Source organism: Rhinopithecus bieti, unplaced genomic scaffold, assembly GCF_001698545.2.
Source record: "Rhinopithecus bieti isolate Rb0 unplaced genomic scaffold, ASM169854v2 scaffold_2872, whole genome shotgun sequence".
Classification (NCBI taxonomy): Eukaryota; Metazoa; Chordata; class Mammalia; order Primates; family Cercopithecidae; genus Rhinopithecus; species Rhinopithecus bieti.
This window is the reverse complement of record NW_016803832.1, coordinates 327,782-398,947: the sequence shown is the minus strand read 5'-3', so window position 1 is coordinate 398,947 and position 71,166 is coordinate 327,782. Positions and strand designations below refer to the sequence as shown.

The window sequence follows — 71,166 nt, the reverse complement described above, 5'->3', positions numbered from 1 at the left end:
TTTTTATTATTTATGTATTTATTTTTTTTTTGAGATGGAGTCTTGCTCTATCGCCCAGGCTGGAGTGCAGTGGCACGATCTCTGCTCACTGCAAGCTCCGCCGCCCAGGTTCACACCATTCTCATGCCTCAGCCTCCTGAGTAGCTGGGACTACAGGCGCCTGCCACCATGCTCGGCTAATTTTTTGTATATTTATTAGAGACAGGGTTTCACCGTGTTAGCCAGGATGGTCTCGATCTCCTGACCTCGTGATCCGCCTGCCTCGGCCTCCCAAAGTGCTGGGATTACAGGCGTGAGCCACCGCATCCGGCTGGCTGAATCAATTATTACCACGATTGTTGCAAAATGGTGAATTTCCAATGTTATAATTCCTGTATTTATTGGTTGTCATTCTACTGTTTTGAAAAAGCACCTTTACTTATCTCTCCTTTTATATTAGTATTAGTGTAGCAGTCGTGGTAATATGAACCCATGGATTATTTTTAATTGAATGTTTTAAAATAAATATTTGTCAAATTGTACAAAATTCAACCAATGGCAGCCCCTTCAAACTTATTCCTGTGGCTTTCTGACATTCCTTGGGTGCTTCTTTGTTTTCTGTTACAGGCCTGAGGTGTCAGCAGGAAAGACACACTAGTGGTCCCTGAAGCCCTGTTACCTCGGGCCTCTAGGACCTTCGATAGGCCGCCTCCCTTCTCTTAAGAGTCCACAGCTTGGACCTCCAGGTTCTTCCCTGGGCGCTCCCGGGAGGACACTGCTTCGGACTCCTCCTGGAGGAACTCTATTCCGGGCGCCCAGGGCCCGGCTCCCGGCTCCCGGCTCCCCAACTCCTACAACCCCGGAGCGCTCCATTCCCTGCGCCGGGCTGCAGGCTCCGCCTCCGGTTGCTCGGTCCGTGGGCCTGGCCGACGGCCTCCGCGGCGGCAGGGGGCGACTTCTCAGCGCGGCTCTCTGCTCGGGTCCCGGCCTGGCTGGAGCTTCCGGAGAGATGGCGAGCGACGTCCGGAACTCTCTGTCTTGCCCTCCTTGGCTGGTGCCGTGGCTACGCCCAGGCCGCTCCACACCCCTATCCTGGGGAAACGTGTGCCTGCGCCGCTGGAGTCGCGAATGGCGGGTTACTCACACGTTCAAATATCCAAGGCCGGCAGCCCTGCAGGCCTCTGCGCGCGTTCCTCCGGCCATCTTGGTGAGGAGGGACGGGAAAGAGTAGACGCTGAGGAGCCTACGGAGCGGGGCGGCGGCCGCCAGGCGCTCAGGAGGCGAGAGGGTGGCTGGATAGGGACCCGCGTCCCTACCTGGACCCAGAACTCTGGGATCAATTTGACAACTTAGAAAATTGTTAGTCTTGAGAAATTCATCATATCTGCCAAGGAAAGGACTGAGATTGAACTCAGCTGTACAAAACAACTCAGGAATCTTTGGAAGAAATACCAACCTAAAAAGAACTGGAAGGAGAAAGAATACGTTATGTAAAACTCTCCTTCCCTCTCTGTGAACAAAATGAGTGGTCACTCTGGGCAGCATTAAGTTACCTTCTTTGAGGTCTTGAACTTTCAGATCACCGTGGAGTTACAAGGGCATGTTCAAAACCAAAAACAGGAGAGGAAATGTCACTTTCATGATGCCCAGAAGGCACAACCACCGACAGAGACTTGATGGAAGTAACTTGAGTCAAGTAAAAGACAATTGAGATTATAAAAAGACTGCTGAGCACATCAGTATTTTGAGAAAATGATGCCATATGTTTTAAAACATACATGTTTTAAAAGTCAATGTTGAAAAAGGCACCACCAAGCTGAGAAAACATCACCAATGGCAGAAGACAGCATTACTCAATGAGAACTGAATTATCAGTTCTTCAAGAAATTTGACACTGAACTGCAGGAATTTTACCATCCTAATAGTTCCAACAACTTCCAGAAAATACAAGAGATAGAGGGAAAGAGGATAGTGAGAATGGGAGAATCAGTGAAGACATATGTAGAGACTGGTCAACAGGTGATAGCAATCAATAGGAGATGCTTGGAGAGAATAGTAAAGGCAGCTGAATCAATGATCAGAAAAATGTCACAGCTGGTAATAAAAACTTTCAAGTCAGAGTATGTGCCTCCTGGAGACATCTAAGGACTACACTCTGCCAATGAGGTGCTTGATAATAGTCTTTCAGATTTCTGAGGAGAAGGCAAACCAGGGTCAGTTGTGGTGGCAAATCGAAAGGAAGTTTTAAATGTATAAATAAGGCTCTGAAGCAGCAAATGGAACTGATTGCTTCAATGAGCTCGTTATCAAACCCAAAACTGGCTGCTTCAAAAGTCTGTAATGTCAGCTGGGCACAGTGGCTCACGCCAGTAATCCCAGCATATTGGGAGACTGAGGTGGGTGGATCAGTCGAGGTCAGGAGTTTGAGACCAGCCTGGACAACATGGTGAAACCCCATCTCTACCAAAAATACAAAAATTAGCCAGGTGTGGTGGTGCGCACCTGTAATCCCAGCTACTTGGGAGGCTGAGATGGGAGAATCACTTGGACCCAGGAGGTGGAGGTTGCAGTGAGCTGAGATCATGCAACTGCACTCCAACCCGGGTGACAGAGTGAGACTATCTCAAAACAAAAGTCTGTAGCATAAGGGGTGTAACCCCAGAGGATGTTGGCAGGCTTCCACCTCAACTGTAAAGGAAAAAATTACAAGAGAAAGTCAATGACATAAATACAGATGGAGATGGATCAAAGAAATGGCATAACAAAAATGAAAAACATGTACGAAAGGAACCCTCAAATGGGAGACACAGCCAGTCTGAGTCACAAATTAACAAAAGACAAAAATATAGAAAAACAAGAGGCCTAGAAATTTGAAGTCTAGCTGCCTGAGGTTGAAGGCAGGCTCACACAATCAAGTGAACAGGCCTGACAACAGAGTGGAATGTACAAAAACCCAATCCAAAATCCCAGAGAGGTTTGCGCAAGACTGGAAGGGCTCAGAAGGCAGTTACATAGAGGAGCCAGTCAAGAGAGTGGGGTGAGGAGTTCTGGTTGTGGATTTTGATAGTGAAATACATATATATATATTTTTTTGTTTGTTTTGTTTTGAGACAGCCTTACTCTGTTATCCAGGCTGGAGTACAGTGGCTCGGTCATGGCTTACTGTAGCCTCGACCTCCCAGGCTGAAGCTCTTCTCCCACCTCCGCCTCCCAAGTAGCTGGGACTAAAGGCATGTGCCACTACACCTAATTAATTTTTTTTTTTTTAATTGAGACAGAGTCTCCCTCTGTCTCCAGGCTGGAGTTCAGTGGTGTGATCTTGGCTCACTGCAACCTCCACCTCCCAGGTTCAAGGGATTCTCCTGCCTCAGTCTCCCGAGTAGCTGGGATTACAGGCATGTGCTGCCACGCCCAGATAATTTTTGTATTTTTTTTGTAGACGGGGTTTCACCTTGTTGGCCAGGATGGTCTCGATCTCCTGACCTCATGATCCGCCCACTTTGGCCTCCCAAAATGCTGGGATTACAGGCATGAGCCACTGCGCTTAGCCTAATTTTTCCATTTTTTTTATAGAGATGGGATTTCACAATTTTGCCCAGGCTGGCCTTGAACTCCTGGACTCAAACGATCCACCCACCTTGGCCTCCCAGAGTGCTGAGATTACAGGCATGAGAAACCACACCCAGCCTTGATAATGAATTTGATAAGGAACTGCTTCCTGCCTTAGGGACTTGGAAAGCCCTCTATATGTTTGAAGTTCAGAGTGAAGGAATCATTTCAGTAGCTGAAGCAAAAATATTGTATATTATAGAGGAAAATGAAGATGCTGGGTGAATCTGCTTTTGGAAAAATGAAGATGAAAAGAGTTAAGTCCCTACTTTGTCAACACTGATTTGGACTAAAATGCCAAAGATGCTAACATGTGTATTTAATTTAATCACTCTGATTTTTTTTTTTTTTTTTTTTTTTAGATGGATTCTTGCTCTGTCACCCAGGCTGGAGTACAATGGTGCAATCTCAGCTCACTGCATCCTCTGCCTCCCGGGTTCAAGTGATTCTCCTGCCTCAGCCTCCCGAGTAGCTGGGATTACAGGCGCCTGCCACAACACCTGGCTAATTTTTGTATTTTAGTAGAGACAGGGTTTCACCATCTTGGCCAGGCTGGTCTCGAACTCCTGACCTCAGGTGATCCGCCCGCCTCAGCCTCCCAAAGTGCTGGGATTACAGGCATGAGCCACTGCACCTGGCCTCACTTAGATTATTTTTTAATTGTGGAGCTGTTTCTCCCTACAACAGTGACTGTTACAGGTAGCTTCAAAAGCCTGACTGGATGGATAACACCATGGTACAATACACGTTTCAGACAGCCACACAGTAGACTTTTAGGCATCATACACTTGAATTTTCCTTGGCTAGTTTTGACTCTAATCAAGTTTTTCATGCTGAGATGAAGCTTTACATGGAAAGCTGCTAACTGCCCATTTGCAACTGTGTCATTTGAAATTCAATAAACATTTCTTCTTTTGGGAGCATTTATAAATAACAAAAAAGTTGTGTTCTAGCTTCTAACTATCCTTTGTGAGTAAGAAAGTGTGGCATTGTGGAGGTACAGAAGACTTCAACTCGCATATATAGCACCTGCCATAAATTAAAGTACACTAAGATTTTCTCTTTTTTTAAAACTTTATAGAGATGAGGTCTCACTGTGTTGCTCAGGCTGGTCTCAAACTCCTGGCCTCAAGCGGTCCTCTTGCCTCAGCCTCCCAAAGTGTTGGGATTACAGGCATGAGCCACCATGCCCAGCTGAATGTTATATTTTGTAGCTCAGTAAATTGAGCTATGCTAGTTTGTTAAATTTTACCATTATTCACTTAGAGGAAATCACAAACAAAATTTAAATCTCAATTTTCTTTGAGGCAGGGGTCTTGCTATATTGTCCAGGCTGGTCTTGAACTTGTGGCTCAGGTGATCCAACCACCTCAGTCTCTGAGTAGCTGGGATTCTCACCCTTTTTGAGTACAGAAGTAAAATAAGTACTTGTACTAAAATTTTATATATTTTTTCTTAAACATGGTTAAGATTATTGTTTTCATCATGATTAACATATCATGTCTGTTTGATCCCATAGAACCAATTGAAATCTGGAGAAGTTTGGTCAGTTAACCTGTTGGTTTTTACATATGGCACCAACTGATCTCTACCAGATTGACACAGTAGATCAGCTGTTTTAATGCTGAAGAGAGCAGCTTATATAAATACAGTGCACATCTATTAATGCTTCTCACTTTCATAGTTCTGTTTCAGTTAGAGGTTTTGTGGCACAGGACCTGTATTCAGCTCACACTTCCCTAGGCTATGACTAGAATGCCTCGTGGCAGTAGCTACACTCATACACAGGCATTGATCTTAGATCTTTGTAGATTTTTAAATCATTGGCATCTTTTAGACCTAAATTTTATGTTTGCTGGAATTTTTTTTTTGAGACGGAGTCTTGCGCTGTTGCCCAGGCTGGAGTGCAATGGAGCATCTCTGCTCACTGCAAGCTCCGCCTCCTGGGTTCACACCATTCTCCTGCCTCAGCCTCCTGCCTATTTGGGACTATAGGCGCCGCCCCCACCACGCCCAGCTAATTTTTTGTATTTGTTTTGTTAGAGACGGGGTTTCACCGTGTTAACCAGCATGGTCTCAATCTCCTGACCTCGTGATCTGCCCGCCTCAGCCTCCCAAAGTGCTGGGATTACAGGTGTGAGCCACTGCACCCGGCCTGGAATTTTTTTAAAGCAGTAAATGTAAAGGCTAATTTTAGAAGATATTAATAATATGATTAACTTTAGCCAGAATAAAATAACTTGCCTTCTTTATAGAAATCTGGCCACGTAGGAATTTGCATTCTTAAAATTGGCACTGAAGCCAGAGGATGGATAGTGAAATTGGTCACATGCATGGACAGCCACCAAGTCCAGTGTTTAATGGTGCCCAGTGAAGAGGATTGAAGGACCTACCAGAGAAGCAGCTGTAACTGGGTCAGAAGGAAAGTGACAGGCTGAGACTTAGTTTTAGGTAGAAAAAATGAGCTTCTGGTCTCTACATTATTGGCTCATCTCATAAACTCAAATCAGGGGATGAGAAGCTAGCAGAAGGGACTGACTCATGCTTGTTGATCTGGGTGACCTCTGTTTCAAGGTTCCAGCAGTGAGTTAGCTTACATTTTACAAGGTCTCCCAAAGTGAAATGTAGTGGTCTTTACTTAGTGACAGACTAATTTACAACTATGTAATTATTTTAAGTTTGTAATTAAAATTTATTCTGAATTAGTGATGGCTTTACTGACATGACGTTGTTAAAGCCTCTCATCTTGCTGTTAAGTATTGTAGTGAGAAAATCAGCTGATCTGGAAACCATGTGGATTGGTTCTAATGAGCCATAAATGCTTCCCCTCTTCCTTCAGCACTAGTAGACTACTAGCTTTAGGCATTTAACCAAGTGAATTAGCGACAGCAAATATTAAAATCCAGCCATCCTATATCAGGTGATGAACTGATTTCCAGACTAACTACCCAAGAAAGCAAGTTAAACACTGTAATACAAAGCCTAAAACAGGGCAAGTTGGGGTTAGCTTTTAAAATGCCTGCCTTGAAAAACATGTTATTCTGTGATTTTTTTTTTTTCTTTAAAGTTGTGGAAATTTGATTCAGAAAAATAGCTTAATAGGTTTGTATAGAGCACAGGAGAAGCGGTTGTGTGCATAAATGCATAATGATTATTTTAAGTGTGTGCTTCAGCAGTGAGAACAAACAGATGAAGATATGTGATACTGACTAAACAGGTAAAAATATTTTCTAGTCTCAGTTCCTCTAGTCAATGCCTGAAGTATTAGAAAAAGTACTGAAACAATTCCCAAAGCATCAGGAATTTCCATTTCTACTGAAAGTATTATTTGTTTTCTTCCAACAGTTCTGTTAAATAAAAGGAAAAGTCTCTGCTTGTTTATAAAGTTTTATTTAGAGATATATTTAATGTCACAGGTTAATGTGTGTAGAAACCTTCTTTAACCTTGTTTATAAATCTACCAAGCCTCACCTCAAATAACGTTCTCCTTAAACTTATCCTTTTTGTGCAAAGCTACTGCTTCCTGATGTCCATAATTCAAGGCACTTTTGTTGTTGTTGTTTTTGTTGTTGGCTTGGTGTGATTCTGAAATGTGATTAATGTTTGCCAAGATGTTTGGAATAGAGTAACTTTCAACTGATCAACTGATTGTGATTTTCTTCTTTTGTAGTTTTGGTTTTAAAATGCTTTCTGTCAAACCCATCTATAATTCCCCCAGAATATATTTATATGGACCAAGGCTTACCAAAAATAAGGAAAATCGGAGAAACTGCCACCGCCAGGAGGAGCCAAGGGGACATGATGACTAAATGTAATCTGGTTTCATGGAGGGGCTACCTAGAAAAAAGACATTAAAGAAAGACTAAAGAAACCTGAATAAAGTATGGGCTGTCATTAATAATAGTGTAACAAATTCATTGTAAAAAAATGCCCCATACTCAGGTAGGATGTGAATAATCAGGGAAACTGGATGTGGGACATATGGGGAACTCCACTGTCTTCAGAATTTTTCTGTTAAATATAGAACTGTCTAAAACAATTAAAGATTATTAAAAAATAATAAAGACTATTAGGAAAAAAAAAAAAAAAAAAAAGGCTGGGCTCATGCTTGTAATCCCAAGACTTTGGGAGGGCCAAGCAGGAAGATCACTTGAGGGCAGGAATTTGACCAGCCTGGGCAACATAGTAAGACCTCAGCTCTACAAAAAAAAAAAAAAAGCCAGACATGGTAGTGCACACCTATACTCCCAGCTACTTGGGAGGCTGAGGTGGGAGGATCAGCTGAGCCCCAGAAGTCAAGGTTGCAGTGAGTTGTGAATGCGCCACTGCACTTAAGCCTGAGTGACAGAGATCCTGTCTCAAAAAAAAAAAAAAAAAAAGGGCTGGGCACAGTGGCTCACACCTGTAATCCCAGCACTTTGGGAGGCCGAGGCAGGTGGATCACTTGAGGTCATGACTTTGAGAACAGCCTGACCAACATGGAGAAACCCCGTCTCTACAAAAAATACAAAATTAGCTGGGCATGGTGGCTCATGGCTCATACCTGTAACCCCAGCTACTCGGGAGGGTGAAGCAGGAGAATCTCTTGAACCTGGGAGGCAGAGGTTGCAGTGAGCTGAGATCACACCATTGCACTCCAGCCTGGACAACAAGAATGAAACTCCATCTCAAAACAAAACAAAAAAAAAAAAAACAAAACCGGCCAGGCACAGTGGCTCACACCTGTAATCCCAGCACTTTGGGAGCCTGAGGCAGGCAGATCACCTGAGGTCAGGCATTTGAGACCAGCCTGGCCAACATGGTGAACCCTCGTCTCTACTAAAAATGCAAAAATTAGCCGGGAGTGATGGCAGGCACCTGTAATCCCAGCTACTCGGGAGGCTGAGGTGGGAGATTTGCTTGAACCCAGCAGGCAGAGGGTACAGCAAGCCAAGATTGCACCACTGTGCTCCAGCTTGGGAGACAGAGCAAGACCCTATCTCAAAAAAATAAATTGCAAAAACCTTAAAGGCATTACTTGAACATCAGTTGTTTTACTCTTTTATGTGCTCATCTTTTGTGCCCCCAATGACTTGTTTTTATATCTTCTAGAGAGAGGCGGAAGTCTGTTGTTGCACTCACACTGCATTCCCTGGTGGCTGCTTTAACAGTTGGCTTTAGGCCAGGCACAGTGGTTCACGCCTATAATCCCAACACTTTGGGAGGCTGAGGTGGGTGGATTACCTTAGGTCAGGAGTTCGAAACCAGTCTGGCCAACATGGTGAAACCCCATCTCTACTAAAAAACACAAAAATTAGCTGGACTTGGTGGCAGGCATCTGTAATCCTAGCTACTTGAGAGGTTGAGACAGGAGAATCACTTGAACCCCAGAGGCAGAGGTTGCAGTGAGCAGAGATCGTGCCACTGCATTCTAGCCTGGGAGACAAAGCAAGACTCCATCTCAAAAAAAAAAAAAAAAAAAAAAAAAAAAAACCAAGTTGGCTTTAGTATAGACACTTCGGTTCGCAGTTTTGTTTGACCATAGTCACTATGATTGTTTCTTTCTATGATTGCTTCTTTGTAGTCTTACTGTAAAAGAAAATAACCTGTCTGGCATCTTTTAGGTACACTCTAATCTGCCCCTCTAAACACCTTTTCCTTACAGAAAAAAATAAATTACACAAATGCTCTTTTAAATTCACAGCCACAGGGTATCTTACCAGGAGCTGAGAAATGAGGTCAGCTTCCTGGAATGAGGTGCCTAAGGGTAGAGATGACTCCTAGCATAGCCCGACCAGCATCATTAGCGCCAGTGCAGGTACAAATGTTGGCTGATTGAGCAGGGAGTGGAGAGGCGGTGGGGCGTGCAAGAGTGCGCGCTCTGCGGGTTGCGCTCCTTTAGGTGGCCCGAAGAAGGCAGCTGGAGCTCAGAAGCCACCGCCGGCGGACTTGAGCTGTGAGTGAGTGTCTTATTTAAAACGACATTTCAGAGTCGTGGCGAAGAAGCACGGACTAGGGCGCGCTTGCCACTCTCCAACAACATCTGGACCCCGGCATTCAGGGCGTCGGAACCCCCTCCCGTCACTCCATCTCCACCTTCTCTGCGCTTCGGTGCACCCTGTGGATAGAGTCGGCCCGTGGGACCGCAGACTCGTGGGGCTGCTTTCTGTTGAGAGGATTAACAGACCACTGCCGGCTGCGACCATTTTCCAGGACAGGCATCTTCTGCGCGCAAGCCACGTCGGGCCTGTCCGGGCTCTGGCTGCCTGGGAGTGCTCCCGCTGTTCACTCCGCGGAATTAGGGGTTGGGGGGCAATTCCCCGCAAATGGGTGAGGGGGTGGAGGCGAGCAGGTGAATTAATGGATGCGCAGTAGCCCCATCGAGGGAAAAGGAGCTGGACGGAGGGGAACTGCTGCGGGCAGGGCAGGCCTCGGGGGCTGGTAGGGGATAGAGAGTCCACCCGTCCGGTGACTTACCGGGTCTCTGTGCCTCCGCTCTCCCTTCCCCTCACTAATGAGACTCTTAAACCTGGCAGGGACCCAGGAAGGGATATTTGTAATTATCCCAGGTGGTTCGAATTTACAGCCAGAATGGGAATCACTGTATCTTCTTTATTTCAGTGCCTGCTTTCTCTTAGCACGTTCTTGCCACAACCCTTCATTCATGACCTTCTCAGTCCATTTGTTCAACTTTGGCCTCTCTAGTCCATTATCTCCGCACTTCCCGGTTTGGATTCCCAGGTCCGTTTGTCCTGAGCGCTCCAGCAGCCATTGTCTGGTCGTGGACTGGCTCTCCGCGAGTAATTCACTCACCTTTCCCACTCTGGATTCCCAAGAAAGGGAATTGAAACCATTGGCTCCTAACCAGTCTGTGTCTGGGTGGGGCTTTGCAGCCTCAGGTCCCCTCTCAGGTTACTGGCCACCCTGTCCCCTATTCTTCTAGTTGGGTGGTCTAACCAGGGCTGAGGGGCACTACAGGAACCCAGGAATGAAATGTGCCCAGGGGAGGGCTGTGGAGCAGGCGTTTCCCCTACACTGACTTGCCCAGTCAGCAGGCACCTCAGGGCACTTTGGGTTTTCCACTGGAAAACTGCACATTGTTTTTAAAAGGACACTGAGCTCAGAAGACCTCTCAGGTGAACCTAGCACTTTCCACAAGCAACACTTAAAAAGCTAGGAGGTGGCTGCGTCCGATGCAATGCTATACTCTAGCCACTGGGATTAAACACTTTCTTCTTTTCTAATCCATCAATTAAAAAGAAAACCTGTGATTCCTCTTCCAACTTTCCTTTTAATTTGGGGGAAAGAACAACTGGGTGGGGGGTGGTTACTTGTTTCCAGATTTAGAAGCATTTAGGGGATTACACATTTCACAAGCCTGAAGAGTTCCCTGGGTGCGGGCGGGGTGAAGCAGAAGGAAGAGTCCCGTCTTCTGCTGTCCGGAGGTTCGTAGGCGGCTTGGCCCACAAAGCCACACTTACCTTTTCCTCCAGTCAAGAACATCTGCTGCTCTGTCCTAGCCCTTCTTCGAAGAATAGAACCCCCTTTTCTTTTGGTAACGCCTCCTCTCTCCACTTCAAGCCGGAGTTCAGCTAGAGACTACAATTTTATACCACCCCTGGACTCCACCTGGTTAGTCCAGGTGGCTCCGAATTCAAGATGAGCCAATCAGAGGCCTTCCTGGGAACTTGAAAGTTTGCTCTTCCAACAGGTTAGTACAGATGGCTCCTGATTCAAGAGGAGCCCATCAGAGGCCCTCCTGGGAACTTAAAAAGAAAGTCTGCTCGTGCAGTGGTTTAGTCCAGGTGGCTCCTGATTCAAGATGAGCCAATCAGAGGCCCTCCTGGGAACTTGAAAAGAAAGTCTGCTCTTCCCATGGCCTGAACAGGATCTCACTGTGTGCCATCCAGGCTGAGTGCAGTGACACAGTCACAGCTTACTGCAGCCTCAAACTCCTGGGCTCAAGTGATCCTCCTGCCTCAGCCTCCAGAGTTGCTAGGGCTACAGGTGCATGTCACCACAACTGGCTAATTTTTTTAATTTTTATTTTTTGTAGAAACAGTGTCTTACTTGTTGCCCAGGCTGGTCTCAAACTCCTGGGCTCAAGCAATTCTCCCATCTCTGCCTCCCAAAGTGTTGGGATTACAGATGTGAGCCACCACATCTGGCTGGCCTGGACATTAAAATATATAAATTAAGAGCTACAGGCAGTCAAGTCACTACTGTATGGCAGATGCCAATCTAGAGTGAGAGATAATAAAGCTGATCTGCAGAGAAGAATGGACAGCAGATGAAGGGGAGACCCAGTGGCACTGGTGTTCCTGATTCCTAGCTGGACCTGTGTCCTTTCTGCAATTTGGCTCTTTTTCTTTTCTTTTCTTTTCTTTTCTCTTCTTTCTTTTTGAGATGGAGTCTGGCTCTGTCATCCAGGCTGGAGTGTGGTAGCACAATCTTGGCTCCCTGCAGCCTCTGCTTCCCAGGTTCGAGCGATTCTCCTGCCTCAGCCTCCTGAGTAGCTGGGACTACAGGCACATGCCACTATGCCTGGCTAATTTTTGTGTTTTGTTTTGTTTTGTTTTGTTTTTTTAGTAGAGACAAGTTTTCACCATGTTGGCCAGGCTGGTCTTGAACTCCTGACCTCAAGTGATCCACCCACCTCAGCCTCCCAAAGTGCTGGGATTACACACGTGTGCCACTGCGACCAGCCTAAAGTTTGACTTTTCAACCTTTCTGTCAATAAATGAGAGGCCCCTGTGTTCCTTCAGTAATAAACAAATATATTAATTATCAATTGCTGCATAAAAATGTAACCCCAAACAGTGGCTTAAAACAACAAACACATATATGTATTTCACAGTTTCTCTTGGTCAGAAATTGGGGAGTTGCTCAGCTGAGTGGCTCTGGCTCAACCTGCAGTCAGGATGCCAGCTGGGGCTGTAATCTTCTGATGGCTTGACTGTGGCTGAAGGATCCACTTCCAAGGTGGCTCACCCACATGACTCTTGTCCTGGTAGAAGGCCTCATTCTGTGCTGGCTGTTGGCAGGCCCGTTTGGCTGGCTGTTGGTAAAAGGCCTCAGTTTCTCACCATATGGACCTCTCCGCAGGCTGCTTGAGTGTTCTCACAACATGGCTGCCTTCCCCCAGAGCAAACAATCCAAGAGAGAGAGCAAGGAGAAAGCCACTGTGCATTACATGATGTATCCTCTGAAACTGCAGGTCACTTTCACTTTATTCTGGGTTTCTTTTTTTTTTTTTTTTTTTTTTTAGACAGTCTCACTCTGTCACCTAGGCTGGAGTGCAGTGGCACAATCTTGGCTCACTGCAATTTCTGCCTCCTGGGTTCAAGCGATTCTCCTGCCTCAGCCTCCTGAGTAGCTGGGATTACAGGTGCGTGCTGCCATGCCTGGCTAATTTTTGTATTTTTAGTAGAGATGGGGTTTCACCATGTTGGTCAAGCTGGTCTCGAACTCCTGACCTTGTGATCCGCGCCCCCACCCTCCTTGGCCTCCCAAAGTGCTGGGATTACAGGTGTGAGCCACCACACCTGGCCTATTCTGTTCTTTAGATCACTATGTTGAGCCCACTCTTAAGAGAAAGACAAATAGGTTCCACGCAGGGAATCAGTGTGTCTAATTTTGAGGTTTCTCCATTCTCACTGACCACTGCCGTCCTGCTGGCCTCTGGGATTCCAAGCTTGGGTGTTTCCTCACCACATCACCTGAAAGCCATCCCTGGGGTGTCTAGCTGTTTCAGAGGTGGCTCGGGCCTTCAGGCATAGTTCTGTTTTGTCCCATCCTTCTCAGCTCTGATACAACTGAGTGACTCTACTCCTTGTAAGGAAGGCAGTTCTCCCCTGGCAGGTACCAATCCCTCCCAACCCCACTGTGCAGACAGAGAATATTTTAAAATTACAAAACGGGGGCACAGTATATGAACAGAATATTTGAAATTTTTTTCTGCCCCCAAAAACCTGGGGCCCAAGGTTGTTATATCTTCATGTCCTCATTTCTTAGGGAGGTACCTTCAGAACCAATAGTGACCCCTAACTTCTCTGGTGGTCGGTTCCTTGAAAAGGAGTGTGAGAGAGGAGTGGATGGTCAACCTCCCACTGCCATGGTAACAGGGGTGCTGGCTGATGGGAGCAGAAAATAATTTTTAATGAAAGGGTGTGGGGGCAGTCACAAGATGTCTGGGAACACTGGCGGGCCAGCTGCTGAAAACAGGGACAAGGAAGTCTCCATGGCTGGAGCCCAAACCACGCTGCAGACCCAGACACCGCAACCACCACCACAGACTCCAGAGATAGCAGCTTATAGTACTCCATCGGCTGCCACCACCACCACCATCCAGAACACCAGATGTTGTAGCCATGGCTGCAGCAGGAATGGATGTCCCACTGTCCCTGCTCCTCAGTGTCACTTGCTCCCAAGTTCAGGGCAGGTCCATCTGATTGGCTGAGTCTGGAACGTCTGCCTGTGCCTCAGCTGTGAGGGAGGCAGGGAAAGCAAGCCTTTTCAGCTTCTGTCGTGGGAGGTGGGCTCTGCCTCCTACCAAGAATCAAGGGGTGGAGGATCTTCGAACACAGGAAAAGAACCGGGATCCTGGCACCCCCAAATCCCCAGAGTCCATTTCAGAGCATAAGAAATTGAGGGTCCCAGATCATTCACGTAAGAAGTTTAGAGGGGGAAGAAAAGAATGATAAAAGAAAAGAACAGCAATAGGAAAGGATCTTTTCTTTGTTTCAGTAAGATGAAGAGGCCTCAGCAGTTTCGTGGGGGGAAGAAACAGGAAAACCTCTTCACAACACAAAAAGCTTAGCACTGCATTCTCTCTCTGTAGCAGCAGGACAGAACTGTCTAAAGACAAGACCCCTTTGGCCAAAGTAAAGGAACCTGAAACATTACTAATGACCCTTCAAAAGCTTCAGTTGTTTGTTTCCTTTAATTAACATCTAAATAGATTATACATCTTCTATAATTATAATATGGAAATGTATAGGAGCAAAATATATAAATTTTTTGGTGAATGCTTAGGGAAGAATGATGTTAGTCAAGTTCATTCAAGGTCTTAAGCAGCAGCATCTATGCAGCCAGGGCGTGGTCAGCGTTTGGGGACAGAGGTAAATATCCGCAATCCATGCATCTCTTTGATTTCTTCTTTTAGTGCCTAAGTAAGAAAACAGCATCATCAGTTTTTGTGTATTTGACATTGGTTACAGTAATTCTCTGAGAGTATTTTTATACAGCTCTACATCTGAAGGAGACTTTGTGCTTTGTTTAAGCAATTTTTCCTTTTTTTGAAAAACAATTGTTTTAATCAGTAGTATCTAACATGATTTAAAGATCCAAAAGTACAAAAAGGCATACAGGGAAGTCTCCCTCCTGCACCTGTCCATCTCCCCAGTTTCCACCCCCATTCCCAAAAGAACTGTTGTTAGTTTCTTGTGTATCTTTTTTTTTTTTTTTTTTGAGTCAGGGTCTCACCCTAGCACCCAAATTGGAGTGCAGTGGTACAATATCGGCTTACTGCAACCTCCGCCTCCTGGGCTCAAACAGTCCTCCTGCTTCAGCCTCCCTAGTAGCTGGGACTACAGGCACATGCCACCATGCCTGGCTGATTTTTTATTTTTTGTAGAGACAGGGTCTCACTATATTGCCCAGGATGGTCCTGAACTCCTGGACTGGAGCAATCTGCCTGTCTTGGCTTCCCAAAGTGCTGGAATTACAAGCATGAGCCACTGTGCCTCGCCGGTTTCTTGTGTATCTTTACAGGGATTTAAAAATGCATATTCACCAGGCATATTCAAGCTAATATATTTCACTGCATGATCTTTTAAAACGCAAATGGTTAACATTTCAAACACATTACACCAAGCTTGTCCAACCCACGGCCCAGCCCATGACAGCTTTGAATGTGGCCTAATACAAATTCGTAAAATTTTATAAAACATTTTGAGATTAAAAAAAAAATTTTTTTTAAAGCTCATCAGCTATCATTAGTGTTAGTATATTTTATGTGTGGCCCAAGGAAGCCAAAGGATTGGACACCCCTGCTCTGCACTTTGCTCTTCCCCTAAACATCTACCTTGGAGATCTTTCTATGTTAGGCATGGATGGGCATCCTGATTCTTTTTTGCATCAGCATAGTATTCCATTACAGGAATGTACTATAACTTTTCAACCTGTCCCCTAGTGAACTTTTATGCTGCTTCCTGTATTTTGCTATTTCAAGCATCAGGCATTCTTTAAAATGAGCTGTTCTTTAAAATCATACCAATTAGCACAAATTCCCCAATGGTCAGAGCAAGAAATAAAGATTCAAAGGAATTATGGGACTTGTTTTCGGGCTACAAATGGTGTCAGAGCCCAAATCTGAAGGAACCACCAGAGTCAAATAGATATCTGGCCCCTGTAGTGCTGGGAGAAAGAGAGGTTACAGAATCAGAGTGGCTTGGACCTCTCAAGTTTATAATCAGTACAGAGGAAAAGTAAGATCCTTTTATACTAGGCCAAAATCTGATGATCATAGTAGGGTGGACATTTTTCTTTTCCAGTCTGTTTAATGAGCTCCTTCTCTTGGGGAATAATCCCTTTTCTACTTTATTGTACACTTCTGGTGGAACTACCAATTGGTCTGATATTGAGGTCATGATGTGCCACTGGCCCAGCCTATGACTGCACCGGGGTGGCACATGACCCAAATTGGGCCACTCAGAATCTCCCTTAGGATTTATGACAGTGGAGCCTTGTGTCTTGGGCCAATATGCTATGATATCAATTGGAGGTGGCCATGGACCATGTTTCCCACCAAGGAGAGAAAGCCCATCTTTAGCATGAGAAAAGGAGACCAACACAGGGAAAGAAGCTGAAAGCTGAGAGGCTAAGAAAGAGAGAGAGAGAGAGAGAGAGAGAGAGAGAGAGAGAGAGAGAGGAATCTAGATATACCTGAAACCAGATAATTTTGTTACATGGGCCAAATAATTCCCCTTGTTTACTTATGCTAATTTTAACTTGGTCTCTGTCACTTACAATATAAAGAATCCTAATATATGTGGTCAGGTTTATAGATCCTTAGATACAATCTAGTCCTATCCCCGTATTTTATTTAAAAAACAAAACAAAACAAAACAAAAAACAGAGTCTACTCCTTGCCAAAGTCGGCAAACAAGTGAGTAATGGAATCAGGATATGAACCCAGGTATCCTGAGGTCCTGGCCACACCTGGTTTCCATCATGTTCCTGACTTGCCCTGATCCAGGAGCTCCTGTTGTGTTGGGGGACAATGAGCTGCCCCACTTGGCCTACACTGCACACCCTCCAACTCCACAATCAAGTGCAAGGCCCTCAACTCTACAAACAGGCAGAAATGTCCCTGGAAAAAGCCTTCTATCACTGGGCGAAGGTCCCTGGGCCACTTGCTCTCTGCAGGCGTGGAATGCTCCCTAGAGACTGTGTCTGTGGCTGGGCCACAACCAGCCTCTCCTCCTTACATCCACTTGGCTGGGTGAGGGCCCAGTCACACCTTCACGTGACTGACCCTGGACAGAGGAACCTTCTGGGCTTCACCTCCTCAGGCCCTGCACACTCCCCCTCTCTGATGCCTTCTCCCTGCATTCTGTGCAGCCCCTGAGGGCTTCCCAATACACACTACAGTCCCTTACAGCCGCACAGGGTCTTAGAGATCACCTCAGTCACTCCACAGTTAAGGAAACTGGGGCCCTGCTGGGGGAAGTGACTTGGCTGAAGTCCCATAGGTAATAAGAAGCAGCTTAGATAAACAATCTTAAGCACCTGCCATGCCCACAGCACTACAGCAGGTGCTGGGGACACAGAGGAAAAGGCATGGGAAAGTAATGAAAAAGGTAAGAGAAAGTAGCACAAGTCTAACACAAATGGACTGAATGAGGGCAGCAGTGGACTGCCAGACTCAAGCCAGCACAGCCCCGCTTCTGGTGTTCGAGGTAAGCTACTGCACTGGTGACTAGGGTGGACGCACAAGGGCCACACACAGGAGGCAGCCCTGGAGTTGGCCAGCCAGAAATGGAGCAAGCAAGAGCGACAGGGCATCTGGCCCAGGACAGAAAGTGAGGAGAGGTTGAGAAGCTCCCGTGATTCACTGAGGTAGGCACATGTCAGGGAGACTGAGGCAGATCACATGAAGCATGGTCAATCCCAGGCTAGGAAGACTGGACTGGATTCTGGGCAAGCAGGAGAGCCATGCAAAGGCTCTGAGCAGGGGAAAGACATTGGTGGAGGTGCCTTAGGGGAGGGCAATCCCCAAAGCTGGAAAGAGGCCGGAGGCGGGGAGACGGCAACAACTGTTTAGCAACTGCCTTCCACGTGGCAGGCATGACGCTGGGCACCTGTGGTCAATGCCTCATGCAATATTTGCCAATATGAGGCTCAGATCTCACCTCTGTCCACCTCAAAAGGCAACTCAGTGCTCACCGCGACTACCTACTCTGCCCTTGCTGCCACCTCCCCAGGATGGCAGGAGGACAGGTAGGGAGGTGCTCCTGGTACAGAATTCTCAATATCTACGCCTCCTGGGGCTGGCCCACAGCAAATGCCCAGTGAGTATTTCCCAAGAGATGCACTGGGGCCTGGGAGAGGCCAAGCCCCCTGCAGCAGGGTCCCAGAGGAACAAGTCCTTCCTGAGGGTGCCGGTGGGGGGGGGGGGGCCCTCCAGGGAATCCCGCAGGGACCGTCTGATGGGAAGCTCAGGAGGCATGCCAGTATCGGATGGGTTGGGCGACATTTTCAGGCCTTTTGGACAGAAAATTCTGATTCTATAGCACCAGGATGAACATTACTACGCACAGGGTGAGTAGGCAAAATAGATGAGGCAAGCTTCACTCCGGCAGGACACCAGCCCCCCTACCCAAACAGCCTGGGCATGAGAGCATCTGGATGGGGCACCTACCCCACCCCCACCTCACTCCTGAAGAGACCAGCTGGCCCTGGGAGTGGAGTCCAGTTACCGCCTTGCCTTCCCCTTGATTCCAGGTCTCTGCCTTCTCTTAGGGCAGTGCCTGTCAGAATCCCATTCCCAACAGCTGTCCTGGCAGGGCAGCTCCAGGTCCCGGCTCAGACCCTGCCAGCCAACAGACTTGCTCCTGAAGATTTTCATTTTCATCATTCTCATGCGACTGTCAAAGCCAACACCCCCAAACTTAAATCATCTAAAATTGCCTATGACCAAGTCCATATATTTTAACACAAGTGTCAGCCCCCTAAGAATGTACTGTGGCCAGGCTCAGGGGACCCCCTCATGTCAGCTGCCTGCAGACACCCAGTGTGGAGCTGCATGACACCCCAAGTCCTGAGCCAGAAGGGCTGTTCTGACTGGGAGTGGAGGAGAGGCCTCTAGAGTAACTCAGGATGCAGCTGCTCCAGGCGCAGTGGCTCACACCTGTAATCCCAACACTTAGGGAGGCCGAGGCAGGAAGATCGCCAAAGAGTTCAAGACCAGCCTGAGCAGCACAGTGGAACCTCATCTCTATATAAATATAAAAATGTATATTCTTAAGGCCGGGCATGGTGGCTCATGCCTGTAATCCCAGCACTTTGGGAGGCCGAGGCAGGTAGATCACCTGAAGTCAGGAGTTCGAGACCAGCCTGGTCAACATGGTGAAACCCTGTCTTTACTAAAAATACTAAAATTAGCCAGGCATGGTGGTGGGTGCCTATAATCCCAGCTACTTGGGAGGCTGAGGCAGGAGAATTGCTTGAACCCAGGAGGCAGAGGTTACAGTGAGACAAGATAGCGCCACTGCACTCTAGCCTGGGTGACAAAGTGAGACTCCGTGGGAATTAAAAAAAAAAAAAAAAGTATAAATTTTTACAAGTGCCCCAATGTCAGGATGTGAGTTCTCCAAAACGGAGCACCTTTGAGATACTAAAATTTAATTTCTATGGGTAAGCCAATAAGAAAACACACGCCAACTCTCCTCACTGTCTGCAAACTCTCAAGAGATACTGACTGGGCTCCTTCCATGTGCCAGGTCCTTTGTTAAGTGTGGGGGACACAGCCCCGCCCTGCACTAAGCCTGCTTTCGAGGGGAAATGAAGGACAAGTGGCTGGGCTGTCTACTCAGGAAGTGTGAGGAGAGGCACATGTTGCTGTAGGGGACCAGAGGACACTTCAATCCCAAGACCGTGAGCTGACACTCCCCCAAACTGTAGGAATCACAGCCTTTCCCCACCCCAGACTGCTGCAGCTTCCTTCCAGTGTTGGAGATGAAATGATGGTGATGGCGGCCACATTTATGAAAGGCTTACTCTGTGTCGGGCACTGTTGTCAGTGCTCAGTGTGTACTTTATCACGAATCCTCACAGCAACGCTTTGAAGCAAGCACTGTTACTCTCAATTAGGAAACTGAGGCAAAGGGTAGGGTTGAAAAACTTGCTCAAGGTCACATGGCTAGAAAGTAGCAAAGCCCAGATTTGAAAGTGGCAAGTCCAACTGCAGAACCTGCTTCCTTAACCACTTGTAACTGTGGCTTCAGGCCAAGGGACACACTCAAATTACCAGCATCCGTGGGTCCAGTCGCACCAGGTGGCTTGTACAGAGATCTGAGAATAAAACCCAAAGTGCCACGGGTTGGGGATCATCTGGGTCAGCCAGGTCTCCCCTGTCTCGTCTTCTACCTTGATTCTGACCCCAGAGATCACATGGGGCTGGAAGAGTTTCCAGGAGGGCTCAGTGACTGGAGCACCCAGCAGATCACCAGCATGCCTTAGGGCTGTAGGGGTCACATCCACTGCAAAGGGCTAGGTTCCATGAGAAACACAAAGATGGATCCCAAAGGGCACTGGTCCACACAGGGCTGACAGGTTGCAGGGTCAGACAGCAGGGATGTCAGTTTTCAGGACACAAACGGAAACCACCAACAGCCAAAAAAGGGAGCCAGGGAGGGCGGGGAAGGGCATTCATTCCCTGCTGGGGAGGGAGGAGAGGCAGCATTTGAGCTGAGTGGAGGACGGAAGGAAGGGCAACCCAGGCAGGAGGTCCATTCTGGGCAAATACCCAGATAGAGAGAGACCAGCAGGCAGAGGCCGGCTGGGAGGGTGCACACAGAGAAGGGTGGGGGAAATGCGTGAACAGCAGTCTAGGACACCTGAACTTGATGCATGAGAGGCCACTGAACAGACGCTCATTACCAGTGCTGTGCTTTACAAAAATAACACTAGTTCACAATGGCAAGGCCTTCCAGAATGATGCCAAACACACCCAGTGAGGGGGCAAAGTCATAGGTACAGGAACAAGGGTCAAAGTTGTTATAAGTTCCAATTAAAATAAATATGGATAATATTTAAACTGAGCCTTAGGCTGGTTGACCATGATGTTCCAGAACCCAAATGTTCTGTCACTGGGTCTGGGGCAGCAGCAGCCATTCTCACTCACGCCATGCACCAACTGACCCATCTGTAAAGCGGTCCCAAAGAGAGTCCAAAAACCCCTCTTCAGATCTACAAAAACATGCATCTTTTAGCACTGTCTGTGTTTAGATATCCTCATCAATATGTGACAATAACAGTAAACATTAGTAGCATTATACAAGGACATATGAAATCACTATTGGGAGGCCTGGCTTCAATTATGAATAAAATTCCTATTTGCCACAATGCAGATACTCCCAGATTCGATTTTTCTCAGGTCTTGAGTCCTGTTTCATGACTGTGGTACTGCATTATTCTTTCCTGCAACTGATAGCAAAAACCACCATCCCTGCTTGGCAGGCCCTTTTGGAGGCTGAAGGCCAGTGGCAAGGGGCACTGTTGCCTCTACTGACCTGATTAACCATCTGGTGCTGCTGGACAGTTCTCTTCTCCTTAAATTCTTCTGATTCAATTTTAATTTCATACATCGCCCCACAACCTCCTAAAATAGACACGATTCAAAAGCATTTCAATTATTAAGTCATGGCAGCCATGGTCCCATATGTCCTCAAAGTACTGTACAATCCAAAGGTCTGAATATTATCATTCAGCACAAAGGAAAGTTGCTAAGACCATTAGGAAAAGATCATGGCTTCCAATCTGACCACATGCTCCTCCTGACAGGTTGCCACAATCCAAAATGTGCTCTTCCTTTTGCGAGGCAGCTGCACCACCTGGGGTTATCACTTGTGGGCAGGAAAGATAAGGCATAAAGCATGGACAACCTAGGGAGTGTACAGTGTTTCCTTTTACTAGTCCAACAAACACCACCGAAGAGGATGAGAAGGATGGAATTTCAGTGTTCCACCTTCCAAAGGACGGAAGATCAGTATTTTTGAAGGGCAAAAATACACCACAATTTGGTTTGAAAACTGTGTAATACTATCCAAAGGAAAGAAAGAACCAGGGGAGCATGAGAGCCGGGGACACAGCAAACATGCTATGCATGGAGCTGCTCGTGGCTATCTCTAGCACTGCTGGGTCCACAGCACAGCATCCAGGGTTTCATCCTGGGTTTTGGGGGAGAACTTTTTGGTGAAGCCCTCGAGACAGACTTGGTGGACCATCCACCCCTGCCTGAGCTTTCCTCCACCTGGTTGGAGAGCTGGTGCTGATGACTGATGATAAACACATAGCTCTAGCGTGAAATAACACGGGCAAGAAAATGTCCCCTGCATGATTAACACAGCCAGGCCATTGTACGAGAGGTGCAATGTACTCAACAGGCTTTGTTCTGCTTCTTTTTTTTTGAGATGGAGTCTTGCTCTGTCACTGAGGCTGGAGTGCAGTGGCACGATCTGGGCTCACTGCAAGCTGTGTCTCCTGGCTTCACGCCATTCTCCTGCCTCCGCCTCCTAAGTAGCTGGGATTACAGGCGCCCGCCACCATGCCCAGCTAAATTTTTTTTTGTATTTTTAGTAGAGACGGGGCTTCACCATGTTAGCCAAGATGGTCTCAATCTCCTGACCTCGTGATCTGCCTATCTCGGCCTCCCAAAGGACTGGGATTACAGGCGTGAGCCACCGCGCCCGGCCTGTTGTTTCTCTTATAATGTGCTCTAGGAGTCCAAGTTTTGGTTAAACCCAGGTTCTCAGCCTCAACTCCCCTTCTGCACTCTGTCCAGGACTGCACAGAGCCAGAGCTGGATCAAGCTTTAACTCTGCCCTGGGCCTGGGGCAAGTTCAGGACCTGGTAACATCAAGGCCTCAGCATTGTCGCAAGACCCCTGCAAAGCCCTCACCTGATGTACCATTCCAGCAGATTTTTTTTTTTTTTTTTGAGACGGAGTTTTGCTCTTGTCACCCAGGCTGGAGTGCAGTGGTGCAATCTCAGCTCACTGCAACCTCTGCCTCCCAGGTTCAAGCGATTCTCCTGCCTCAGCCTCCCAAGTAGCTGGGATTACAGGCGTCCGCCACCATGCCCGGCTAATTTTTTTTTTTTTTTGTATTTCTGTTGAGATGGGGTTTCACCATGTTGGCCAGGCTGGTCTCAAACTCCTGACCTCAGGTATCCACCTGCCTCAGCCTCCCAGAGTGCTGGGATTACAGACATGAGCCACTGTGCCTAGCCCCAGTAGATTTTTTTTTTTTTTCTGGAGACACAGTCTCACTCTGTCACCCAGGCTGAGTGCAGTGGCACAATCTTGGCTCATTGCAACCTCCGCCTCCCGGGTTCAAGCAAGTTTCCTGCCTCAGCCTCTTGAGTAGCTGGGACTACAGGCGTGCACCACCATGCCCGGCTAATTTTTGTATTTTTAGTAGAGATGGGGTTTCACCATGTTGGCCAGGCTGGTCTTGAACTCCTGACCTCGTGATCCACCTGCCTCAGCCTCCCAAAGTGCTGGGATTATAGGCGTGAGCCACTGCGCCCAAACCCCAGCAGATCTTTAGATCATTTTATTCCCTGTAGTTTCCAGAATAAAATCTACTTTCTAAACTTTCTCCCCAATCCTTGGAAATGTTATGTTCTCAGTAAAGTCAGTGAGCCCTTGTGGCAATGCTGAGTGGCAAAGGCTGCTTCTCGGTGTGGAGAGATTCAGGCTGATGCCTATCCAGCGGCCCATGCCACGGGTCGTTCTGTGTGTATGTGTGGATAAAGGGCCTATCTTCCCATCCTGTGGGTGCAGAAGTTGCTTCTCCAGCCTGCTCCTAACACACTGCCAGCCTGAACTTCTAGGTGCCAGTGGCCGCCTGAGAAGGACAGAGCTTGGCTGGGGCTGGTAACTGGCCTTAGGACAGAGTCTCCCCTGAGTCGTGGTTCTGGTTCCAGTTCCATTGTCTCTTCCCTATGAGGAACTGGGCAGTTCCTTTAGCCTCTCTGGGCTCGTTTCTTCTTGGGGAAAGTAAGGCAGCTGAAGAAAACCTTTCTGGGGTCCACTCCAGCTCTGATATCCTAGGGTGTCAGAAGAATGGGGGAAAATTAAAGCAAAACCTATTCAAAGTCAAATGACAAACTGTGGACCTGAGCTCTGGGGTGACAGAGAAGGACCTTGTCCGAGCTGAGCCAGGCTGGCAACCTTGAGTCCTCCCAACTGCGCCTTGTCCTCAGTTTCCCTCTGATGTTTCTGAATCCTGACTGCCATCCCATGAGGTGGGGGCAGCCGAGCTCCATCTGTCTAGCAGCAACACATCTTGAGAAGCCACTCACCAGCAGCAAGCCCCCTCCTCCAAGCCCCTGACCCTCTGTCCTTCCAAAGGGCAAAATCTTATCAAAGTGCCGTGGGAAGAATGAGAGAAACTTTACCTGAAATGTCAGTGACTTTTATAGCTGTAGCTCGTGGAAACTTTTCTTTGAGAATTTGGGTTACTCTGAGCTCCCCCTCAGTCTGGGTGGCAAACATCCGATGGTGAAGTGGAAGCTGCCACAGAACAGAGAGGAAGGTCAGGGCAAAGGAAGATGCTGCTGCCCTGAGCTGGGCCACTGTGCAGGCCTGTCTCACATTCCCCTGCAAGGCAGGCCCCTGAGCCCTCACCAGCATAGCCATGGGTTATGTCAGAGGGGCTCTGTGGTATCAGGAGTCCATGTAAGTGCCCCGGAACACAGAATAAACTTTTATTGGTGGGGAGAGGATGATTGTTAATAACTCAATTTGACTCCAGAGACAAGAGGCCCCAAACCTAATTCAAGAGATGTTTGATTCCTCATGATAATGTCGTGTAACACTATTATGCTGATAGTTTTATAGGTAAGGAAACTGAGGCACACAGTAATGTGCCCAAGGTAGAATTTGTTAAACAGATAGAGCCAGAAAAGCTGGACAACCTGCCTCAGATCCATACCACTAGGTCATTCAGCATCTACTGCCCTGGATGGTGGGGCCAAATTCCACACTCCCATCACCTTTAGGCCTGATTAACATGTCTCGCCCTCCCCAGTGGGATGTGACCTCACAGCCCACCGCTCAATTAGCCATCTATTCTTCATCACGCACTCCTCACTGGGGAGCAAAGTCAGAATTCTATTAAAGAACCTGAAGAAGGAACATCTGTAGGTTGTTTACCACTGGCAACAACACCCCTTCCCCGATGGCTACCATGGGGAACCTGTGGTTGTGTTTTTTTTGGAGACAGAGTTTTGCTCTGTTACCCAGGCTGGAGTGCAGTGGCACGATCTCAGCTCACTGCAAACCTCCACCTCCCAGGTTCAAGTGATTTTCCTGCCCCAGCCTCCTGAGTAGCTGGGATTCCAGGCACCCACCATCACGCTAGGCAAATTTTTGAATTTTAACAGAGACAAGGTTTCACCATGTTGGCCTGGCTGGTCTCGAACCCCTGACCTCAGGTGATCCACCCACTTCAACCTCCCAAAATGCTAGGATTACAGGCGTGAGCCACCGCGCCTGGCCAGGGGAGCCCGTGTTTCTGATGGAACACATCTCAACATTTAGTAGTGAAGGAGCAGAAAAGCAGGTCGGCAGTCACTTGGCTGGGCTGAGTGCATGCTGAAAAGGCAGACTGGGAATGGAGTGTAGCAGGCCTTGAATGCCAGGCTAAAGATTGTGGACTGTATCAGACAGGAGATGGGACTCCAGGTGATGGAACCCAGTCTCATGGTACCAAAGTAACCTGCAGGAAACAGTGCCTTCAGGAGCGAGTCAGGAGAGATGCCCAAGTAAGAGGCATTACAATGACGGAAGCACCGGGCACTGGTCCCTGACTAGACTTGGATGACAGGTTGGAGGACACCAGGGCCGTTCATGGGTGCTGGTGCTGAAGGTCCCACCCCTCTACCCCTCAGTCCTTCCTGATAGCTCAGAGCAGGGTCCTGTGTCACAGAATCTCAGAGCACCACTCCTTTAAAATGAGCTGTGCACTGGCTCTCTCACCACTGGTCTTATAGGCCAGAAATGAGTCCGGCAGCATCCCAGAGCTGACCCCAGGGCAGGCCCTCAGAGGCACTTGGTGCTGGATGAATGAATGAGCAGGGGAAGAACTATTCAATTAGGGACAGAAACGCAGGACGGGAGAAAGGCCCAGAGTGTGATTGTCTGTATGGAGGGACAGAAACTTGATGTTCAGAGGCTGGGCAGGATTGCTGGGAGTGAGGGTGGGATGGAGCTGCTTCTGGGGGCACAATCTTGGGGGTAAAGGCGGAGAGTTGCCAGATGGCAGGCAGAATCAGCAGCTACTAAGGGGTGAGAGTGGTGAGCGTTGCAGAATCCTTGGGAGAAGCCTTTTATCTTAGTGGATCTGTGGGCAGCAGCCTTTAGTGGAACAATCAATTGACATCCCCAGGTGATCACTGTCCACGCTGAAAGCCACCGCAGTGGAAGAACTTCTTTTCATGCACAGGGGAAGCAGGTTCAGAACCAGAGGAGAAGGAAAATGAAAGGAAAGAGAAAGAAGGGTATGAGCTGAAGCAAAGGATGGATCAGAAAGGGGGAGAGATTAGGAGAGCGCGTGGGAAGTGCCCCCTGCTTGGGTTCTGCTCCGGTAGTGTGGGATTTGGAGGAGGATCAAGGTCAGAGGCCCAGTCGACCTTCCCAAGGCCCCGGCCCCGCTGCAGTCCCCCGCACCCACGCCTTGACTCTGGGGCTATGACTCCTCTCTTCTGCTCCGTAAATCAATCCTTTGCCCGCTGTATTATGACTGTTCATGTGTTCGTCCGCCTGACCTTCAACCTACACCCAACTCGGGAGCTCCCCCAGAGCGCGCCGGAGCTTGAAATTTCGAATGCCGTTATCGCTGAGTGAATGAATGAATGAAAGAATGAATGAATGAGAGAAAGGAAGAGGAGCACCCCATTGCAGGTGCTGCGCGCGCCCTCCGGGAGCCGGTCCTCAAGCCCCGACAGCTGCCGGACCCGCGGTCCCTCCGGAGCTCCCGTCCCGGGGAGAGCAGCCCCGACCCTGCCCGCGCTCACCCCGCGGATCCCGCGAAGCAGAGGCACTGCCGCGGCCGGGCTCCATGCCGCCATGCCCGGCCGACGCGACCCGCCGCCCGAGGTCACTGTATGCCCGAAAGACGTGGAGCAGGGAACAGAGAGCCGCCGCCTTGGGAGAGGCCGCCCCCTGCCGCCCGGAGGCCATCAGCCTCCCGGCCCCGCCCCAGTCCTCAAGGCCCCGCCCCAGTCCTCAAGGCCCCGCCCCGGAGGCCTCCTGTCGGCTGGCTCCGCCCCCAGAGGCTCCCGGCGGCCTGCCGGCTCCACCCAGGCCTCCCCTGGCCCTGGCTGACTCGCCACCCCAGACACTGCAGCGCCTGCCGGCCTCGGGGCCCTACCCTCTGCCTTCGCTCGCGCCGCGCTCCTTCAGCCTCCCCAGGGCCTGTTTCACGGATAGGGTCCCCTTGCCCGCGTGAATATCTTCCTCCTCAGCTCGGAAACACTCCAAGGTCTCAGCGCCCGATACTGGCCTTCCCTCATCCGAATACCCCTCGTGCCCCGATGTACTTTTCCATTCCCACTCCACACGCTGGCAGCCTAGCTTCTAAGCTGAGGAGCTTGGCCATCGCTCCAGGTGCGGGGACTCGTGGAAGGATTTGATTCGCGGTTTAGAAAGATCGCTCTGCTCCTGTGAGAAGGAGGGCGTGTAGGGGCTGCAGCCAGAGACACAGTCAGAAGCTCCGAGGCTACAGCGATGGTCCAGGTGAGAATGGAGGGGCCTAACTAAACCAGTGGCGGGAGGGATGGAAGAATGAACTGAGACACTTGGGAGGTGAATGGAATCCAGCGATTGCATGTGGGGTGAGGGTGGGAAAGGTATCTGAGATGACTCCCGTTTCTGGCTTGGACAATGACTTGGATGGAAGGTTAGGTGGGAGCTGAGTAGAGTCCACGAACAGTTTTTAATTTGCCTGAGTTTAAGGTGCCACAGGACACAGCCTAACAGAGGCCCAGGTTGGAGCCATGGACCATGGAGTCATGAGAATGGAAGGGAAGCTGACGCCATGTGGGATGGGGTAGAACTGTCCGCAAATTCATCCCGCCTCTGGAGTCTTCAGACCAGTCAAAGCCGAAATTGAACGCAAGCCTCTCCTCTCTATAGCTGTTACTTGTTTGCAGCACGTGGTCAGGTGGCACCCTGCAGGATTTATCAGGTTTTTGCCAACATTCTGGCCTATGCAATCAATACGTCCCTTCAGCGTTGCACTTGGATGGATTGGACCTACAGTTGTTCTATATGGATATTATCTGAATTATTTATTACAGTATTAGCTGACTCCTATGTTCTGGCCTTCAGAATTTCTCCTTTGGATCAATTACTAGCCTGTCTTACATTTTCTGCTTCATTCCTTTAAAATGTTTAGAGATGATATGCTAACTTCTAAGTTTTCTTCATTGTGGTCAATGATGCAATTTAAACTGTCAAAAAAATTTTTTTCTCAAGCAGGGCAGTAGTGGTAAACCATTCCCTTGCTCTTCAGATAGCATGGTTTAGATGAGGCATACCCATCCCCAGCTCTAGGAATGGAAACAGGACCCAAGTCTGGCTAATCAGAGATTGGCTTAGGGTTGGCCCCAAGATCTGAGCCAGACCAATGAGAGTTGGTAGAGGGACTTTTCTGGAACTAAAGAAATGGATCCTGGCGGGGCATGGTGACTCATGCCTGTAATCCCAGCACTTTGGGAGGCCGAGGCAGGTGGATCATCTGAGGTCAGAAGTTCGAGACCAGCCTGACCAACATGGTGAAATCCCCGTCTCTACTAAAAATACAAAATTAGCTGGGCGTGGTGGCGCATGTCTCTAATCCCAGCTACTCAGGAGGCCGAGGCAGAAGAATCGCTTGAACCCGGGAGGTGGCGGTTGCACTCTAGCCTGGCGACAGAGCGAATCTCCTTCTCAAAGAAAAAAAAAAAAAACAAATGGATCCTTTTCTGTTGCAACTTCTATTTTAGAATCGGGATATATATGCAGGCTTGTTATGGAGGTATATTGCTTTTGCAACTTGTAGTTTAGAATCGGGGTATATATGCAGGCTTGTTACAGAGGTATATAGCTTTTGCAACTTCTAGTTTAGAATCAGGGGGTATATGTGCAGGCTTGTTACAGAGGTATATTGCATGGTGCTGAGGTTGGGAGTATGAATGAATCCGTCCTTCAGGTAATGAGCATAGTACCCAATAGGTAGTTTCAACCCTTACCCCTTCCTCCTTCCCCGTCTTGTATTCCCCAGTGTCTATTGTTCCCAGACATTGATCTTTTTCGGCTGTTGCTAAGCTGGTAGAAAGGCTGGAGTTGCTGGCAACCATCTTTGCAACCATGCAGGGAGAGCTACTTTGGAAATGAAGCAAGACAAAGAAGAAAACAGATAAAGAGAAACAAACAAAGGTTTGACTTTGCTTGTACAGCTGGAAACCAGCAATGCTGGAAATAAGCACTACAGGCAGTTTAATCGGTTTGTCACTTGTAACCAAGTGACCCATGGCAAGCTCACAGATTTGTATTGCCAGAATTCCTCCTTTTATTTAAAATGGTACTTTTGGCCAGACAAGGTGGCTCACACCTGTAATCCAAGCACTTTGGGAGGTCGAGGCGTGCGGATCACCCAAGGTCAGAAGTTCGAGAACAGCCTGGCCAACGTGGCAAAACCCCGTCTCTACTAAAAATACAAACCATTAGCTGGCTGCGGTGGCCTTTCTACCAGTTTTTTGTCTCCAAAAAAAAAGGGTACTTTTGCTTATCTCTAACCTTCCTCTTCCCCATAATTTAACAATTGTCCATACTGTTACTCTGAGCTACTCTCTGCCCCATTCTCCCCCTATCCTCAGTTTCCCCTAGGCTGTCAGAGCCATCTGAAATGAAAACATTTAGGCCGGGCATAGTGGTTCATGCCTGTAATCCCAGCACTTTGGGAGGCTGAGGCGGGTGGATCACCTGAGGTCAGGAGTTCGAGACCACCCTGGCCAACATGGTGAAACCCCATCTCTACTGAAAATACAAAAACTAGCCAGGGGGGTGGCGCATACCTCTACTCGCAGCTACTCAGGAGGCTGAGGCAGGAGAATCGCTTGAACCTGGGAGGCAGGGGTTGCAGTGAGCCAAGATTGAGCCACTGCACTCCAGCCTGGGCAATAGAGTGAGACTTTGTCTCAAATAAATAAGTAAAATAAAATGAAAACATTTACTACTTGAAATCCTTCAGATTCCCCATCACCTACCTACAGGCAAAACTCCCAAATTCTTTTGTATGATTTAACCACTATCTGCCTGTCCAACTGAAATCTACCCTCTAGTAATATTATACTTGCACCTCCCTGCATAAGCTATACTACAAGTTTGGTTATGCAGTTGCCCATCTTTTAAGGTTCAAGCCTTGTCTTCTCCAAAGAGCCACCTCTGACTGCCTCACAGTAAGCTTAGAGCCTGCAACTTACCTATAACTTTTGTTGCACTTATGGCCTTTTACAACTATGAATTTATGTATGTGTCTGTTCTCACTGGTTTATAAGCTCCATGAGGATAGAGCCTTGCTTGAGTCATCTGTCAACAGCCCAGTATGGGACAAAAAGTGCATGCACTGTGATTACTGAACAGAACTGAGAGAGGCTCAGCAATTTGCGCTCCACAGGTTTAAGTTTGACCTCTTCTAGAAAAGGATTTGCAGGATGATCTGACCAATCTTGGGCTTCCAAATTAGTTCCAACAGTTCCAGTATATATATATATATATTTTTTTTTTTTTGACAGAAGCAAATGTTTTACTTTATGATTAAAACAAGTGAAATGCATTTAGTCCCACGAAATGTCAATCCTTTCTGCCTCTTACTTTTTTTGCTGTGACCTTGAGATTCTCTTGTTCTCTTCAGTTGTATTGGTCCATGATCATTCATAGCTTTCATACATATATATACATCTGAAACTCAGAAAATTCATTAGGTAGGAACTCTTTGGATGCATCTCCTTTTTTAACCTCATTGGGATGATTTTTCATTGCACCATCATTTTATTTTATAGAGCTTCCTAGCACTGCTGAGCATGCAGAATTTTTGCAAATGCAATCCAGAGAAAGACTTGCTATATACTAGCTATTTGAACTTGTCTGAGCTTATGTGGCATGGTCTAAAGAATACTGAAATATTTCTGGTATACCTCTTAATTGCAATCACTTTCTCCAGGTTGCTTTAAGGATTAAATGAGATAACGTACTAAAGGACTCCAGTAAAAAGCTAAAAAGGTAGCTAGCTTTTGAGGTGCTGTGGCAGAGACTGGCATCTAGTGGCCAGTGATAATGGTGCAGGCTAATATCCGCACCTAAGTAGGGACAGTGCAGGCTGTGATGTCCATACCTAGTGGGGACATGAATGGGGTATTTGTCAGAGATGCTCCATGGCATAGTTTGGACATTGTTTCTGACTGTGCAGGTTCAAACCCAGAGTCTGGCTCTCCCAAAGATTATCTGAGTTATTCTATTATTTTATAAAGTTTGAAACAGCCATTAGATACCCTTACAAACTTATCATTTTTGTGATGATTTTAAGCCTACTGAAAATGTCAAAAGAAATCCAATACTGCTAGTTTACTCATAGCTTATACAAAATTAGTATTAACTAGGCCAGATGTGGTGGCTCACGCCTGTAATCCCAGCACTTTGGGGTCAGGGCAGGCAGCTTGCTTGAACTCAGGAGTTCGAGACCAGAAAGATTATAAAAAATTAGCCGGGCATGATGGTGCGTGCCTGTTGTCCCAGCTACTCAGGAGGCTGAGACAGGAGGATCACTTGAGCCTGGGAGGCGGAGGTTGCAGTGAGCCAAGATTGTGCCACTGCACTCCAACCTGGGCAACAGAGACCCCATCTCAAAAAAATAAAATCAGTGTTAACTTGTACTATTTAGCCACATTCATTAAGTTTTTAATTTTAACTCTACTATCTCACAACCAGGAATGTACAAGAGATCTGGAGCCTGATTCGCATGGCAGGAAGGAGACCAAGTATTTTTGTTTGGGATGGGTTTTAGCCACTATTAGAGGAATAGTTTGTTTCTTAGGGGTTGGGTCCTAGTAGTATGATACTTAGTTCATTTAGGAACTTCCTTTTTTAAGGGCTAAGAAAACATGTTAGCTACTAAATAATATGCAAAGATAACTTTCCAAATTTAAGCTGTACTCAAAAATCCACAGAACCTGCAAAACTCTCAAGTTTCTATACTTAAATAGAAGTGTGTGTTGATATACATACTTTAATCAGTCATTTCTTGCTTTCAATATATTTTATTCTGACGAAGTTACAAAAGTAGATACAAAATACTTTTTTTAAAAGTACAGTTAACTGACTTAGAAAAATAGATAAAGCACCTAAGGATTTTAAAACACAACATAAATTTTTATGTAAAGAACATTTAAAAATATTTTAGGTGGTAACCAAAACTAACTTACACAAACTATTTTTGATGTAGAATAGAATGCTGTTCTATAATAAGAAGTCTATAGCACACTGGTAATCCATTTGGATCTACAGAATACTTGTTTGGAATAGAATCTGATAATGAGAGAAAACCCAAATGAATGTCAGTGCAGTTGCTTCAAAAAAATTACTGCTGGCCGGGCGCGGTGGCTCAAGCCTGTAATCCCAGCACTTTGGGAGGCCGAGACGGGCGGATCACGAGGTCAGGAGATCGAGACCATCCTGGTCTACACGGTGAAACCCCGTCTCTACTAAAAAATACAAAAAAAAACTAGCCGGGCGAGATGGCGGGCGCCTGTAGTCCCAGCTACTCGGGAGGCTGAGGCAGGAGAATGGCGTGAACCCGGGAGGCGGAGGTTGCAGTGAGCTGAGATCCGGCCACTGCACTCCAGCCTGGGCGACAGAGCGAGACCCCCCCCAAAAAAAAAAAAAAAAAAAAAAAAAAAAAAAATTACTGCTACCACATGTACTATCATCCCCCAAGGCCTTTTACAGTCTGAAATATCAAAATTGAAAGCAAAAATAGGATGACCAAAGGACTACTACTTTACCTCTTTTCAGAATTCTACAATAGTAGAAACCAAATCCCCTTACTGATCCCGGGGGAAATAATGTGCCTGTTGAAGGTGCTCAGTGTTTGGTGTCCAGGCTGTCATTTTTCAGGTGAGGATTTCATACTGACAGGAGGCAGGCTCCTAAAACAAGGCGGTAGCACCAGCACCATGATTAGGGCCGCTTAAAAACAAATTTCTAGGACTTATACTCTTTGGGCCTGATTTGTTAATGCTTATGAGGTAATGATACTATGTTTGAGAAGCTCTACTTCTAGTATAACCTCAATGCTCAAGAGAGAAAGCCAACAATACAATCAGGAAACCACAACATTGACAAAACTTAGTATTACCACCAAGATTGTTCCTCTTGCCTTGGCACTACTAAAAAACTTTACCTTTGTTACTAAAGTCATGGTGAATACAGATTTCGCATTTCTCATGTAAGCAGCTATATGAGCTAGGGTTCTATAAGCCTTAGATGAAAGGAAATACTTTGCTGGAAGCCCTGTAAAAATCACTTTATTCACAATCTGAAGAATGAAAGACAAATTTGGCTGTTAATACAAAAACTGTAGTACAAGGAAGTTCAACTGTTTAAAAATCTGCACATCACTGTCCAAGTGTTTTTTGAAGGCCTGAAAATTAAAGCACCATAGGATTAACTGCATAATTTAGCAAGCACTCCCCACCCCATAACTGTAATCATGTATGAAGAGCAGAGATCAGACACTGAGAGGAGATGGATTCTGATTAGCAAGGGGGAAGGAAGTGAGTGTTACGGAACAGGCAAACCTTGGGCATGGGGAGATAAAAGTAAGAAGAGTCAAAAAGATTGATTTCTATAGGCCTGGCACAGTGGCTGACGCCTGTAATCCCAGAACTTTGGGAGGCTGAGGCAGGTGGATTACAAGGTCAGGAGATGGGAGACCATCCTGGCTAACACGGTGAAACCCCATCTCTACTAAAAATGCAAAAAATTAGCTGGGCATGACTAAAAATACAAAAAATTAGCTGGGCGTGGTGGCGGGCACCTGTAGTTCCAGCTACTAGGGAAGCTGGGGCAGGAGAATGGTGTGAACCTGGGAGGCGGAGCTTGGAGGAAGCCGAGATCCCGGCACTGCACTCCAGCCTGGGCGACAGAGTGAGACTCTGTCTCAAAAAACAAAAAAACAAACAAAAAAATTGATTTCATCAAACTGTTATCAAAGGTTGGCCCTCTAGCCAACTCTGGAAGGCACCATCCTCTTCCCATTATCTCCCCTTCCTCCAATTCTCCTCCTCCCCTTGGCTCCCTAGCCTTGGAGGTAAACACTAATATTTCGGTGCACTGTTGGTTAAGCCAGATTGGCTTGGGAACCTGGTAACGTTTTGTTTTATTTTAAAAGGACAGTCTGAGTCTCAAAATACCAACACATCTCTGATTTATGTCCCATTTATAAGCTGCCTTTACTACTGTCCTGACATGTGATCGTCTTTCATTTGCTTTAGAGCTTAGTGGTGAAGAGAGGGAACATTTCCATAACTGAAAATAAATGGAGAAAAGTGATAACTCTTTTCTTTGACAATATTTGAAATACTAGAAATAATGAGGAAAGTACAAGCCTACCTGAGAAACTAATTTCATCACTTGTGGACTTAAAAAAGTAAAGCCAACAGGGTTTAAAGTCGAGAGGCAGTTCATATCCTAAGTGACATCTAGAAACCTGCTCTCTTGTTCACAAATGATCAACATGAACATACAGAATGGATGACATTTGCACCTTTGGATAAGCTTAAAACATGGATTGTGGAATGTCTAACAGAGGGCTTTTCTCTTTTTTTTTCATGACTGTCCCACACTTGAATTCCTCAATGATATATGGATGCTACCTAAATTAGATTAAATGTTTTCTTTAAAATTCTGTATACATTTAAGAATGTCTAGAAAATGATTATTTAAAATGGAGTTTCTAAGTAAGTATTTTCTTTATAGTTTAGTGGATTAAGAAAAATAAATTAAAAAAAACATCAAATCTAATCTTTATCAAAGCCATCAAGGAGGCTGATAAAATACTTTGCAAAAATCACAGCTCTGAACCACATAGAATGCTGATGAACTTAAAGCTTTGCCAGTTTGGCAAGTCTTCCAGTATAATACTTGCTGTGCCTCAGTACATTTTAAATAGACAGAGTTTACTAAATTCTAGGAACCAAATAAAACTAAACGTTTTCTTCACTAAAGGGGAAGGTTTTTATATCCCAATAGAAATAGAGGAATTTCAAGTTTTGATACAAAAACAATTAAAACAAGATAAAACCCAACTGGGAGCTCAGTCCATCTTTTGAATATTAACAGAATGAGGATTTTTTAAAACCTTATTTCTCCCATTTTGTTTCCTTTAAACACATACACTCACTCACTCTCTCAAGAATAGGTAGCACACCAAAACTTTGTGTGTTATAAGATGTATATACCTTCATGGTTTATTGTGGTTTTCCTTAAGTTTTATCCTTATTAGGATGAAGTTCATGCATTTCTACACTACTCTTAACTAAGGCTCAAGACAATAAAAACATAGAAGTAATTTTTTAATAAAATGAAATAAAATAATCAAGTACTCTGAGTATTTTCCTCCATTCTCTAATCCAGAATTTCAATGCCTCTGAAAAATAATGAAATAATAAAAATAGTGGTTTTGAGACCTAAATTTCTTGTAATATTTTGGATTCCTTTTCTCAGCCAAAAGCTACTATCTGAATTAAGCTTTTTAGACTAAAAGCCTGGTCTATCCTTAGAAGATATTAAAAAATTACTTCTGATACACACACTCCTAATAATTTAGATAGATATGAAAACAATCTCAAATAAAGATCAAAAAATAAAGTCCCTGTAAAAATAACTTGGGTTGCTCCCACCCACACATGTCATATGATGATTTAAACTGCAATCATGAATTTTGAAAAAATATACGTATCTTATCTATAAAAACACTACCATACAAACTTGAAACTAAAATGTTATCTGAAGTGACACAGATGTTCTAAATCTCAAGGATACTGAAAAATACATTTTTTATTTGTAAAATAAAAGAATAAAACCAATCTGATTGTGTTATTAAGAAATTTGTTCTGGAAACTCATTCATAAATTATTGACGGAAATTCTTCATGTCCATTATGCTGTCACCTGAAACAGATTCAATCATTTTCTTGTAAAGAAATGACTGAGTAAACGAGTAAAAGAATAAGTAAATTTATAAGCTACAGGTTAATCATCACATATTACAACCAAGTATGACTATGTGATAATAACAGGAGTGGTCACACAGTACTTAAGATTTGGCTGTGTCCTTAAGGTCTTACTCGGAAACTATCACGCCAACCTACCTTTGGGATAATCTTATCAGTAGACACAGACAATGGGTATCTTTTTATCCTGTTTTCTTAAAGTCTGTATCACTAGTTTATAACAGATAGCAATGAGATAGTTCTAGCAATAGATGAAACAAGAGGGTAACTGTATTCTAGAAGAAACATTTATCTGTCTTTGGATCCAAATTTCTCTATTAATTCTTGAAGAGGTGCCAACTCACACCTATCAATCAGATTAAATTCCTGATCAAAGAAAATAAAGTGCTTGAAGGAGGTGTTGAGGTGGGCCTCCTCTTGCAGCTGCATCACAGAATCAAAGTGCTGGTGGTAAATATGGCCATAAACCCTGAACAGATGCTTTAGAATAGTCTTTGCCACAGACATAAAGTTCTTGGGAAATGGGACACCAATCTTAGAAGGAAAAAGAGTTTCATCATCAAGCTGATCCTGAACCCAAGTCATCAAATAGTCAATGTATTTTGTTGCAGAACATTTGATTGGCTTTTTAATATTAGTACCATCTGCCCAGTGATATTCATATCTTGGACCTGCAGACATGACTGGACAGCTTGCTTCAGTGCAGAATTCTGTAATAGTTCCATATAACATGTTGATCTGGTTAAAGAAATCCACAGTATTTACAGCAATCCATTCATTGAGATCCTCTCCCTCAGGCAACATAACAGCTTGTCTCAGATTCTCACTTCCTAGAGTTGCTTCTGCATGTTTTAAGAGTTCATACTGATGAGATCCTTCAGGGATATTCTTCAGTTTGAATGTTTTAGAAGAGTGGCTGCTGAAGAGGAAGCTCATCTTCGGTCCTCAGAGGGGAGGCGAGGGGCCTCTGGCCCCCGCCTGGATCAGGATTTGGAGCCGACGAGAGGGAGTGGACTGTCCTTAGCTCACGGGCAGTGGAAGCTGGGCTGCCACCACTCTGAGCCAGGTTTCTGGCCACTACGAGCCCTTGCAATCCTCGGCGCCTGCCTTGCCCCCCGAACTTATACATTTAAAAGGGAAGCAGAGGGTAAAAGTTTTGGAAAATTTGCAGCCGACCCATGTGGTAGAGAAGAAAAACCCATTTTCCGGGGAGGAATTCAAGCCAGCTGCATAGTTTGCATAACTGAAGTTTGCATAACTGAAAGGAAAGCAAGTATTAACAGCCAAGAAAATGGGTAAAAGTCCCTGAAGGCATTTCAGAGACCTTTGAAGTAGCCCCTCTCATCACAGGCCAAAAGGCTTAGGAGGGAAGAATGGTTTTATGGGTCAGTCACAGGGACCTGCTGCCATATGCAGCCTTGGGGCACTGCTCCCTGTATCCCAGCTGCTCCAGCTTCAGCCATGGCTCAAAGGGTCCCAGGTACATATGCTGCTGCTTCAGAAGGTGCAAACCATAAGCCTTGGAGGCTTATGCTTGGTGTTAAGCCTGTGGGTGCACAGAGTGCAAGAGTTGAGGCTTGGGAGCCTCTGCCTAGATTTCTGAAGATGTATGGAAAAGCCTAGATGTCCAGGCAGAAGTCTGTTGCAGGGGCAGAGCCCTCATGGAGTACCTGTACTAAGGGAATGCAGAGGGGAAATGTGGGGTTGGAGCTCCCACACAGGGTCTCCGTTGGGGGACTACCTAGTGGAGCTGTGAAAGGAGTTTCACCACCCTCCAGACCCCAGAATGGTAGCCACACTGACAGCTTGTACCATGCACCTGGAAAAGCTGCAGACAGTCAATGCCAGCTCTTGAGAACAGCCATGGGCACTGAGCCCTGCAGAGCCACAGGAACAGAGCTGCCCAAGGCCTTGGGAACATACCCCTTGCATCAGTGTAGCCTGGATGTGAGACATGGAGTCAAAGGAGATTATTTTGGAGCTTTAAGATTTAATGACTGCCCTGGTGTGTTTCAAACTTGCATGGGGCCTGTAGTCCCTTTCTTTTAGCTTATTTCTCCCTTTTGGAATGGGAGTACTTACCCAATGCTTGTACCCCCATTGTATCTTGGAAGCAAATAACTTATTTTTGATTTTACAGGCTCATAGGCAGAAGGGACTTGCCTTGTCTCAGATGAGACTTTGGACTGTGGAGTTTTGAGTTAATGCTGAAATGAGTCAAGACTTGGAGAACTGTTGAAAAGGGATTATTGTATTTCGCAACATGAGGAGAACGTGAGATTTGGGAGGGGTCAGGGTGGAATGATACAGTTTGGATTTGTGGGAGAATGAACTAATACATGGTGTATTACTTTTTTGATGTGCTGTTGGATTTGGTTTGCTAGTATTTTGTTAAGAAATTTTATTTCTGTGTTCTTCAGGGATATGACCTGTAGTTTACTTTTTTTGTTGTGTCTTATCTGGTTTTGGTATTAAGGTAATGTTGGCCTCATAGAATGAGTTAGGAAGAATTTCCTCTTTTTTAATTTTTTGGAATGGTTAGAGGATAATTGGTGTTATTTCTTCTTTGAAAATTTGGTAGAATTAATCAGTGAAGCCATCCAATCCTAAACTATTCTTTATTGGGAGACATTTTATTACGGATTGAATCTCATTATTCATTACTGATCTGTTCAGGTTTTCTTTTTTTTTTTTTTTTTTTTTTTTTGAGACGGAGTCTCGCTCTGTCGCCCAGGCTGGAGTGCGGTGGCTGGATCTCAGCTCACTGCAAGCTCCACCTCCCAGGTTTACGCCATTCTCCTGCCTCAGCCTCCCAAGTAGCTGGGACTACAGGTGCCCGCCTCGTCGCCCGGCTAGTTTTTTGTATTCTTTAGTAGAGACGGGGTTTCACCGTATTAGGCAGGATGGTTTCGATCTCCTGACCTTGTGATCCGCCCGTCTCGGCCTCCCAAAGTGCTGGGATTACAGGCGTGAGCCACCGCGCCCGGCCTGTTCAGGTTTTCTATTTCTTTCACATTCAATCTTGGTAGGCTGTATGTGTCAAGGAATTTATCCATTTCCTCTAGGTATTCTAGTTTGTTAATATATAATTGTTCATAATCTCTGATGATCTTTTGTATTTCTGTGGTATCAGTTGTAATGTCTCCTTTTTTATTTCAGATTTTGTTTATTGGGGTCTTCTTTTTTCTTCTAGGTTACTGTAGCAAGTGGTATATCAATTTTGTTTATTTGTTTTAAGAAAATGACTTTTATTTCATTTATCCTTTGTACTTTTTAGTCTCTATTTTGTTTAGTTCTGCTCTTATCTTTATTATTTCTTTTCTTCTACTAATTCTGTGTTTGGTTTTATCTTCCATTTTTGGTTCCTTGAGGTTTATCATTAGATTATTTGAAATCTTTCTACTTTTTTGAGGTACTCATTTATTGCTATAAACTTCCTTCTTAGCACTGCTTTTGCTATATCCTGTAGGTTTTAGTATGTTGTATTTTGACTTTCATTTGTTTCAACATTTTTTAAAAAAAATTTTCTCTTTAATTTCTTACTTGACCCAATGGTCATTCAGGGGCATGCTGTTTAATTTTAATGTATTTGTACAGTTTTCAAAGTTCCTCTTGTCACTGATTTCCACTGTGATCTGAAAAGATACTTGATATGATTTTGGCTTTAAAAAAAGTTTTTTGAGACTTGTTTTGTGCCCTAACATATGATTTATTATCCAGAATGTTCTGTGTGCTGATGAGGAGAATGTTCTTTAAATTTCTCTTAGCTCCATTTGGTCTAATATGCAGTTTAAATTCGATGTTTCTTTGCTAATTTTCTGTCTAGATGATGTGTTTAATGCTTAAAGTGGGATTTGATGCCCAAGTATTATTGTATTGAAGTCTGTCTCTCCCTTTAGATCTAATAATATTTGCTTCAAATATCTGTGTGCCCCAGTGTTGGGTGGATATATATTTAGAACTGCTATATCCTCTTACTGAGTTAATCCCTTTATCATACAATGAACTTGTTTGTCTATTTTACTGTTTTGACTTAAAGTCTGTTTTATCTGATAAAAGTATAGCTATTCCTACTCACTTTTGGTTTCTATTTGCATGGAATATCTTATTCCATTCCCTTATTTTCAGTCTATCTGTGTCCTTATAGGTGAGATGAGTTTTTAGCAGGCAGAAAATAGTTGGATCATTTTTTTTTTCTATTTCAGCCAATCTGTATCTTTTAAGTGTAAAGGTAATCTGATTACATCCAAGGTTATTTTTGATACGTGAGGGCTTATTCCTGTTATTTAAAAAATTGATTTCTGGTTGTTTTGTATGTCGTTTGTTCCTTTCTTTCTCTCTTATTGTTTATCATTGTGGTTTGATGGTGTTCTGTAGTGGTTACATTTAAGTTTTTTCTTTTCCTTGTTTGTATGTTTGCTCTACCAGTGGTTTTTATGTTTTCATGATGGTAGTTATTGTTCTTTTTCCTCTGGGTATAGGACTCTTTCAAGAATTTCTTGTAGAGCTGGTCCAGTGATGATGAATTTCCTCAGCATTTGCTTGTCTGGGAAAGACTTAATTTCTCCTTCATTTATGAAGGAAAATTTTTCTGGGTATAGTATACTTGAGTGGTAGTTTCTTTCTTTTAGCACTTTGAATATATTGTATCATTCTCTCCTGACCTGTAAGGTTTCTTCTGAGAAATCTTCTGTTAGTCTGAAAGGGGTTCATTTACAGATGACTAGATGCTTTTCTTTTGCTATTTTTAGAATTTCTCTGTCTTTGACTTTCAACAGTTTCACTAAAATATGCCATGGTAAAACCTTTTGAATTTTGTTTATTTTAGGGAAATCTGAACTTCCTGTGTCTGGATGACTAAATCTCTGGCTAGACTTGAGATATTTTCATCTTTTGTTTCATTTAACAGATTTTCTAACTCTTTTGTTTTCTTTTCGCCTTCTCGGACACCAAAAATAAGAATATTTGGTCACTTTATGATGTTTTATGTGTCACAAAACCTTGTTCCTCATTCTTTTAAAATTTTTTTTTTTAATTTTGTTTGACTGGATTATTCTAAAACACCTTGACATTCTGAAATTCTTTCTTCTGTTTGATCTAATCTAGTATCAAAGCTTTCAAATGTATTTTGTATTTCATTTAGTGAATCCTTCAGTTCCAGAATTTCTATTTGGTTCTTTTTTGGATATCTAGCTTTTTGGTAAATTTCTCATTCATACCTTATTTTTCTGAATTATCTTGTATCTCACTGAACTTCTTTAGTATCATTATTTTGAATAATTTAACTGGAATTTCATAAATTTCTTTTTGATTGGAATCTGTTGGTGGAGAGTTACTGTGTTCTTTTGGCAGTATTGTGTTTCCTTTCTTTTTCATGTTTCTTGTGTCCTTATGTTGATATCTGCAGATATGGTGTCACAGGGTCACAGTCACTTCTTCCAATGTTTTGAATTTGCTTTCATGGGGGACAGCTGTTTCCTGAAAGTGCATCTATGCGTTGGTTGGGTAGGGTACTTTGGCTTTGATTCTGGGTGTGTTCAGTAGTGTAGTCTCTATATGATTTACTAGCTGTAAACAGTGTCAGTGGTGTCTATGATTTTCTTGGTGGCTTGGGGTATGGTTGCTAGGGGAGGCTATGGTGAAGATTTTTTGAGGGACTGGGATGCCAAGTGGGCCATACTTTGGGCACCTGAGATGGTATCATTTGGCTAAGCATACCTGTCCTTGGGTCCCACAATGATGTTCACTGGATTTGGTGTTAGTCCAGGCAGGCCCATTCTTGGGCCTCCAGATGGCTTGCTTGGGTGCCACAAATGGCAACAGAAATAGGTTGGGCAGGTAGGTGGGCTCTTGTGCCCCTGGGCAACAGGAATGGCATAAGCAAGGGCAATAGCAGTGGTCAGACAACCTTCTGGGACCCAAACAATCCACGTTTATATTGGTGTGTCTATGACAGCTTGGACAGGTAGGTCCCCAGAGCCATAGGTGATGCATGTGGGTGGCTTCCCACTATGGTGGTGGCAGTAGGTTGAGTGGACCTGACTTCAGACCCCAGGAGAAGTCCTCAGATGTCACTGGTGGTGGGCTGGGCTCGGCAAAACCCAGACCCCTGGATGGTATGCTTGGGTGTCATGGGGATGGAGCTGGGCTGGGCGGACCTTACCTCAGGCCACCCAGTGGTGTATATGGGTGCTGACTTCAGTAGTCAGGGGCAGAGTGATCCCCAGGCTGTAAGCCTGCTCAGGTGGGGCAGCAGTGTCTGTGTTGTAGTCCTAGTCCTGCTACTGGGGAGAGCAGGGTTGCTTTTTCTGGAAGCACTCAAGATAGGAAGTTTTCATAAGAGGTTGCAATCTTTATTCATACTTCAGCCCTGCAGCAGCCTGCAGGTGGTAATTACAGGCAGGGGAATTTGTCCTTGGGGCATGCGAAAATACATGGCCACTACTCTGCTTAGGGAGTGGGGTTGTTGCCCCTGACTCTCACCTCAGCCCAGTGGCAGGACAGGACAGAGTCTACTGGGAGCTAGGCTCTCAAAATGGCATTGTGCTGCAGCTGCTTCAGACTCCAAGGTGTGTGAAAACCAGTGTGAGCTTGCTCTCTAGAGCAATGCATTCTCCAGGGAGCTCCGAATGTCAGACTTGGGGCTGTGAGGGTTGAGGGACTCTCCCATGGCTAGGACTATAGGTGTGTGGTGGGAATTTGGACTGCTGGAGATCTCTCTCTTAACCCTTTCCCCGCATTAGGGAGCCTCTCCGGACTCACGGCCAATCCCAGCTAAGCAGGCTACCTCCCTTCCTTCTCCTTCCAGATGATCTATTCAAAGTTTGATTATCTACTTGGTATTTTGGTTCCTCTTTGTGTAAGATGCATCTAGTTAGCCATCTTGAAGCCCCTTCTAGGACTGAGTATTTTGAATGTATGTGACACAGGGCTGCATGCTGCCAAGAGGAAAAGTGCTATAGTTAACTGGATCCAAGTGCCAGCTTTACTACTTACTGGATGTGTAATCTTGGTTAAATTGCTAAATATCCCTGGGCCTCAACTCTCCCATCTACAAGTTTTTTGTGAGTTAGTATGTGTGAAGGGCCTAGAGCAGTACCTGCTACATGGAAATGGCTCAGTAGATAGTAGCTGTCATTTTGATACTAATATTTCTAAATTATGTTTTCAGTTTATGGGACTATCAAGCAAAATTCTAAAAGGATTTTTGGGAGAAATGTTACAAAGGTTATCTGGTAATTAACAAATTGGTAAGAATGCCCAAGAAAATTTTGTAAAATAAGAGTTGTAGGAGTATTTCTATGTCCAGATATGTGTATTCCAAGGCCTTAATAATAAAATAATAGTTCTGACATGAAAATTGAAAGACAAATCAATGGAATAGAAATTGAATAAAGCTTAAGAATAGACCCAAGTGGGATATAGGAATGTAGTTTATTATTTGGCATTTCACAGCAATTGGTAAGGAAGGGTTATTTGATAAACACACTGAGGCAATTCATCCATTACTAAAAAAAAAAATTAGGTTCCTTCACTATATCGGTGTTTTTCAAAGGTGTTTACAGGCATCAGAATTCCTTGGAGTACTTATTAAAATTTAGGTTCCCTAGCTCCACCCCAGTGTGCAGAGTAGGGTACCTAGTTCTCATTAAAGTGTGGGAACTGCTGTCATATACCATATATTAAAATACATTCCAGGTGAATTAAGGAATAAATGTCAAAATTACCATCTTAAAGCCAGAAGACAATATAAAGGAATATTTACATTATCTTTCATGTTTATATAAGATCTTTTATAGTTTACTAAGAAAAATATAAAAGCATGATAGAAAAAAGGGCAAAGGACATAAATAACCAAACCATAAAAGAAGAACGGAGAAGGCCAATAAGCATATGGAAAAATGCCAAACTCCACTAACAGTAAAAATATGCACAATAAAACAATATATCATTTTTCATATTTCAAGAGGAAAAGTACTTGAAGAATTAGAAGATCCAGTGATGCTGAGGACACAGTGAAGTGGGCATTTTGATATTCAGGGGATGGGTGGGTATTTTGAACAAGCTTTCTGAAATGCTTATATTAAAAGCCTGAAAAATATTTATACTTTGGGACCAGTCCATTCATCTTCTCTAAATTTATCCTGAAGAAGAATCACAGATTCACATATAGACTTATATACATGTGCAGATATTTGTTGTAGCATTATTTTAATAGAAAAAATTGGAAACAGCTGAAATGTCCAACAATATGGTAACAGTTAACTAAATCATGGCCCATCCGTATGATGAATACTCTGTGGTCATTAGAAATCATGTTTTTGAAGAATCCTATCATTAAATGACATGAGAAAATACTCATAATGGATTAAGTGAAAACACCAGGATGCAAGCTATATATAGCATGATTCCTTTTTTTAATTAAAAATAATCAGAGACATAGAGAAAAGATGAAAAGAAGAAAAAATATATATCATATGTTAATGGTGTTTACATCAGGATGGTTAGGTTTGAGCAATTTTATGTTCTCTATGTTTTTTATTTTCCAATTTTATACAATGTATATGTATTACATTTGTAATGATAAAATATTAATTAAAATATACTAAAACAGATGAGACTGGCCAAGAGATTCTGAAATAAATGTTATTTTAAAATGGTAATAATAAAAAAGACTCTGTTTCTGGATTTAATAGACAGATCAATGAAGCTGAATAGCTACATTAGAATCTGATCATGTGAGGAGCAGGGGCCACAAGGATAGATGGGCAGGATGAGGGCTGAATATGCGGGGGCTTGCAGGGCAGAGCTTCTCAGAGCAGCTGAAACCCCTTCTGAGTCACCCTGCACTGCAGACTCCCCCCGACTGGGCACAAATGAAATCTGTATGCTAAGGCTCCTTCTCCATCATGTTAGCTACCTATAAACATGCTGCTCCAGCAAAGGTAGATGGTGCATGGACAAACCTTCTTCATTTGTTGCTTTGAAAGGGAGAATTTTAGCATAAAGACTATAGTATGAGACTTTTAGCATAAAGAGTTTGCTCTTGGGAAGCCCTGAGGTTGCTAATACAATTCTCTGGCTAAGCTTTGTCTCCTCTTAACTCCCCATTTTAGTGCCTCACCTAGCTCCAGGGTCCTGGTTGCTTACTGGCTAGGACAGCTAGTGGGGAATTCTGAAGACACGTATTTCCCTACCGGCATGGTGCTCAAGGCTCTTGGCCATCCCAAGTAGATGATAGCGTCTGCCTGAGGATACCAACAAGTCTGGGGAAGGTTGGTCTCAGGCAGGTTTGGGAAAGCAGTGGAAGGCTCAGGGGTGTTGGAGCCATATAAATTGGATATGGACTCCTCCTGCTGTTCAAACATGAAGGCTCCACCTGACCTTAGGCTTGTCTCTTCATTTCAGTAGTCTGAGCCTCAGGCTCCCCTTCTATAAACACATTCCCCATTGGTAATAATACCTTAAGGGGCCATGTGAGACTTTAATAAGCAAATATGAGCAACGGTTTATCCCAGCCTTACACAGAGGAGGCACCCAGGAAATCACATTTATCATTATTGTGGCCTTTCTGTTCTCCCGAACCTTGCAGAAGTTTAGCTATTACTCAACGGTGTGTGGTGCCAGGTGCTGTACAAAATGTGCCTGGCACCTGTGCAGCAAGACTTCCAAGAACACAGGTTGTCATCATTGTTACTGCTGCTGCTGTTGCTGTGGCCTCTGTCCCCCCAGGCACCCCATGAGGAATGGTAAGGCTCTCCAGCCTCACCTTCACAGAGCTTACAGCTCTTGGATCTCTGTGAGAAAGGGCTCTCTGTGCTGCTTCTTTTGTCGGCAGGAGCGGCTCTGAGGATGGGACGCATGTGGGTGGGAGCTGGGGCAGGTGTGGTTGTTCCGTGAAATGAGCACAAAGCCTGGCTTTGCCTTTCTGTCTTCACCCTTCTAGTGTTTGCAGCTTCTGCTCACCGTCACCTCCTTAGCTGGGTGCTCGAGAGTTGCCAGGCAGGGTGGATGAGGCATCCAGAGAACCAAGGAACCATAGTGCAGTGATGGGGTGAGGCAGAGTGTTGACATTTCCGTCCCAGTGCATTTCCGTCCCAAGTGGCCCCCAGGCAGAGCAAACCGGGGCCACTTGCAAGTGGGACACACAGGACCCAATGGAGAGGCAAAAATATTTTAGGTTCTATACAACCTTTTAGAAATGTCAATTGTTTTGTTTGGTTTAGTGGATGTTAAGAGAAATAAAATGCATTGAATGAGTAAAACTAAGTAAAAGAGAGTCATTTTCATGTTAATATGGAAAAGAAATATAAAATAAATAATAGTGTAGATGGTAAATAGATGATGGCAGAAAAAAATGCAACAATGGTGTGAGAATGACTGGCAAATGCTGTTCCAAGGGAACTGGGATTCTATGCCTGCCTCTTGTAAAGTGAATATGCCTCCCTGATTTGTCTGTTTTTATGAGTCTTCTTAAATGAGTACTGGCAAGGTGGGGAACCACTTAAATTAATCCAAAGCCAGAGGAACTTTATCAAAAGTTGGTGCTTGTTTGAAGTGTGTTTGAGTCTGTAGATACATAGAAAAGACAGTGATTGTTTTTGACTGGTGTGGCTGGCTTGGCATTTTCTTGGCTGGATCAGATGATGGAGGAGATTGTTTTTTGTCTATGGCCAACAGATCAGATTTGTGGAACACTGTCGATCCCAATCAGGTGACAAAGCTTTGTTAATACAATGAAGTGATGTGGTTTCCTTCTCTTTATGTGAACTGAGTTGTGGAATATCGCTGTGCCAGGCCCGGGGCTGGCGACACATTCTGATCCCTGTCCTTGTGAGGCTGTCTGTCCACAGGGGAGATGAGCCATGTGCTCAGAGATCCTCACTGTCTTTTATTCAAGACGGGCAATAGCAGCCATGGTAATCAGAAGGAAGAGGGGTTTCCCTGATTTGAGGAAGGGTGCGACCCTGGTAGGGGAGGGTAAGATGAGGAAAGGCCTCCCAGAGGAAGTGACAGTTAACCTGGTCCCTGAAGGGAAGGGTTTTCTGGGTGGGGAAGAACCCTGCAGAAGGAGGAAAGGCATGGGCGCAGGCACAGAGGCCGCACAGCACCAGAGAGCCCCTGCTGTGTACTGTGAAGATGGAGGCGTCCTGAGAGCAGATGAGGGGCATGGAGTGGAGGTGGCGGGGGACAGCCGAGATGTGCCTGGCAAGATGGGCACTCCCTCCTTGGGACTGGAGGAGGTCACAGTTCCTCGCTGAGAGGTGAACTTGTTTCTAGAGCTCTTGGTCAGGGTCCTTCTCATCCACACCTAGATGGCTGCACTCCCACAGACTCTGTGGGGCATGATGTGGCCATCTGGGTAGAAGAGGAGGACTGCCAGAGCTCAACATGGACTGCCCACCTCTGCAGTGTTACTCGGAAGCTAGCTCTGGCGTTTAAGGTCTAGTTCCCTATTGGTATGCATCTGCTCCCAAGACCCATGACGGTGGGCTTGATGGTATCTTGGATTTTTGGGTGTTTTAAGGCCTTCTGGGGTGCCCCCAGGTAGAACAGGGGGAAGAAGGTCATTGATAGGAGAAGCAAGAATGCAGGAGACAAACCTCTCTAGCCTCTTTCCTATAGTGCTGGCTATGACAACCACCAGGAAGGAGACCCTCAGAGTCCCACTGGGTCAGCCTTCACATCCTGGTGAGGGGCAGGAGTGGACACATTCTGGGAATGCAGCCAGTTCAGGAAATCTCTCCTATAGGTATTTCCAGGCCCCAAGAATGACTTCCTCTAGATAAACTGAATGGCCACCACTGCCCCATCTCCTGTGTTTGGGCACCCGCTGTGCTCTCCAAAAATCAATGGCAGGCCGTAAAACCCAGACTGAACCTGATAAAATAAACCTCAGGACAGTGGGGTAGGACAGGGATCTGGGTAGGCCAACTCAGAATGGCGAGGCTGGGATGCTAAGGGCCTGAGTCTGCATGGCCAGTCCTGCCTGCCCTCGCCAGCCCTTTTCCATTCTCTGATGAACGTTTGGACAAGGTGGGTGGCAATGAGCTTATTTAAAGTGACAAATTCCCGAGGCTGATGCTCAAGTATAAACAATGTTTTTCCACACCCAGCTGTTTTTCTGCAAAGTGGGATTTCTTCCATGTTGTCCTGTAAACATCCACGGGTGCATGACCTCTGCTTAAATGTCAGAGTCAGTTGTTCCCAGCATTACTGGCTCCCAGGTTTTAATGTGTATTTCTGGTGAACAGTGGCTTTTTAATGTTAGAACACTGGGCCCTTAAGCCAAAGCCTTGGCTTATCCAGGGGAAAAGAAGAATCCATTTTAAGGAGAACTTTGGGGAAATATCCAGAGAATTCCAGCATGTGTGTACATAAGTGTGTGTGTGTGCTTGCATACATGTGTGTTTCTGCAAAGCAGGCTTCCTAATTCCTCTCTAATGTGGACCAAAACCACTTTGGTGCTTCTCTTCAGAATGAATTAGAGGGTAATGCCCCGATCTATGCATCCTGACAAGTTCTGAGAGTTGAGGTCGACTCTATAATCCTGAGAGAGTTGACTTTATGGGCCCATTGGAATGTAGGGGGTGGGGTGTGAGAGCTGGGAGTTCCAAATTCCCCTGGGCCTATTGCCAAGTTTGGGTGATTTTTGCCTGCACTGCCCTCAGTCCAAGATTGTCCAGGCCGGACCTCCTGGTGCTCCTTGATCAGGGACTGACCATCAAGGGTCCAGCCAGCCACCCACCTTGGCCTGCTGGTTGCCTTCTTGCCACAGACCCATAGAGGTAACCCCACTTATGGCCTGGCTCAGCATAGGAGGTGGGAGGAGCCTGGGGAGAAAGGAGCCCATCCGTGAAAAAAGGAGAGTCCAGTATCACGCAGAGGGAGGGAGGTGCTTATTGTGGGAGAAATGAAAGAAGAGTATTGGTCCTTGGACTGCTGCTGCTCAGATCCGTGTCAGGCCCTGCTCTGTCTGCCCCATGGGGTGGCTGACTGCTGGAGCTAACATTTCACAGGCCCCCCTGCTTCTGGTTTCTGCCTATGTTGGGCCAATAGGAGGCACCAATAGGAGACTGGAGGGTAGGAGGAAGGAAGAAGCCAGGGTATTTCTCCTCGTGTCTGTTTGGGGCAGTGTCTAGGACAACGGCTGCATCCCCACTGTGGTTCTATTATCCATGGCCAGCCTCTCCCTCTCTCTCTGTGGGCCCAGGTCCTGCCTATGGTTCTGCCTCCTGGGCTCTAGTAATGCCACCTCTTTCCTTTGACCTTCGAGCCTAGAAGTGGTGGCAGATTCCTGCTAGTGCTGAGCTCTGGGTTGCACCCTCTTTCCCCGTGTGGTCTTTCTGCTCTTCCAATACTCTGGAACTTGTTTCTTGTCTTAAAACCCTTCTATTAAAGTACTTCATGGTTTTTTGACTGGACCCTGACTGGTACAAGGACTCTCCTTCTCTCTTCCTCATCTCTCCTCCTTTCTTTCTCTCCCATCTCCATTTTGCTGAGGAGTCAACATTTGCTGCAGTGAGCTACTGGTGGTATAGACACTCAGTCCTGTTACTACTACATTGTGCATATACAGTATATTTCAGTGTTCATGTTAGGAGAGGGGGCCATCATTGAATGCCCTCCCATGGTCACTCCTGTCATGGTGAGACCTGAAAGTTATTCCTTTATCCACCTCCCTCCTTTAACATTTGTGGAGCAACTCTTCTCAGCAAAAAGACTCTATGCACTGTTGGGGGTGGGGACTGGGGCCTGAGATGACGGATACAGGCCCTGCCCACCATGAACCCCCTGCACACTGAGAATGCTGAGGCATGCACACAAGTGAGGGTGATGTGAGGCACCACCCGAAGAGGGCAACTCAGGGAAGTGTGGAAAGGGAAGCCTCCTTTGACACAAGGAATTTGGTTTCTCTTCTAGAGAAGGTGACATTTGGCTGGGTTTTGAAGGATGGGTAGGATCTGGGGAGGTGATTATAGGGATGTTACTCATAATATACTTTCTGGGATTGCAGGTAGAGTCTGAGACTCCCAATTTCTCTGAATAACTGCAAATTTCCCGTTTGCCCATCTATGCCTTAGTAAAGACTCTAAAAGCGTTTTCATGGAGGTGCTACAACTACAGAAGGGGGTCAGTTTACACCCCGAGGAGCCTGGGGAGAATCCCTCAGAGGTTTTAGGCAAACACAGAATATCTTGAAGGTCCCTGTCTAAGGCTGGGTTATCCTTTGATGGACTCGGGATTTAGGGGACTTCCCATATATATCTGCTCATGGAGAGGGGAAAAGGTAAGTTGTTGGAGGAGAGAACAGAAGGGGGGGTGACGTCAAGTTTGGGTCCCAGAGGTCTTCTGGAGAGATCGTCCCAGTAGATCTGGATTAGTGTAAGGCAGCCCGAGGATAGGGGACCAAATGGAGGTGACGTTGGGCAGATTTACATCAGTCAATGGGTGGCAGTCTCTTCAACACTCTCTGTCTCTGCATGAGGAGACCTGTCTCAGAGGATGGAAACGCCTTCACCACACCCAGGAATATGGCAGAACAGAGATGGTAAATACAGGACAAACACAAGGGGAACCTCTCTCCCTCTTTCATTCCCACCTGTCCTCCCTCCCTCCTATTTTGGAGGGATGTCAGAGGCGTCATTACCAAGATGGAGGGTGGGATTTGAAATATATCATGGATTTAATAATGGAGATTTGTGGGATTTCATCTTGCATGCCTCAGGCCCCTGAGGCCACCCCATGTCCAGATGAGCATATGTGTGAAGACAAGGATATATGTCCACAGCACTGGGGCCAGGAAGCTGCAGCTGGTGCTAGGTTAATTTCCAGAATTAGGCTGCAGTCCCTTTTCATAAATTCCCCAGCAATTAGAACAGCCATTAAACTGTGACTTTTTAAGGGGGAGAAATTTCATTATAGATCCAATTTTGCCTTGGGCTGCTGTGGATCATTTCACAGAAATTCAAGGCTGGAATGGCTCTGAAGAGTCATCCAGTGCCAGAATCTCCACTATTATAGCCTTTTTTTTTTCTTTTTATTTTTTAGCAGCTCAGCTTAAAGAAAGAAAGTAGGAAAAAAACCCTGCTGGACGTTGGATGTACAGCCAAACACCTGGGTTGGGATCTGAATGCAGAAAACAGGCATGGAATGCCAGGAATGCAGCACCTGTGGCTAAGTTGCAGTCTCACAGGTCAGTGTGGGCTCTGAGCACAAGAACCCAGAGTGCCCCATTTTGCTGGTTGCCTCTGAGAGGCAGATGGATACACAGGGGTTGGGGGTGGTTGTCAGCCTGGTGTTATAAATGATCTTGGACTTTGGAGCCACATAGACCTGGCCTCTAATCCCAAGAGACTCTGGAAGATGGGGGTGGAATGTGGAGTGAGGAAGTAAGAGATGGAAGGGAAAGAAACCGATAAAAGGTGTGTTAGCCAGCAGGCTGACTCTGTGGGCACCTGAGGATGCATCAGGCTCAGGAGCCCTGGGAGATAGTGTGAAATGTGATCAGAGTTACCACAACCAAGGAGTGAGGGAGCTGGGACATTGGTCCTTCAACTCCCCATCCATCATGGGTAGAGGGTTGCTCTCAGTGGTGGGGCATGTTAACTTCCTAGCACTTCTGGCCTGCTCTGCACATGGGCTAAGTGGGCCCACTGGCCAGAGAAAACCCTAGGGCAGAAACTATCAGGAGCTTGCCGAAAGTAGTTGGAAGTCATAGGCATGACATGAGAATGAGGAGGAGAAATGGGCAAGGCGCCAGCAGTGACTGCCACAGGTACCCGCCACAAGACCCCAGAGACTCATGGTCTGATCAGTTCATCTGCATGCACCTGCCAGGAACACAGTGGATGATCCTCTTCACCTCCACCAGGAGGATTTGTTCTTACCCACAGCTTAGGAAGGGATCATGCATATGCCAAGGAATGAATGGCTCAGCTAGAGTATGGGAGGTCACTGAGAGTTCTGGGGAGGCAGACCATAGTCACCTTTCTGCTGATGTGGAGCCTGTCTGGACTGAAGGGTACCCCTGGGCTCAGCAAACTCCCTTAGACACATGGGCTCGGCTGGCTTCCTTCTGCCCCTGCTGTAATCCCAGGAGGCCTCCTTGAAAGGTTTCTTCTGCTGCTCTTTCTAAGAAAAACCTCTTCCTTAGCTTTGAGACTTAAACACTCAGCCCCATGAGGGGAGTTTGGAGAAAACTGCCATAGCTATGATTCTCACGGGGATGAGGAAACCAAGACTCCAGCAAAAATAGGCAGATCCTTGACTTGAGTGTCTAGGGATGGGGACCTCAGGATAAAGCCAATGAATAGAAATTTAGAAACTAAACATTCCTCTTTCTTCTGGTGCTCAGGGTGGAAGGATAAGAGGTAAAAGCAGGGGAAGATTGTTAGGCTGGGCACTTTTTTTTTTTTTGGGACAGAGTCATACTCTGTCTCCCAGGCTGGAGTACAGTGGAGTGATCTTGGCTCACTGCAACCTTTGTCTCCCAGGTTCGAGTCATTCTCCTGCCTCAGTCTCCTGAGTAGCTGGGATTACAGGTGCCTGCCACCAAGCCTGGCTAATTTTTGTATTTTTAGCAGAGATGGGGTTTCACCATGTTGGCCAGGCTGGTCTTGAACTTCTGACCTCAAGTAATCTGCCTGCCTTAGCCTCCCAAAGGGCTGGGATTACAGGCGTGAGCCACTGCGCCCGGCCTTAGGCTGAGCAGTATTCTAATGAGCACATCCAGGTACTTAACAATAACACTCTTAGACCTGGGCCTTGTCTGAAGCTGGCAGCATGACCTCTACAGTTATGGACCAGATAGATGACATGGAATATGCCAAAGCCTTTGAGTCCTTGTCTTCCTGCACTGACCCTGAACTTTCAGCAGAAAGCCTCCAGTTAGATGCATGCACATTTTTCCTTTGGATAAATAGACAGTTTTGTGGCTAGCTTTATGATAGTCAAAGGTCAGCTGTGCTGAGCGTGGGGTTCTCCAGGTAGCATTTTGGACATGGTTAGGAGAATAGAGAATGGAAAATGAGGAAAGGAAATAGTCTGCAAGAGGGGCTTCTTCATTCAAAGTGTTGATTGGCTCTGCGTTCCTCAGGGTAAAATTCCTTCAATGGACTGATGTGTTTCCTGGGAAGTGGGCTCAGAGTGCCCAGGTTATGCTCCAACTTTTGTGTCCAAGATATGGAGGCGGAGCCATGGCTTGTGCCTTTGGGATATTGGCAGCCTTTGATCTCCACAGGGCTTCCATCTGGTTGGCAGCTCAAAAATTGCTCTGTGCAACTGGCACTATAATAGTTCTCATTTTAGAAAGGTTTCAGGCCTACTTAAGGCTCTGGGAGGCCAAATTCAAAGCTGAAACTCCAGGGTGACCCGGCAAATGCCTAATTTTCCAGAACTAATCTGTCCTGCTCAACTTGTCCCCTTTCTTCTCCCCGGATTAGCATAACTGTCAAAGTCATTCTCATGTTGTGCAAAATGACAACTGTAATCGCAGATGAATGGAACGGGTACTCCAGAGAGAAGAATCTGTTTTGAGGATGATTCGTTTAAAATGTTGTTCTATGAGGTTGCTTTGCAGTTTATCCCTATATGGAGGACTGCCCATGATTTAAAGAGTTTCTCAATCCCATCTTTAGTGTAAATTTAAATGAGTCTAACTTCCTGTGGAATATTTTTGTTCTCTATCTAAAACACTGTTAAGCAGAGGACTGCTTTTGAAGTCCAACCCAGGGGAGAGGGAGGTCTTTGAGATGATGCCAGCCTACAAGCACCTCCATGTTGTGTTTCTTCAGAGCCCCTCTACCTATGTGGTTTTTGGCCTCCTGAGGATGAGGATGAAAGAGGTGTGTAAAGCTAACTTCAGTTGATGACACGTGTGGCTTGATTGTCTTTTGCAGCATCCTTTGGAGGCCTGATCCATGGTGACATCATGAGTTAGCAGGATGACTCGGTCATAGAAGGTTTTGTCTTCTGTGCTACAATGCGTAGGCTTTGTCTTGAGGGCCATGGGGAGCCACTGAAAGGTTTAATGCAGGAAAGTGGCAAGGAAGTTTGCTGTCTTAGAAGGCTGACTCAGGCTTCCGTGTAAAGGATGGATTAGAGAAGGGAACCTGGAGGCACAGCAACCCGTTAGGAGGCAGATATGTTTACCCAGGTGGGAGAAGGAGTAGTAGCCTGGACTTGAGAAGGGGTAGATGGAACGCCAAAGAGAGGGACAGTCAAGAAATACCTAGGAGGTAAACTTTAGCATGCTCAGGGATTGACTATGAAGTACAGAGGAAGGAGAAGTCTAGTTTCTGGCGAGAAAACAGAATGGATATACAAAGTCAAGGTTGATTCTGGCCTCTCTCATTCTTGGGAATGTCTCCACAGCACCAGGAGGGCTCTTCTCTATTGTAAAAATTAGAGGAGCCTGGGCAGAATAGTAGGAAGAACATTCAAACCCAAGTTTTGAACTATTTTTTAAATTATAATTTCCCAGATAATGTCATTATACTAATTTGAAAGGGAGCAATCCAATTCATTTTCTATTTGTGGTTGCCAGTCCCATGAATACTTAATGGTTTTGGATTACAAAGCCTTCAGCAGTGGCTCTCACGCAGTCAATAGGATTGGAGGGCGAGGAGAGGCCGGTGTTGAGGTATTGATAGGCTGTGTACCTCCTCATGTGTCTCCCGCTTCAATAGCGTCTATTTTGAGCTGAGTTCTTTCTGAAGCTCCGGCAGGGTGAGGAAAATGAGCATTCTTCCTGCTTCCAGGGCTGGCTGTCAGAGTTCAAGAAATGATCTGTTGTGACAAATAGCAATGGCTTCAGGTTATGTGGGAGGACTGCAGCCCTAAGACAGGCAATTATCTCTGCAGTTTATTAGTGATTTCAAGTGGGGGAGGGCAGCCGATCTGTACAAGGGGAAGATGACAGATTGTGGATGGATATTATTTTTGTAAGTTTCTTGAAAGAAAGTGGGCTGTATGGTTTATTCACAGACATAATGCCCATGAGAAAGGTACCTGGGCTGGAAGAACTGTGTGCTTGAGGCATAGTGAAACTCATCACAGACATTGCTAGGGACTGAATTATGTCCCCCTGCCCCACTCATATGTTGAAGCTCTAACCCCAAATGTAACTCTATTTGGAGATAGGGCTTTCAGGAGGTAACTAAGATAACTGAGGTCATAAGGGTGGAGTCCTAATTCAATAGGGTTGGTGGCCTTATAAAAAGAGGAAGATTTCCCTCTCCCCTGACTCTCAGTGCACATGCCAGGAAAGGCCATGTGAGTGCACAGCAAGAAGGCCACCTGCAAGCCAGGAAGAGAGCCCTCTCCAGAAGCATGCTGTCTCTTGATTTTGGATTTCCAGCTTCCATAACTATGAGAAAATACATTTCTGTTGTTTAAGCCACACGCTTTCTTGTGGCAGCCCAAGCAGACTGAAGTAGACGTGTAGATGTGAAGATGATCTAATAGTGTCTCATTTGAACAAAATGAGTCCACTCTCGTGGTACCAAGTTGAGAACTGGCAATGTAAACTAATTCTTCTGGATTTAGATTTTTAATCTAATGGAGAGGGAGATTGATTTTCCTTTCTTCTTCTTGCATCAGTGACATGGCAAATATCTTGTTTGCTCAATTTTAAAATCTGCATAAACATTGTGATCTTTAATTTTTTTAACTTAATTTAAATCTTATTTTGGCAAATGGCTAACATATTCCTCACATAACTTCTGAATTCTCTCAGTATCAAGGAGGGTAGATGCATTTCTCCCAGAGTTTGAGCTGTTTTCAGAGACTAAATTAGAATTGGGCAAGGCCAAGTGCATTCTTCTATTTGTGTTGCTGAGCTGTGGGGGTACCTTGCCTATGGCTCTATCTTTCACCAGTCCTATTTGCTCTTCAGAAACAAGGTAAGAAGGCAGGGCCAATTCTAGCCTTGCCTAGGTGATGTGGGGGTGCTGTGTGTGCTTGGCCTGTGGGTTATGCTGCCTCCTCAAGAGGGATGTGGTGGATACTTCTGTTAACAGCCAAGGAGATGATGCTGGCATGGGGTCCATCCTGCAACCCAGTGTACTCTGCCAAGTGCAAATAACAGGCATCTCTTCCAAAATCACCTAGGAGAAGCCATTCAGGAGGGAAGGGCGAAATACCTTCTAGAACTGAGCTGTGACCCAGGGAGTGGAAGTCCTGGCCAATGACCAATCATCATGGGGCCACAGGGCTCCTAAGGTATGTCCAGCTTATGTTGAACTCAACACCATGGAAGGACACTAGAGAAAGAGAAGGCTTGGGCCCTGCCTTCCAGGAGCTCATGATTTCCCTAGGGAAACAAGACAAACCCAAAGAGAGGGTCATAAAAGACTGACTTGCATTGGAAGATTTTTGAGAAGGCAAAGCAGTGATTTGGGGTTCAGTGTTGTCCTGGGTGGATGACATAGTTGACACCTGGGTTTGGAAAGGCCTTCTGGAGGAGAGGAGCTTGTTTGGACCCTCAAAAGGGGATGAAGTCTTGGAGTCCTAAGACAGAGTTCCAATGGCTTCCTCATTTGTTTGCTCGCTAGGCAAATACTTTTTAAGAATCTGCTGCATGCCAGGCCTGGGCTGTGCCACCGTGTTAGAAGAAACCAAGTAGCCATAGCCACATAGGGGAGAGTCATTTCTGCAGGGCAGATGGGGCTCTAAAGACCAAGAACTCTGGAGTCAGATGAATTCCTTATTCATGGGAGGAAGCCAAGTGTCCCCCAGGCAGTGAGTGCTGCTGTTGCTGCAGCTTTGTTTTATGACAACTGCTAATTGCCTCCGTCTGTGTCTCCTCTGACTCCACATACCCATCCTTCCTCCCAGTGGCCCCCCATGTGTCTGTTCCACCTGGGAACAGGATTGCTGGGGCTGGCCTCTGAAGCTGTCCTCTGTCTCCAGGAAAACTCTAGTGATTGTGACCCTGCCCTCTGGCCTCTGTGGGTGCACCAGCATGTGGAATCCAGGGCTGTTCCACAACTGCAGTGGGGCTGATGGAACATTCTCATGCCACAGATCAGGAAATCATCTCAAGACATCTGCCAGCTCAGGGATCTGAGAGGGATTTCTTGCCAGATGCTGAAGCTGCATTTATTGAGCTGGGGTCTGGTTGTAATGATAGTGTTGGATCCAGACCTCTGCTAAGTCCATAATTAAACAGGTAGAGTGGCCAGACCTGGGAACCTGGTAGTGGTAACACCAACAACAGCAACAATCCCAGGCATGGGACCTCTGTCTCCAGCTGGGATAAGAGATGTTTTGAAACCTTGGCATTAGAAGAGCTTCAGAGGTTATCTTACCAGCCCATGCTTTAGTGCAGGATTTCATCTACAGATTTTCTTAATACTGGTCATTTAGCCTTGAATGAATCAGTGGTATGCTGGTAAATGTTTAACAAGTGGCTCACTGGAGAAAGTAAAACAGTCTTGATTTGCAGTTTGTCAGTTTCCATGGTATAAATAGTCCCACCATGCTGGTTTCAATTTACCAACACAACATCCATGAATGCGGAACTGGGAAGAGATACTGGACAGCTAGCTCTCACGAGAAAGTATGAGCCAGATCCTGCATACCACTGCTTTGATGGGATACTGCTAAGTGACAGGAAACCCACTACCTCTTGGTACAGTCCGTTCCAGTCATCCTTCCTTCTGTCTGAGGTTTGTCAGATTTGATACCTTTTTGAGGACCAAAGTAAGCCCATCCTGAAGCAAATGTCAGAAAATTATATCCAGCCAGAATCCATCATTCTTTCCTATTAATGAGTACTCCCCCAACTCCTCATTCCCATTTCTGGTTCCTATTTCTACAGATATTTAAAGAAGGAGGGCGTTTAGGATTAGAGGTGAATGATTCTTATGAAAAAAGAGTAATGATTATGTACTGATCTTGGATAATAATCTTCTACCGACGCCCAGATTGCCTACATATAGGTTACTCCAGATTTAGGTCATTACATTTCCAGTTAATTTCATTCGACAATCACAATAAAGCATCTACTTTGTGCAGGCCTTGTGATGGACTCTGTGGGGAAACAGTGAGTGAGTCACAGTCTCAGCAAATAGGTGGCTCACTGTTTAGTGAGCAAGAGACAAGTCAGCCAAGACTCTCAAGTGTTTTGTTCCATGAGAGAGGGGCAGAGAATGTGCTTGGAGGTCTCCAGTTGTAGAAAGGTCACTTCTGACTGGATGGTCAAAGAAGATGATGTGAAATTTTAAGCCTCAATGGCAGTCATATGTAAATTGCTCCAATGTTTGTGGTTTGCTATCTCTGGTGTCCCTGCTATGGAAAGGGACCAATTTGTGTGTCTGACTTCTAAGAGCAGAGAACACCTTCCCCATGAAGCTCTGGGTGGCTTCTGTCACACACGTGGCTACCAGAATCTGCCCATGTTGCAGTGACAGGCAGGGGATTTAACGGCACCATCATTAGGCCTGATCAGTAGCTCAGCATGTGGAAAGGAATAAGCCCATAGTTCTTGTATTAGAAACATCATCTGTAGCAACTGCACACGCAGTAGCCAAAGTCTTTAGATATTGGACTCTGGTGCCAGTTTTCAAATTCTATTACCTTGAGGTTGAGTAACACCATATTCACACACCAGAAAACATGTGGGCTGTTGATAGCCAAGCCAGGCCACATTCTGTGTCTCTGCTGAAGTGTGGTCTGCTTCCTATGGGACTCAGGAGGAATTCCCCAACTTCTGTGCTGCCTTGGTATACAGAGGGATAGAGAGGAAAAGTGGATATCCATTAGGAATAGGGTGGAAATATAGAAGATGACCTTTAGAAGCCAGCTGCTGTGAACAAACACAGCTTCTCACAGCAGTAAATGGCATTTGTTTAATAGCCATTTAGATTTGGAGTTGATATGCACAGTGAGTTAAACTGACCCTGTCTCTGACCTTCAGAGTTTATAATTTATCACCAATGTGGTCAACACAAATCACCAACAAGTAAAATTTCTATCACATGCTGGTTCTGAAAATGGCGAAACAACCCACACAGTGAAACCATACCTTCCTGCTGGAGTTGGACCAGAGGAGGAAAGCTGTGTAAAGAGGTGACTGCTGCAGAATTCCCAGAATTTCCAGATTAGATCAACTAATTAATTCATTCTCTTTCTCTCTCCTCTTCTTCTTCCCCCCATCCCATGCCTCCCACTTCTTGGAAAGGAAAGTTCAAGCAAGCATGAAGGAACACAAAGAGAAAGATGTTACCAACTTCAAGAGCTTCAGTGTCTGAAACCAATCAGGGAAAACTGGATGAAAGATTGTTGAGGGGTTCATTTATTCATGGCCCCTAACTCCTTAGTGTTTTCATGCTAAAGATCGAGATGAGGAGTATAGCAATTTTATTTAATCCAGTAGGTCTTCTTTGGCAAATGTATTTTTCCATCAGGAGAGAAATGCAAGAGTGCTGAAAACTGATAGACAGCAAAGCACAGAAAATCCCTTTCATAAGTAGCCCAGACTTTGGTTACAAGGCAGGTTAAGGGGCTCGACCCGGTTCTTTGTTAAGGTGGCATCCTCAGTCTCCTGTCAATTTTTGGGAAACTAGTTGGAGTCTCTACTAACTAGGCAGGCCACATAGACAAGGCCTGTACTGGACGTTTGGGCTGTATTTGTTGTTGTTGTTGTAGCTCAAGAACCTTGATTCCTGAATCAGTATGTTCAGTATGTTTTTCATCACTTACTCTATTTCACCAATTTAGGACATACCTTTCTCCTTATTTTCCACATCTTAACATCTATAAAAGTAATGGCATTGTGCCGTTACTGTCAACCAGGGAGCAGTTGTGACATGGTTGTCATCATTTACACATGCGAAGACCTGGTCTTAGCTATTGATATATTCACTGCAACTGTGTTTTGAAGTTGTATGCATTTTGGTTCTATATATGTTAAGTTCAATTGACATCTGTAATGTTTTAAATAAATTACAGTATGCTTTGGTATTGAAACAAAACAAAGAGTAGAAGCATTTAAAACTGATATTAGTGAAACAAATATTAATATTCGTCACTGGAGAAATACACTAAATTCTGTATTTTCTTGCAGAACACCAAGTATTGTGTGAAAATACGGCTTAAACTTTAATGTGCCAACAAATCAAATCACCTGGGAATATTGTTAAAAATATTTGGTAGGTGGGGGGAGGGGAGCCCATAGTTCTTCATTTGTAACCAACACCCAGGTGATATCAATGCTTCAGGTCCAGAACACAGTTTGAGTAACAAGGCTTCACAAGACCTAAACAAAGAAGTTAGCCACAAGTAGATAAAACCGTGCTCATTTTGTTTCTGAGCTGTGCGCCGTGGATTGTGTATCACTTAAGTCATGCTACTAAAGGAAAGAGAAATACCAAATCCCCAGGGATAGGATGAAATAAATTTTAGAGCAATAATGGTGTGATTGATTTCATGTGTCTCACATGGCTATTGATAAGGTATCATGTCATAGTTTAGATACCAAATAGAATGTCTTACAGTCAACTGGCCTCACATTTAATGAGAACCATAATCTGCATACATCATCATCTTTACATAAATCATGGTACGCCATGTTTCAACTCTATATAAGCACTATATGGACCTTTCCTCTGCATCTTGTCAAGAAAGCCAATGACAAGGTATTATGTTCTCAAAAAAACCCAGCAAAACAAAACACAATCTTAAATATAAATGACTTTGTTTTCTTGCAAATTTTTGCTCTCACTTTCCTGGCTAAATGGATTAGATACCACATTTTAAATTGCATTTTCAGAGTCAAAGAACTTAAGTAGTATTAGTCTCATAGCCACCCTGTCTGATTAACCAAGAAGCTAAAATAGGAAAATACGTGGCCCAAAAAGTGATGTTCAGATACCAACAGATACAAAAAGTGCCTTCAATATGTTCCTTCAGGCAACAGTTACTTGGCAAGGCTGGGGCTGTTAACCACCAACTTTGTCTTTATAATGGTTCTAAGATCATCAGAAGTTACTTTTGTGCATAAAGGGCTATAGTACAGCTAGGGAGATGCCAGACAATGAAAACTTTCAGTCTCAAAGCTCTTAGGTGTTGTTCAGGAAGCTTTATATTCCACAAACACGCATCACCAGTTTTTTAAAAAAATAAAATATAGCAAATCAAAATTGACAGATGAGGCAGAAATCAGAGTTTGGAGATGCTATGGGGTAGGATATTGTAGAGGACAACAATTGTTTAGAAATTTAAATAGGAGTCCTTGGATTCTTGGCTGAGGGCTGCAGTGTTTGTGTATATAGGCAGAGACTGGCTACTCAGGGTCTGAGAGCTTAATACAAATATAAGAGGTCTCAAAGAGCTCAAAGATGAATTATGATCAAGTCAGAATGGAGAGAACTCAATAAGTATCTCAAACATTCAGTTATTAACCTGGAAAGATCATGTATTAGGAATAAGAACCATGCTCTAGAGTAAAGTTCATACCCTGGGACTAAGGAAAGAGAAACAAAACCCAAACTAGACCAGTTCTAATAAAGAATAAAATCAAGCTCAACAATATAAAGAGGACCCACCAATGACAAGTATCTTCTAGAACAAACAGCAACAGCCTTTAAAGGGTGACAACATTATTCAGATTCCCAAACAGTGGGAACAGTGTCAGGAATACAACAAAAATTACTAGACATACTAAGAAGCAGTAAAATGTGATTGCTAGTCGAGAAAAAATAAAAACCACAAGGCAACTCAGATGTTGTAATTAGCAGACAAGGAATTAAAAACCTTATTATAAATATGTCCAAGAACTTAAAGGAAAAGATGGAATTATTGAGGAAACAGATGAAAACTGTAAAAACAAACCAAATGGAAATTTTAAATTGAAAAGCACAATATCGAAAATGAAAAATCATTGAATTGGACTAACAGGAGATTGGAGACTGCAGAAGAAAGGGCCAGTGAATTGAAAGAGAGAACAATGGAAATGTTTTAATCTGAAGAACTGAGAAAAGCAAGAGTTAAGAATTGAACAGAGACTCATCTCCTACGGGAAAATAGCAAGCAATCTAACATATGGGTAATTGGAGGGCTTCAAAGATAAGAGAGAGAATGGGGCAGAAAAATACTTTAAGAAATAATTGGCTCAAAAGTTCCCAAATTTTTTGGAAAACATCAAACTCAGGAGATCAGCAAACCCCAAGTAGGATTCATTTAAAAGAACCCATACCAAGGGACATTAGAGTCAACTGCTGAAAACAAATAGAAAAGAAAAAAAAAAACTTCCACATGATACAATACCTGAAAAAATATTATACAAGAGGAAATTAAAGACCGATATCCCTCTGAACATAGACAAACATAAAAAATCCTTAACACATTATAAGGAAATTAAACCCAGAAATATATAAAAAGTATTATACTAGTTATGACCAATTGAAATTTATCTCAGAAATAGAAGCTTGGTTTACCATTTAAAAAGTAATAATCATAACTCACTATGATTAAAAGAACAAAAAAGAAAAACTGTATGATCATCTTAATAAATATAGGAAAAGCACTTCACAAAAATTCAACACCCATTCATGATCAAAATTCTCAGAAAAGTAGGAATAAAAGGGAACTCTCTCAATTTGATAAAAGCATCTAAGAAAAATCTACAGCAAACATCATACTTAATCATTCAAGACTGAACATTTTTCCCCTAAGATCAGGAATAAGACAAAGATGTCTGTATTCATCATTTCTATTCAACATTGCGTTGGAAGTCATAGGCACTGAAATGGAGCAAGAAGAAATTAAAGACATATAAATTGGAAAGAAATAGAACTATCTTTGTTCACAAACAATGTGATCTTGCATGTAGAATATCTTGAAGAATCTACAGAAAAAAATACTGGAATTAATAAAATGAATATAGCAACATTGCAGGTCAACATACATGATTAATCAGAAGCTTGGTTTGGGACATGTTAAGTCTGAAATGTCAGGTTGACAGTTGGATTTGAAATATAGGGTTTGAGGAAGAGGCCTGTCATGGAGAAATAAATGTAGAAATAGATTTTAGAAGATATTTATGATCTTTGGATGAATAAAATCCCCTAAGGAATAAGGATGGAGAGGGAAGAAGAGAGGTCCAAGGACTGAGAGTCCTTTGGTGCAGAAACTGTTTTAAGTTTCACACAGTTGGCTCTTTCTCTGAGTCCTGATTGTGAGAGGAGGGACTTGTGAGGCTTGTGATGAGGTGTAGAGTCAGTAGAAATCAGTATTTGCTCCAAGGGACTCTCAATTGAACAACAACAATAGGCTCCCAGAGGGTACTGGAACTCTTGCTTACATAGTCAGTTCTCATTAATACTAACTGACGCTCTCTAATCAGCATTAGTGATGACCTCTTTGGGTAGCTGTAGGGCAGAATTGGTCCCTTCTGTCCTGGGAGAGGGGTCATATGAATCTTATTCCCTTGCTTACCCAACAGGAGGCATTTCTGTGATAAACTCCAGCGCTGTTTCTTTCTTTGGCTTTTTATTATGCTTTGGCATCTCATCTAGTCCATGTGCAGCATTTGTCTCTGGGGCTCTGTGGAAACAGGAATGCTCCAATACATCACCATCATCCCCATCATCACCGTGCTGCCAGCCCCAGAGTGCTCACTTGAACATCTCACTCCTCTTCCACCCCCAGAGCCTGGAAGATGAAAACGCTGGGCATTTCATGTAGCCTCAGGCTATTGACAACTACTATAATATATAGAGCCGGATGGCTTTACATGTATTTCTGATGGCAGAACATAGCTTGTCTTTGCTAAGATCTCATCTCTTTAATGAGCAGAAGTAGTATAATGAAGGCCTTTCTCCAATGCTGTGGATATGCCAGACCTACTGGGAAGTTTGCTTAGTTTTCATAAATCAAATTGGTTTGGACCTTTGCACACTTGGGGGCCAGTTCTGACATCTACTGATGGTGGCTGTCACAGTGGTGTTTGGTTTTCTCTTCTCACAGGGACATTATCTTTGTCTAGAGGGAGGCTTCTTGGATGGTGCTGATTACTAGGGCCAGATGGCTGCTCTTAAGGCAAAGGTAGAGCTTGGGATGAAGGAGTGTTGCTCTCAAGTGGGAGGTGTGAGAGGTAGCAGGGCTCTGGGAAGGACCCCTGCGGCATGGGGCAAGTTCTTACCTGGGAGAACTCAGGACTGCCCTGTCATGGACAGCCCCTGGCTGTTGGGCAGGACCCGAACCCCTTAGGTAACTTGCTTGGCTCTGCTCGCTCAAAGAGGTCTTCAGCATGGTTCCCCAGAGCCTGGTGGAAATAGATATATTTGCAATTTGCATTCTAAACAAGCTGTTTGGAATAAATATGCTGGCTACATTGTTTTCTTGGCTCTTATTCATTGGTTAATAATGTGTTATTTTTTTGGGAACAGCTCTTCTCTGTTGGCTTGAAAGATGAATCCAAGGGAAATGTTGTGTTGGATTCTGTGCTAATCTTTCAAAACAACATGTGCACAGGAGTGGTTTGGTCAAACCTGGTTACAGTCTCATAGAAACTCATAGCAAGTGGATCCAGACAAAAGGGGAACTGAGGATGAGATGAAAATTCTCTTGGCAGGTCCTGACTCAAATGTGGCTCCTGATGGGCACTTGCTCAAGAGTAGAGAGAAAAGGGCACAGGCTCAGATGGTATCCACAGGACTAAGCACATCACTTATGGCGTCTGCAAAGAAATTGAGAGACTATCTTACACATAGGCTCTGATGGAGAGGACCCAGGCCAGTGGGAGCCAGGGCGGCAGCAACGCAAGTCCTAAACCTCCAGCACACAGGAAGGCAAGTGGGCAGAGAACAGTCAGCAGTCTGGGGTGCACTGAATAGACTCAGCCCCCAGCATGTATGTCAGCCGTCCTGTTACCCAGACTGTGACATATCCTTGGTGGACACAATGTATTGTTCTGAAGCAGGTTCTTTTTACAGCCACAGCTGCTTGATTATGTTTTTGAGTTGCTTCCTGATGGGCAGTGGGGAAAAAGCTGAGAACAGCTGCAGCCTCAGTGAGAATGAGGCCAGATTCCTTGTGTGTTTTCAGCCCTGCTTAGTTTGGGGCTAAACACACAAGACTCTGTGAAGAGAAGGCTGAGTTGAGTTTCTAGGCCCTTCTATGGTGACCAATTCAGAATGTCAGTCAGCCACACTTGTAGGAAGAGCCTCCGGACTGGAAGTAAGGGTGGAACAAGAACTCGTTCTTGGTGCCAAGATGGCCCCATCACTGCACAGAAGAGCATCTCCCATATAGCCTGTCTCTCATGGGCCTTGCTCTCCTGCAATGCTAATGAAGGGGTGACTTGCCCTCTGCCTCACTCAGAGAGGTCAGGACAGACACCATCTCAGCCTTCACAGAGTCAACTCTCCCATTGGAAAGTCCAGTCCTTTTGGCCGACATTTATGGGCATCTGGTCATGCCAGAAACCATGTTCTTTCTGTGGGGCCGTCTTGTTCTTGGCCTTGGGGAGCTCCCAGGTTAGTAAGCAGCAACCGTATTAACTCACACAAGTTCTCAGAGCAGCAGGTACCAAAATTTACTGCACTAACACGCGGCAGACATTTTCACCAGCATCGTCACATTTAATCCTCCCAACAACGCCATGTGTTTAGCGCTATGATTATCATCTCATTTTGCAGATGAGGAGACTAAGGCTTAGAGAGCTAAATAACTTGACCAAGGCTGCCACTAGTAAAAGGAAGAGCCAGATTTAAACTCCAGAGCCCACTCTCTGAGCGGGCTTAGTTTGGGGCTAAACACACAAGACTCTGTGAAGGGAAGGCTGAGTTGAGTTTCTAGGCCCTTCTATGATGACCAATTCGGAATGTCAGTCAGCCACACTTGTAGGAAGAGCCTCTGGACTGGAAGTAAGGGTGATCTCAGAGAAAAGAGATACTTTAATCTAGTTCTTATGATAAGCATTTGATGTTACACACTGTGCTATGGAGGGGCCAAGGAGGTTATTCAAATAAAAAGATTAGAGAAGGCTCTTTGGAGAAGATGATTCATGAGACAGACTTTGGAAGACAAATGGAATTTCAGCAAGTTGCAGATGGGGAGAAAAAAAAAACCCAGTAGGAGGGCCAGCCTTTGCAAAAGTGTCAGAACTGAGCAGGGCATGTTTGGACTGAGAAACCTAATATGGTAGGAACCTGGGACTTGTGAGAACAGGTGATGGAAGACGACACAGGACAGCTAAAATTCTGGAGTCTGACTTTGTGACACAGACAGTAAAAGCCATGAGGGTTTGGGGCAGTAATGTTTCTGATCCGAGTGCAGATTTGTGATTGATGGTGACATCTGATGAACCCCAGGTGCACATGTCTTTAGGTTCCCTGGGGCAGTGCCACCTGCTAATATTAATGAAAATACCCGGCATTTGTTCTAAGTGTCTGCATCGCTGCCATCATTCCAGAGGCTTTATATTCATTATCATTAGTCTTCATCATAGCCCTGCAAAGCAGATAAGAAAACTGAAGCTCAGAGAGGTTAAGTCACCTCCCTGAGGCCACCCAGCTAATGAATGATGGAGCTAGGAGTCAGACCCAGATTTGTGTGGTTCCAAAGCCATGCTCTTTGCACAACATATGGAACTTTTCCCCAGAGATTAGAAATGAAATGAAGACCATTTTTCTGCTCATCCTTATGCCCAGAAGGTCACTTTCCCGGGTGTATGTTGACAGTGAGGCTGTCATCTAGCACTGATTTTACCTGCAGGCAGGGACCTTCCACCAAGGCCTTCCATTGCCATCACTGTTGACTTACGAGCTGGGCTTACATACAGGGGAAGGCACTCGCCAGAGTGCGGTCTCTGAAGAGAGAACTCCAGGAGAATCTCTTGTATTCAAAGGCAAGGCGGATCCACTTTCCTGTCTCCTGCTCCATCTGTCCCCATTCTAAAGCAGCCAAAGGCTCTGCAAGGCTTCCTCTGCGCTGCTCAGGTGCACGCCAGTTTGGAATGAAACCAACTCTCAGCCAATTAAATGGCGTACGGGAGCGTTGATTTAATTCCGAGAGTAAGGACTTGTGGACAGTTTTCCCTTTGGTTGTTCGCTTCTTTTGCATTGCATTTGAGTGTACAGATGTGAAGCCACAGCTGGTTTCCTCCCTTCTGTGAGGGCCCTTTGATAGCCAGTCAACTGAGTTTTCCATTGTTATTTTTCACAGGTCTAATAGCTATTGGCAACCACTTTGTGTTATTTTGTTCACATAATTATTCACTGAGCATGAAATACCCCTGAGCAACCATCAGCATCTCAGCTGTGGCCTTGCTAGCTGGCGTCACCACTAGAAAGTGGTTAAAACCTTGAGGACAAAATGGGGATTTTTTTCTAATGAGGTTGATTCAGCCACTAAGAGCAAAGCCTGACACACGCGTTGAGTTCTAATTCACTCTGAGTTGCTGTGACATGGTTGCCCAAGTGCCCTGAATTCTATCAAGTCTGTGATCATAACGCTTCTTAGAAAAGTGTTTTTAGGGAAGACAGGCCAGCCTGGTCTCTGCTGCTCTTGATTGAAATTGAGGGCAGAGACTATTGGATCCTACATAAACCTCTTCCTTCCTGCCTGGGGCTTGTCTGTTTTTCAGTGGCTCATGTTTTACTAGCAGCTGCTTCATAGTTCCAGCACCCAGGAAAGCATAGATACCCAAAAGAGGAAACTCAAAGACTTTAATCTGCTCTCTGCCTGTGTAGGCTCATGCGCTGTTTGGAGAGAATGTAGAACTTCTCCCTTTATCTCATAACTTGAACTACAATTGCTGGCAGTGAAGTTCAGGGCCAAGGAAGGAGTAAAGTAAGAATAGGGTCAAAGGATTGCATTGATGGGCATGACCAGGCAATGTGATGGCCACAGGAATTCATGCTTAATAAGAGACTTGGGAATAGCTGCAAGTTTTCTGTTTGTGTTAAAAAGAGCCCTAGGAAGTGTTTTGAATCTTGAAAACAAAAATCTTATAAATAGAAGGAAGAAAGAATTTTCCCTTAGTAAGCTTCTGAGGATTACATTCCAAGGCCCTTGGGGAAGAAATAGGAAAGAATTTAATTTCCCGCTGGAAGGATTTGCACATTGCAGGGAGGGGTGTTGGTGGCATTCTCACTGAGGACGCTGCACACGGAGGAGGAGCCCTCTCCCGCTGGCCTTGGCTCTGGAGGGAGTTCAGGAGACCCAGCATGTGTTTCAGTAGCCTTATGGCAGATCACTCATTTTTATTTAGACTTGGATTTCCATTTAGCAAGTTGATCCAATAGTCCCTCTATACATGAAGTTGTATAGGTGGCTGCCTTGTCTCTGTTCCTCCAAGTTCCGGTGACCTCTGAGCCACCACCTGCTGGCTGCCTAGACTCAGGATGTCTAGAGCTTTGGCCTCAGTTTCCTTAGCTGCAAAATGAAGATTATAATTGTAGTCTCCATAAAGTAAAGTTTTTGGAAGGATTTAATGATGTAAAGTACTGATTATATGTATATACTCATATATACAATAATTTCCCACATATATATATATATATATATATATATGCCTACACACACTTGTAATATGATTTCCCATTATATATATATAATGGGAAGGACATGATGCTAAGTGAAATATGCCAGACACAGAAAGACAAACACTACCTCATCTTACTGAAATGTGGAATCTAAAAAAGTTGGACTTATAGAATCAGAAGTAGAATGGTGTTTGCCAGTGAGTGACTAGGGAGTAGGGAAATGGGGAGATGTTGATCTAAGGACATAAAGTTTCAGTTATACAGGATGAATAGGTTCTAGAGATCATGGTAACTATAGCTGATAATACTATATTGTATACTTGAAATATATAATATACAATATATCGTATACTATATTGTACACTCTTTGCTTAGAGAGTGAAAACTGTTCTCATCACACAAAAAGGTAATTATGTGAGATGATTTATATGTTAATTAGGCCAATTGTGATCATCATTTCACAATGTGTACTTATATCAGCACATCATGTTCTGCACCAAAAATACATATAATTTTTATTTGTCAATTATGCTGTACCTCAATAAAACTAGAAATAAATAAATAAATGAGTTTCGAGGAAACTTAAAAAATCTCAGAAGCCAACACTGGTACTTTATATTAACTAAATTCTAGATTTTATTTGGATTTTACTAGGTTTTTCTAGTAGTGTCCTGTTCTGTTCCTTGATCCAATTCAGGGCACCATATTACATTTAGACTTATTTTTATTATCCTTCTCCATTTATTCTGTAAGAATCCCAGGGATAGGAGCCGTGTCCTCTCTTCCCTCAAGCATAGCACAATCATGCATGGGGCCATGGCACAGCCAGAGCTTGGGGATGTTATCAGTGACTTTGCTCTTAAAACATCTTGTCCCCAAATCTCTGTAATCTGGGCAGATCATTAGGGCCTAGGGTGGCAGTCCTCAGTGCTCCACCCACCCTTAGCCCCGAGCCTCCTGGAGCCAGAGCATGTGCAGAGGAGGCCTCCTGGGCTCTGGGACACAGGGACACATGAAGTCTTTGCGTTGTGCTCATGGCAGGGAAGGGGTCACTTTCTGTTTTCCTGAGGCTCTTGAGCCAGCCTTTGGGCCTTCCCCACCATCCCAAGCCAGTGCCAGTCCAATGCTCTCTGCAGAACAGGCCCTGCGGCAGGAACCCCCAGGGCCCTAGCTTTCTTTGTAGTATGACTCCTTGGAGCTCAGGCCTTTTCTCTGGGAGAACTGCTTGAAAATTCCACCACTGAAGTTTAGAAGGATCTTTATTTCATTTCCTGCCTGGGGCCTGCGGTGGTAGAGAGAGGAAGGTGGTGGCCCTAGGGGCATAGGGCCTCCTGGTGTCTTCTGGCTTTGCACTAGACCCTTCCCCTCTGGGCTCGGGCCTGTGTGGCCTGCAATGAGAGGCCTTAACAGGGAGATCCATTCCGGGGTCTACTGAGAGTCTTATGAAGGGTAGGTAGCTTCAACCCTCAAGTTAATGCAGACCCTGGAGGAGAGTTTGATATGAAAATCCTCAGCACTGGCTAAAGAGGGCAGGTCTTTGTCATTCTCTCCCAGGACCTGCTCTTGGGCTGCCTCTCGGGTCTGTCACTTTTACCTGGAGCCATGCTGAAGTCTTGACAGTTCTGGGTCCTGGGCCTTGGAGTTGTACAGCAAATGCTTTCAACACCCCAAGTCCCAGGGCACTCCTATCAGGCAGTCAGCCTGCCTGGCGATGGAGCCTGGCTGACTACCAAGAATGTGCATTTAACGCACATTCCTACTCCAAACCTTAAGTACATTAATATTTTGAAACCTCAAATCAGTTTGTTCTCTTAAAAACTAGAACCACATGCCCTCAGAAACATTGTGCTGATGGGCTCTGATTTTTCTTTTCATGAAATGGAAATCTCAGGCTGTGGAGGCAGGAGACCTGCGCTCCAGCCCAGCTGCAGCACTGAGTGCCATGTGAGCCTGGGCAGGTCCCTAACCCCCAAGGCCTCAGTTTCTCGAGCTTAAGGGCCTACCAGCTCTGAGGGTTTATGATCCTAGGGGGAACAGAGACTCTGAAGTTGACTGGTTTATAGGAAATTTTATTTGAAATCCATGAGGGCCTATGATTGCTCGTAAATGTTTAAGATGCATTTTTTTTGTAAGTCTAAACACAGGCAAAACGACAAGAATGTAAACAGTGCTTAGAAAGGCCCGTTTTCCTGGTGCCTGTGGATGAGAATCACAGTAAAAGCATGGAAGAGGCAGGATAAGACAAGGCATGAGCTGGTCATCATGCCAGGGAACCTGTGGCTGCCCAGAACTGGGGCAAACCAGCAACTTGGACACCGGTTATGGTACCAGTTCCTTAGTTCTCTCCCAGGAACAAGGGCTTGGAGCCTGCAGCCTTAACTTCCCAGCTTCCCTCTGGAAGGGCCCTGCAGACTTCCTGTTGCCAGCTTTGGATTCTTGTTGGAGCCAGGCGACTGAGTGATGAGGTCCCAGCTAACCAATTTATGGGAAGATGGAGTAGAGACAATAGCGGGAACCCTGTCCTGTGTCTGGCCCTTGCCCTG

At 45.1% G+C, this 71,166-nt stretch overlaps 1 protein-coding gene, 1 long non-coding RNA gene and 1 pseudogene across 5 annotated transcripts; 1 reads left to right on the top strand and 2 right to left on the bottom strand.

The window, feature by feature from the left end:
* Window positions 1-14,490: 14,490 nt before the first annotated feature.
* Window positions 14,491-27,042, bottom strand: BOLA3 (bolA family member 3). Of its 3 annotated transcripts, XM_017854925.1 has the most exons (4): window positions 26,872-27,040; window positions 24,253-24,367; window positions 21,363-21,451; window positions 14,491-14,734 (listed from the first exon to the last, which is right to left on the bottom strand). In XM_017854925.1, the coding sequence occupies exons 1-4, from the start codon at window positions 26,923-26,925 to the stop codon at window positions 14,669-14,671; spliced, it is 324 nt and encodes a 107-aa protein (XP_017710414.1). In that variant the 5' UTR covers window positions 26,926-27,040; the 3' UTR covers window positions 14,491-14,668. The 3 variants fall into 3 exon arrangements, with proteins under 3 accessions (XP_017710414.1, XP_017710422.1, XP_017710431.1); XM_017854933.1 differs by lacking the exon at window positions 21,363-21,451 and having other exon boundaries at window positions 26,872-27,024; XM_017854942.1 differs by lacking the exons at window positions 21,363-21,451; window positions 24,253-24,367 and having other exon boundaries at window positions 26,872-27,042.
* Window positions 27,043-27,138: 96 nt separating this feature from the next.
* LOC108517123 (uncharacterized) lies at window positions 27,139-28,326 on the top strand. Its single transcript, XR_001882007.1, has 2 exons — window positions 27,139-27,592; window positions 27,812-28,326. It is a non-coding gene; the product is annotated as an uncharacterized LOC108517123 (long non-coding RNA).
* Window positions 28,327-33,404: 5,078 nt separating this feature from the next.
* Window positions 33,405-37,064, bottom strand: LOC108517113 (MOB kinase activator 1A pseudogene; annotated as a pseudogene). The gene has a single exon (XR_001882006.1). The product of XR_001882006.1 is annotated as an MOB kinase activator 1A pseudogene (transcript).
* Window positions 37,065-71,166: the final 34,102 nt, after the last annotated feature.

Bases quoted from the DNA above. Each gene is read 5' to 3' on its own strand.
- BOLA3 (XM_017854925.1), bottom strand. From the start codon at position 26,925: ATGGCGGCATGGAGCCCGGCCGCGGCAGTGCCTCTGCTTCGCGGGATC. The intron at 21,452-24,252 runs GTAAAGTTTCTC...TGTCTATTTTAG, and splicing joins AAAAGTCACTGACATTTCAG to GAGGTTGTGGGGCGATGTAT. The intron at 14,735-21,362 runs GTCAGTAGAGGC...TTTCTTACTTAG, and splicing joins AGCACCAGATGGTTAATCAG to GCACTAAAAGAAGAAATCAA.